This window comes from Mustela lutreola, chromosome 13, assembly GCF_030435805.1.
Source record: "Mustela lutreola isolate mMusLut2 chromosome 13, mMusLut2.pri, whole genome shotgun sequence".
Classification (NCBI taxonomy): domain Eukaryota; kingdom Metazoa; phylum Chordata; class Mammalia; order Carnivora; family Mustelidae; genus Mustela; species Mustela lutreola.
The window spans coordinates 45,063,751-45,135,839 of record NC_081302.1 but is presented as its reverse complement, the minus strand read 5'-3'; positions in this window follow the sequence as shown (position 1 = coordinate 45,135,839).

Genomic DNA, 72,089 nt, shown 5'->3' with positions numbered 1-72,089 from the left:
CATTCTTCTGAGTAAGGGACAGGCTGGGCTAGGTTGGGAGAGATAGGTAGGGGTCTAAAGGATCAGGCTCACAAAAATCACAAAAATGCAGAGGTGTAAGGAAACCAGAGATAAGGGAACAAACCAGATGCCCTGCCTAGGTGTCAGAGGTATAGTCTTATTATAACAAGTATTATTATATACTTGTGACCAACAAAGAATTATCAGACCCTAAGAAGGAAGTAAGCCATTAAAGATGTTATCACTAGTCCTTACTCAATGGTGCTATCAATAGAGATGTTAAAAGGATTTAAGTAACTTGGTTAGCCTTCAGTAAAAGACCAACCCTAAAAGCCCTCAGTGACAACCCATGTCAGGACCCCTATCCTGAGAGATTTTTATGTATCCTCACGTAATAAAACTCCATCTCAATACTCAGTCTCCTTTGTTGGTGAGATTCATTCTTGGACTCCATGAGACAAGAATCTCACTCTCCCACTTCCAATTTTTTCTTTTTTTTTTTTACTTGCTATATTTCATCTTTTCTTAATAACTACACAGAGTAACATATATTTACTTGCAAGATTGTGTCTTTCACAACACTATTCTCCCCCTCTTGATTTATGAGAATTTTTTTCCTTCATATTTGTGTCCCTGACCTTCAATATACAAGTCTTCAGTGAGTGTTTTTTGAATGCATGGAGGGAGACTGAAATATCATTAAGGAAGAAAGTACATAGTGGTCCTAGCAGAAACTAGTGTGCCCAAAGTAAAAATTTCCATGTGTAGATATTGTTTATCACTGATTAACGTATACAGTAAATATGCAAGTAAATAGGTAGATGTAGACAGATAAAGAGGTGATAGATTGATAAGACAAAAGGAACACTTGGAAAGTGTGAAAATATTCTACGTATTTTAGTGGACGCTAGAACATACAAGTTAGAAATTCATGTTTTCCACCTTTCCACTTTAGAATCCAAAAATAAGTTTTGAAAAATAAGAACTTTTCAATAATGTACACTTAGTACCATTAAGATATGGTTCTTGGATTTGATTTGCTGAGATGTGTTATACTGACCACACAAACATGTTTTCACAGATAGTCACTTTAAAAACAACAGCAAATACCAAATGACCAACCAAATCAAATCCTGAACTCAGAGACTTTAAAATAAATAATTAGATTTGGAAATAGAATATCAAGTAAGAATAAGTTTATATCGCTCTGATCTTAAAATGACATGTTTCCCTAAACTCTATACCATTGATCTTTCATTCATTTTGTTGCTTCCTTTCGGGGACAAATGTCACACAAGAATTATGCTTATTTTATTTGTTCCGACTTCCTCCAATGCAAATCCTTTTCTGAACCCAGGAGTGATAGACAAAATGTCAGAGCATCAATTTTTATTTTTCCACAGCATATTTGCATATTTTGTATACTTGATTTCAGAATTTGGATTCATCTAGGTGGAGTCCAGGGGCTAGACTGTTGGGGTAGGTAGAAATCTTCCTGGACCCAAAGACATCTCTTTAAACTGAGCTTGAAACTTTTCCATGATGCTGACACCATAAAAAGAAAGGGAAACATACTTATTGTTGTAAATGTTGGGGCAGAGTTAGGCTTTCACTTGGATTTATATACCCTTGTATGCAAGGACTACCTGGCCATGGAACTCTCAAGCTACAGAATTGGTTTAAAGACAATTATAAAAATATGCATAAACATATCTTCCTCAACTGACAATGAGGTTATGCCTCACCCCATAAATCCATCATAAGTTGAAAATATCGTTAAGTTGAATTCAATACCCCTAACCTATGAAGCATCATTACTTAGTCTAGCTTACCTTAAATGTGCTCAAAACACTCACATTAGCCTATGGTTGGGCAAGATCATCTAACACAAAGGCTATTTTATAATAAAGTATTGAGTATCTCATGTAATTTGTTAACTTGAATATTTATTAACGGTGAACACCAGAATGGTGGTGAGCGTATCAGTCATTGACCTTCATGATCACATAGCTGACTATTGAGCATTAGGAGAAAGTATCTTACCTCTGACTGCTAGCCTGAGAAAAGATCAAAATTCACACTATCAAGTACAGTTTCTACTGAATGTGTATCCCTTCCACACCATCATAAAATCAAAAAATTATAATTCAGACCTTTATAAGTTGGGGCCATCTGTATTTGGGAATAAAGAAATATAGTTCTAGGCCTTCCTAGGGAGTTATTTCCTATCATTGTGCTGTGGGATGGTGGGGTCTGGTAGGTTAGGGAAAAGGGCAGGAGGGAAACTCATTGGGGGCATAGAGCTGGGGGAGAATTCAGCTAGTGGCAGCAACTGTGAGGATGGCCTGTTAGAATTGGGCCATCCTCGTGTGCAGGCCTTCCTGATTGGATTAACAGCACTGCCATCGGGAAGCCACCTGCGACTAAGATCATGCATTGTCCAGGCAGAACCAAATGGGCCACCAGCAGCAGGAGCTGGGCATCGTAAGCCAAGATAGGTTCTGTAAGATCCTATTGTGGGGCAGAAGGCTAACAATGATGCATGTGACAGGGGCAGGAAGTGCCTTTCCAGATTCTAGGAATACAACCACAGTATTATCCTTTCAGTATTTATTACAAGGGACCCTTAAGATAAAGTTGTTACTCATATCTCAAGGGAAACCAGTATATTTTATTGAAATTCAAGTATAGGTTACTGAAATTGCATTCCTAATATTTTACCTGTTTCTTGATAATTTATGAGTTTAAAAAATCTCTATACTGAAAAAAGCCATTAAATAGATGAAAAAAAGGTTTTTTATGCTTGCTCCCAAAAGGAATGCAAGTTACATATTTTTTTTTTCTTGGAAAAATTCAGGATGTCATATAAGCTATGCTACTAGGACTGGGATGATCTAACCTAGCTTCTTCGCCTCTGAGGGCCGTGAAGGCAAAGTAAGTATATTTTGTGCCGTAATCTGACTCACACTCACATATAAAAATAAAAATTTGAGGAGAGTATTTTCCCTTATTGCATGTTATATCCTCTAATATTTTCTGCTTTATTATATTTTATAACAAAATACTAGCTGTGACCCATGAAGCTGATGTCATTACCCAGCAGTGGGTCATGTTGTCCAGTTATAAAACAGTAATCAAACAGGACCATATAGAAATCACACTTGGTCTGTGTTGTCCTGGTTAGGTTTCTTCCCACATAATGGCCATTTCAAAAAAAAACAATCCCTTGGCATTACCTTAAGCAAAACTACAATGGTAACTTGTGTTTTCCTTCTCTCTGATACAACTCACTGCAGCTATATAAAACAGGATAATATTTGATCTCCTTTGGCTGATTTCTAAAATAAAACTGTGTACAAGTTTACTTACATTTGTGACATTTTCTCAGAAAGAATCAATAAATAACCACCTAATGCTTAGAAAAAAAAAAAAAAGGAAAGAAAGAAAGAAAAATTTAATTCCAAACAATTAAATATGGTGCATTATCTAGAGAAAAAAGAAATGTAGTAGAGGACATCATTGGGATAAGTGGCAAATTTCAAGTACTGAATGTAAATTACATAGCACTATTGTATCCAAATTGGATTTCCTGATTATAATGATTGTATAGTAGTTATATAAGAGAACGTCCCTATTCTTGGAAAACACATATTGAAGTATTTCAGGATAATGTTGTGTCATGTCTGCAATTTCATTTCAAAGGGCAAATGGTTCAGAAAAAAATAAAATATATGAAGATGTAGGCATGTACAGAAAGAGAATCATGTGATGATAAACAAATAGGGAAAAGTTAACACCTGTTGAATCTGGCTAACAGATTTATACTGTCCTTCATCCCATTCACACAATTTTAATATACTTTTGAAATTATATCAAAGTAAAAATCTAAAAAAAAAAGAAATATACTTCTAAATAACTTACGGTTTATGGAAGAAATCATAATGGAAATTTTAAAATGTTTTGGTCTGAATGATAAAAATGGTGCCTTGGAATGTAGGTAAAAAAAGAACATAGAGGAAGATCCTCAGCTTCAAATGCATAGCTTATAATAGCTATCTCAAGATGCTAGCAAAAGAACATTCACCTTCCCCCAAGAGACACACAATTGAAGGAATACGATAATTAAGGATAGAAATTAATAAAATAGAACACAAATAAACAACAGAGAGGATCAACAATGTCAAAAGTTGTTTCTTTGAGAAGTCAAAGAAAATCGACAAACTTCTGGCAAGATTCATCTAGTGGAAAAGAGAAGACAATGAGAAGCAAGTCAGAAGTAATGGAGATGCTGCAGACTTAGATATACAGTTAGAGGAAATGGCTTTCATGAAGACTTCTACAAAGCATTAAAAAAGAAAGCATATCTAAGTTTACCAAACTTTACTGGAGGGACTTTGGAAAAAATAATCCTGAATTTCTTTTATGAGGCTTGCAACAACTGCATTTCAAAATCTGGCAGTGGTACCGTAATGAAAAATTACAGAACAAACACATTTATGACTGGGTGTTATATGCAACTGATAAATTATCGAACACTACAGCTGAAACTAATGATGTGCTATATGTTGGCTAATTGAATTTAAATTAAAAAAATAAACACATTTATGAACACAGATATACACATCCTAAATTAAAATACTAGAGGAATGAATGCAGCTATATATAAAAGTACTCTATATAATTAACAACTTGGGTTATCCAAGAAATCAAAGAAAACTCCTCAACCTGATGAAGGATATCTATGAATTACCTGCTGCACTGATAACTTAAAATCTTTCTTTTTGAGGTCAGGAACTAGAGAAATTGTCTGCTATCCCTACTTCTATTTAACATTATGCTGGATGAGGTCTCAGCATGGACGTGGAGGTAAGAAAAAAAAAGTTGAAGAAAAACATACTGTCATCCATATTACATGCTTATATGAAAAATCGAAGAAAATAATCGAGTTAATATGAAGGCTTAGCAAGGTTTCTGTAAGCAAAATAAGTATCAAATAATTAATTGTGCTTCTAAATACAAAAAGAGATGGATGCAGAGAGAGCACATTCTGCTGACCCTGCCTGATGGTACCCTCCCAGAGGAGTAGTTTTATTTTGCATCCCCTTCTTCCTTGCATGCAGATATATGACAGAAGCTGGAGCAGCCTCCTTAGCCCACAGGATGAAAACCAGGCGCTGAGAATGTCACAGCACCTACATGGGAAGGATACGGTCTTCTGACCACGAAGCCACTATTTATCCTCAGTCTATTATAGGAAAGAAATCTCTATTTGTATCTTTTTTAAAGCCAGAACTATTCTGTACTTTGCTACAGGAGCAAAACCAGTATTCTAATTAATATAGCTAGGAAAAGTTAAGAGAAGAGAAATTAAAAAAAAAATACATTAGTGGAGAACTTGGAATATATCCATGACAATCCGGGCTGAAGGAATGGTCAGGCGATTCCATGAGGGATTAAAGAATGAATCTCTTTAAGTATAAATGTCTTTAGTTAAGGAAAAAATGTGAACTTCGAAATGAAAAGTGTAGTCTATTGCTAGTTACTCTGGGTATATCAATGTATATAATGCGACCATGCAAACTGAAATACACTGAAGAATTCGAAATGGCTAAATCCTTAGATGATAGATATCAATTTTCAGGGAAATGGAGAGATAAGATTTAGCCTCATAGCTAAAGAAGCAGACTGTGCTTTAGTCTTCAAGGGACACAGGGACATAGGTAGTAGCTGTTGGGATGTCTAGGGGGGCTCATCAGGACTTCTGAAGCATTTGCTCTCGCCTATAACAGGTTAGTGTGGCTTGTGTATTATGTGTAGGAATTCATGCACATGTGTGTCTGTGTGTGTGGGGGGGTGGTAAGTTCATTTTCAATTTATGGGTGGTTAATTTCGTCTAAACAAGTAAGAGTGGAAAAGGCAATTCATCAAAGAAGAAGCAGCAATGAATTGTTTATGTTTTGGTTTCTTTCTGTCTTTCCAGTCTCTCTTGTTCTTCTCTCTCATCTGCTCATGATGTATTGGCCGCTGCGTCTCACAGTGGTTATGTCTGTATGTGTGTCATAGCTCATCGTTATGGTGAGCCAATAGAGAACCGTGGGAAAACCTTTGCATTGCAACTTGATTTCAAGTTTTCAAATAGCTACATTCTATTTTGATTTGGGGCCAAAATGTATTTTGCTTAGATCTCAACTCCTCATTAATAAAATGAGGATGGTATCTGCTATATCTGTTTCAAACCGAAACACATTCTTAAGTAAAAAAAAAAAGAAAAGAAAAGAAAATGGGTACAAATCTTGACTTTGCCACTATCTAGTCATATCTTCTGAGACCTATCAACAGAATTTCTGGGCCTTGTCATTACCATACTAAATATACACACATGACAGAATTTTTATTAATATTAAATGAATTAATGGAGGTGAAAGTGTATAGAACAAGGTTTCACATTAGTGACCCCTTAAAGAAAAAGTTGATTTAATTAATTTATTCTCACTTAGGATTGTGTGAATATCAAATAAGAATAATGAGAAGGCATTTTATAATTTAAAAAGCAATATACAACTAATGGCATATTCTTAAACAAGTACCTTCCTTAGAAAGATTACCTCTTGGGCGCCTGGGTGGCTCAGTGCGTTAAAGCCTCTGCCTTCAGTTCAGGTCATGATCCCAGGGTCCTGGAATCGAGCCCCACATCAGGCTCTCTGCCCGGCAGGGAGCCTGCCTCCCCTCTCTCTGTGCCTGCCTCTCTGCTTGCTTGCGATTTCTGTCGGTCAAACAAATAAATAAAGTTAAAAAAAAATGGATTACCTCTCCATATATCATTTAGAGAATGCATCTTCTTAGTTCACAGTTGTTAACAATATCAAGAATGGGTTATGCCTTGAACAAGTAGTATCTTACATAAATTATGCCCTTTCAAAAGTATGATTGGCTGTTTTAACATAACAAAGGTCAAAGTGAGTTTAACCTGAATTTTTTATTTCAGTGCAAAATTCATAAAATTCATATTTTATGAAAAATATTCATGCCATCATATAATGCTTATTAGTGCTCAAACATGAATTAGATATTGAATGAGTTTTAATATTCACGATCAGAGATTCTCAGATGGCTTAAAATCCTATTCAAGTCAAAAGAGAAAATAAGTATAGTTACAGAATCATTTCTGACATTCTCTTAGTGAGTTTATGCTATACACCTATGTAAAATATGCAATGTCATGATTTCTCAGAAAGAGATTTAAGAAGAAAACTATGAATCTCATAAAAGGCTTGTTCTTTTTTAAGTTATTTAAAAGTTTAATTATTTTAAATAAAATATATTTAAAACACATTAATTATATAAAGCATTTCTATAGTGATTGCTCCAAAAAATGAAAAAAGTTTCCTAATTAATTTATGAGTTTTCTAATTTCTGGTAAAGTATTTCAGCATTAGATATTCTTAAATAAAAGGATCCCCTAATTTCTGAATTACATAAGATGGTAACAGTCTAAGAATACATTTTTTAATGTTCACTATTTATAGTTCTTCCTTGTTATCCTTTCAACAATCAGTTAAAATTAATTTTTAAGAATTAAATTAAATACCACAGAATTAGAAGACGTGAGATCATATCTCTATGGGAAAATTTAAAACATAAACATTCTTTCTAACACTTAAAATCTGGTATAGTTACGTCAACAAGAATGAAGAAACCAATTACATTTTGTGGCACAGGAATAATAAAAGGAGTTCAGAGAAAAAGATCTGTATTTTGCAGTGGAAACTAATTTAATCTGGGCCTAGAAAAATGGATTAGATTTAGATAAGTGTTATGAGGCAAGACAATCATTTATATTGGGAAAACAATATGAAAACATGGCCATGATATGTATACTTGGTGAAAAAAGAAACAATCTGGTACAACCAAAGAATTCATACCCAAAAATAACAAAAGATAATGCTAATAGAAAAAAATATGGTCAGGTAATTCCCTGGCATTAAATAATAAGCAAGGATGAGCTAATTCTGAAAGAATAAGCAGTATATTGCCACTGAAACATTGAGATAGTACTGGATAGTACTAGGATGATAGTGTTGTTCTACCAATTAAGGGGATGCTAATTATAATATGTAGAATATGTAGACATATAATCGAAAAGTTTGAAACTCTGTTGCCTTAAAGTCAAGGTAAAAAATATATAAAATAATTGTGGTAAAGATAATAAAATAAGGGGCACCTGGGTGGCTCAGTGGGTTAAAGCCTCTGCCTTTGGCCTAGGTCATTCATTATCCCAGGGTCCTGGGATCAAGCCCCACATCGGGCTCTCTGCTCAGCGGGGAGCCTGCTTCCTCCTCTCTCTGCCTGCCTCTCTGCCTCGTTGTGATCTCTGTCAAGTAGATAAATAAAAATCTTTAAAAAAAAGATAATAAAATAATAATTGTCATCACTTATTAAGTGCGTATAGAATTGTATTAACTTGTTTATTCCTAACAAAAATCCTTTAGAAATGGGAAAATGGCTCTCTACCCCCCACTTTTGTTTTATCTTTACACTCCAGATATAAGAGATTTACAAGCAATTATCATATTTTCTAAACTAAAAAAGAAATTCAGATACCCATTTTTAATATTTTCTCTCCATAAGTTGAGATTATTTGAAAACAATTATTTTCTTAATCATTACTAGAAGGTCATCTGTATCATAGAGACTTTTAACTGTGTTTATTTACTCAAAAATACTTATTAGGTATGATACAACAGAGAACCAACCACTTGTCATTAATTAGAAATGTCAATAATTTTGAATAATGGCTTTATTTACTTTTTTTCTTTTTTTTCTTTAGTAAAAGAAAAATATGTAACTCATGCTTAAATTAAATAAAGGCTTTAAATTTTTTTTACCATAGCTAACCAGGAAATTCTGTGTGGTACAAAAGATGTCACCCATTACAATATATTTTAAGATTTTAATACATTTCAAGGTCTTCTTCACCTAGTTTTAGCTACATTAAAAATAATCTATAACAGGGCACCTGGGTGGCTCAGTGAGTTAAAGCCTCTGCCTTCGGCTCAGGTCATGATCCCACGGTCCTGGGATCGAGCCCCATGTCGGGCTCTCTGCTCAGTACGGAGCCTGTTTCCTCCTCTCTCTCTGCCTGCCTCTCTGCCTACTTGTGATCTCTGTCAAATAAGTAAATAAAATATTAAAAAAAAATAACAATCTATAACATCATGTGCTTCAACTGGCTTTAATGTTTTTGCTACAAGAACTGGCTTATGAATGATGTGTTAAATGAATGTATTTGATATCTTACCCCTGAATCTGTAAAAATATCCTAATCAAAGCAGCAACTACACCAGTGGTTAACTTTAGATGGTTACTTGAGAAAATATCTTCCATGGTATGTACATATTTCCTTCAATAATTCACAAAAGATTAATGATTATTATGTTTCATTATTGACATGTTTATACTTTCAACTATGTATTTTGTTTGCATAAATGCTTCTTCAAATATTTGGCATTTTGTTTTCCACAGATATTTCTTGAGCAATGCATGTAGTTCAATGGTAATCATATTTACCATGTAAATTAAAAAAAATTCTTTAGCCACTCAAGGAAAACCAAGTACTACTTCAATAATATGTGGATTTTTGTTTTCTACTAAGACTAAAACGATGTTTCTAAACATTTACTACTAAATGCAGTGAAACTTATTAAAGTTTTATTAAATTTGTTGCATATTTGGAAAATTGTTAGAAAAAATTTATAAATACCTTCAAATTTTGGATGCTACTGTTCAGATATCTTGCTTCTGATTATAGCATTATGCTTTTATTATCTAGTATCCCAGCTTAATCTATATCTTACAATCAAGCTCATGATTATCATATTTCTATATCCATAATTCATGGAAACTTCTTGAAATTTTTTAATTATTATGACTAAATATTTAATTTTTAAAAATTTTCAACATTTTTATTATAGTAAAATATGTATAACATACCAGCTACCACTTTGATTATTTTTAAGCATATAGTTCAGTGACATTAAGTACATTCACATTGCTGTGAATGTCTCCAGAATGTTGTCATTTTTTTATTTGATCGGGTATAATTGACATATAACACTATATTTGTTTCAGGTGTACAACATAATGGTTTGAAACTTGTATATACTCCAAAATGATGACTGTAGTAAGTCTACTATCCATCACCATACATAGTTACAAAATTTTTCTTGTGATGAAACTTTTAAAATTTACTCTCAGCAACTTTCAAATATGCACTATAGTATTATTAACTAGAGTCACCATGCTGTCTGTTACATCCCCATGATTTATTTATAACTGGAAGTCTATGCTTTTTAACTTCCTTCATTCCTTTTGCCTACCTCCCACCTTGCTTTTCCTTTGGCAATTGGTAACCTGTTCTCTGTATCTATGAGCTTTTTTTATTCATTTTATTTATTTGTTTATTTTGTTTTGTATTTTTAGATTCCACATATGAGTGAATTCATGATATTTGTCTTTCTCTGACTTCATTTAGCATAATGACCACAAGTTGCATTCATGTCACAGCAAGATTCCATTCTTTTTATGGCTGAATAATAGGTATGTGTCCTTATATATATTCCACATCTTCCTATCCATTCATCCATCAGTAGATACTTGGATTGTTTCCAAATCTTGGCTATTGTAAATAATGATTCGATGAACATAGAGGTGCATAAATCTTTTCAAATTAGTGTTTTCATTTTATTTTGGATAAGGACCCAGGTGTGGAATTGTCATATGGTAGTATTTTTAATTAAAAAAAAAAAAAAAAAACGCCATACTGTTTTCCATGGTGACTATACCAATTTACATTCCCACCAGCAGTGTACAGGGGTTCCCTTTTCTCCACATCCTCATCTACCCTGGATATTTCTTCTCTTTCTGATAACCGCTGTTGTGACAATTATGAGGTGATACCTCATTGTGGTTTTGACATGCATCTCCTTAATGATTAGTAATGTTAAATACCTTTTCATGTGCCTTGTTGGCCATTTGTATGTCTTCTTTGGAAAAATGTCTATTCAGGTCCTCTGCCCCCGTTTTGGATCATGTGTTCTATAGTGACAATAAAAGGGACAAAGGAAAAGGTCTAGACACAGGAAGGTAAGGCATATCGAGACAAGCCTCCCAGCCAGCCAAGACGTAATCTGACATAATATCAGGCTCCTATTCTTAGGCCTTGAGCTCTTTGTCCTATGCTAGATTATGAAAGAATGCACTTGGTTGACATCATGGAAATTTTTCTTAATGCTAAGCCACACACATTTTGACATTTTCACACTCTTGTTAAAATGATTTTCCAAAATCACTCTGAATAGACTGAGAAGTTACAAAGCCTAGAAAAGATGGTATAATTGATGCATGTATAGTGAAAGAGTATCAATCAGGCCTTAAATACAATTGATACAACTTCCTTAAAACTTTTAAATTCTAGCTATATACTTAATTTTAAAAAGCATGTAAGAAAGGGAAAGTATGAACTTGACCAAAAAGAAAACTATTATGAAAATACTGTACTCTTCAAAATGCTTCAAAATGGTATTATGAGTTCTAAAATTGGTAAAGAAGTCAAAATGACTAATAGTGGTTGTGAATAGCCGTATGTTCCTGGCATGATGTGCATTATTGCTAATGGCAACGCTGTTCAGGAGAATTGATTCTGAGTGTGAAGAAGCTTTGAGTCAGACTTGAGTACTGAGTATAAAAGAAAAAGTGATCTATAATTTTGTGTATAAAGCTGTGCTATTAAAATGGTAAAGAACGCTTTGTATGTGTATGCATAAACAGCATAGTGTTTGGGAAGCTGTTATTTCTCAAAAACCTGTCATACCTTTAACGGATCATAAAATTAAGTAAATATAGTATTTATATAGTATGTCTACTTTACTTTGCCTCTATTCAAAATGTGAGAAAAAGGAAACACTGGCTTAGAGAATTTTTGTTGAATTTCATATCCCTGTAATTTCAGATTGTTAATATAAATTAAGTAGTCAAGTGTTTTTCAAGTGCCACTCATTCCTTTGGTGCTATTTAAAACTCTGACCATATCCATTTTCTGTTTGTGAGCTTTGTGCATAATGAAGGCAGTCTGTAAATAATAAATGAAAAATAATTATAGAATCATAAATTTGGCAGTAAGTGACTGAGCCTTACTGGATCTTACTGAAATAGTAGTGTTTTTACATAAAAGGGGATAGATAAAAAGAAGGGAAAGAAAATTCTAGAACGTGCACAAGAGGAGAAATTTTTTCTTGTTTTAGCTCGCTCTTTCTTTCCTTCCTTCCTTCCTTCCTTCCTTCCTTCCTTATGAAAAACCCTTGGGGCATTTGGCTGGTTCAGTCAGTAGAGCATGTAACTCTTGATCTCCGGATTATAGGGTTGAGCCCCACATTGGGTGTAGAGATTACTTAAGAATAAAATCTTTTAAAAAGAAAGAAAATTCCTTTACTAGCATATTTTAAATCCTCCTTCGCAACTTTAAAATAGATGGATAATTTAGTATTGAGTGAGCAGAACATCTGCTCTGTATTAAGTGATTCTTAGTACCCACTGAGATGGTACAAAATGAGAAAGGAAAATCCATGAGATGAGAACTTAGGTTTGAAATGTGACTACAGATAAGTTTTATCTAATCATTTGTAAAAATAGCTTACTAGCATGAATGGGTGAAGAATTTTCCACACATTTCTTATATTTTGACAACAGGAATTAAGATTCTGGAGTACATACTGAGAACAGTGGTGTGGAAGCATGATCCATGAAGAAAGTTATCTAGTTGTAGGGTTGTGATGATTGCATAGCAGTGTAAATGTACTCAATGTCTCTGAAGTGTACCTTTAACAATGGTTAAAATGGTAACTGTTACTATATATGCTTTATTATAATTAAAAAGTTTTTAAGATGGGGTACATGTGCTTCTGAGGGCATGCAAAATCTTTCTAAGAGGTGCACTGTACCAAATTTATTTAAGGAAATACCATTTTCAGTTTTCAACCTCTGTATGTTCTCTTTCCTAGAACTGATCTGCCTTGGAGCACTCTTATAAACAGAGTAGTCTACTTACTATTCCCCCCACCACAACAATCACTCTGTTCCCACATTAGAGAGAAGATATCTGTCACCCACTTTGAATATTGTTATGGTACAAAACCCAAAGGGTTTTAACCAAAATAGAATTCAAAATAAGTTACAACAAGCCCTTTGTAGGGATTATTGTCTTTTCCTTCCTAAGATATTTCTTTCAAAAATGTATGTGAAGTTTCAGTTATACCAGATTAAATTGTCCTAGAGATAGACAGTATAATATAGTGCCTACTGTTAAAAATACTTTATGCATATTTAAAATTTTGCTAAGGCCTCCACCTTGGGTCATTTTCTATCCTATCTCACTTTATCTTTAAATGAGTTATCACTGACAAAAGTAATTTTTTACTCCTTCCAGCAGAATATAAACTATTTGCTCATTGCTTTATTTCTGGCACCTGTTATATAGTAGCTGCACAGAACATGTGCATTTAATGAATGAATAAGGGGGGAAATGTAAGGAAAGAAAAATAAGAAGAGAATGATATAAAAATTAAAAAGAGAAAGGAGAAAATAAGAAAATGGATTTACTTTCCCTTTACATGTAAACACTGAAAGATATGAAAACATATCTTAGAGTTTCAATTTGGTGTTGCATACTTTCTAGAAGTTCTGAGGTTCACTTTTATCCAGCTGTACAAATGTACAGTCATGTTGCGGAATTCAAAATCATGCTGCACTCTCATATCTGAAATCTCCAGCTTGCCTTTCCCTTCCTCATATTTTTCTTTTTCACTAGAAAGTCTGCCCCCACTGAAACCTTAAATCATGAAGGCCAGTGTGCATCGTTTCCCCTGGAACTATTCAAAGCCTCCAAGAATCCTACTGATTACTCTGGTTCCCCATGGCCATTCCCTCCTTGCTCCCTTGAAGCACATATACGCTGTAGCTTTTCAACTGTTACTGCATTCCATGCTGTTCTTAGTGATTTGTTTGCTAACTGTTTCATGTAAGTTGTTCTTAATTCCAGAAGTATTTTGAGAGGACAGGGCAGAGGCCAGGACTTCCATTTCTCACATGTGGGACACATAACGGAATAAATTAAAGACATGACCTGTTTAATTCTGGCATTCAAGGCAACTTAAGCCCAAAACTTCCTACCCAACTTTCAATGTTTTCAGTTGTATCTTTTCCATCAAATATTATCTTTGGTCCTCCTCCTCATATTACTCAACACTTTTCATCAATCTTTCCCTGTATCTCTTTCAGTTGGTTTTGCTATGGTTGCAGCAATATGATTTGTGTTTGATTTATCCAGGGTCTGTATCCAGTGCCTACACTGTTTCTTCTTTTTTCTACTAATACAGCTTGTATAGATATGATGAAACAATATATCTCTCAGTTCAACAACTTTATTCATGATTATTATGTTTATGTCTGTTCCTATTCTTCAATACATATGTATTGATTATTCACTATGTGCAAGACACCATATGCAGCGTCTCATTCACTGGTGTGCCTGCAGTTTGAGGATAATGGGATTATAAAATATGGAATAGCTGCCTCTCAGTAAATATCATTGCATGGAAGATAGTAGAGATCTCAGAACTGGCTACTTAAAGGAAAGAAGCTGATACCTGAAAACATTTCTGATGGAAAAGAGCTTTCTCCAAGCCTCTAAATAAAGTGGCCATGTAGTCCTGCTACCTCTTCAGTCCCAGGCCTTCCTCTCTCTTGCACTCTATACAGGCAAGTTACAATAAACCAGAGGAATTGCTGGGGTGCCTGGGTGGCTCAGTGGGTTAAAGCCTCTGTCTTTGGCTCAGGTCATGATTCCAGGGTCCTGGGATGGAGCCCCGCATCGGGCTCTCTGCTCAGCAGGGAGCCTGCCTCCCCTCACTGCCCCCCGCCTGCCTCTCTGCCTACCTGTGATTTCTGTCAAGTAAATAAAATCTTTAAAAAAATAAAAGAAAAAGAGGAATTGCTGGAGGCAGATGTCATAGAGAGGATGGAGTTTATGATAACTGGCAAATCTCTCACCCTACATGTATGTACCTAGCAGACGTACTGTGTGGGGTGCAGACAAGAAAGGGACACTGGCATCTCATTCCTCATTTGGATGTTCTCTGTCTTTTTGTGTAGTAGCCTACCTGCTCTTCATTGGTTGTCTTTTTAGTAGGTAGACAATGCAAAGGGAAAAGTCAGCAACTACATGTAATTTAAGTTCTTAATTGGATTAGATTGGTATGGTTAAGTACCCAAAAATGACCTGAAACCAGCAAGATTTTCTCATGATAGTATTAGAAGGAAAAAGAGGAAGAAGAAGAAGAAAAAGATTAGGCATAACATAGTTTAATATAGTTGGTTGGAAAGAAATTCATAAAAATGAATTTAAATTTTGTATACTACAGAGTTGAGAATGTTCAATAAATCAGCTCATTTGAATAGATGAGGAAGTATGGGAATTAAATTCTATGCAAAATACACTCCAATATGAAGCAGTAGAAAGTTCATGGACTTCACAATCAGTGACATCGAAAATTTGAAACATGACTCTTCCCGTCTTCTAGTTGTGTGAACATGAGCAAGTTGCTCATCGTTTCAGTTGTTTTTAATCCATAAAATATGTTCATATTTGTATTAGTTTAAGATTTAGTGAAGTAACAAACATGCTCAGATCTCCACACATATTAGCATCTCAAAACTTTGTAGCTCCCTTGCTTATTCTTTTTCCTCTCTCCCCAAAAATTGGCACCTGAAAGAGATTATATCTGGAACAAGGATAAGAAGTCATATGACAGGGGCACCTGGGTGGCTCAGTGAGTTAAAGCCTCTGCCTTTGGCTCAGGTCATGATCCCGGGGTCCTGGGATTGAGCCCCGCATAGGGCTCTCTGCTCAACAGGGAGCCTGCTTCCCTTCCTCTCTCTCTGCCTGCCTCTCTGCCTACTTGTGATCTCTGTCAAATACATAAATAAAATATTTTTAAAATCTTTAAAAAAAAAAAGTCATATGACAATCCCATTTGCTTACAAAAACAAGTAGTATAAGAGCTCAAAATATAAGGAGCACCTGGGTGACTTAGTTGGTTAAGTGTCCGACTCTTGATGTTGGCTCAGGTCATGATCTCAGGGAGTGAGATGGAGCCCTGCACAGCGTGGAGCCTGCATAAGATTCTCTGTGTTCCCCACCACTCCCCAGAAAAAGAACTCAAAATATAAGCATTTGACTTCTTGTTGATGACCACTGGTATTCCTCTGGAACTTGCCGAACAGGTGGGATCTTGTTAGACCCAGATTTTGGAGGGGCTGAAATGTAGATAGCAGTATTATTGGAGAGGAAAACAACTTTTATTTGAGCAAGTTGGTCATGTGGTGAGCACTGGAAGATAAATAATTAGGTCAGCTGTGAAATGGGTGGGGTCTCATGGAACTCTTGGAGTGAGATGTTGCCAATAAACGGTTTCAATATAGCAGATGCCAATGATTACTTATCATTAGCGTCAAACTTCATTTATAAGAAACATTAGCTATATAAACCATGTTCTAGCGTTTAAATTGTTTCACCTGAATGTTGTCGAATTGTTGTCAACTGAATGTTAGGAATGTTGATAGTTTGTTCCAGATGTTTTAAACTAAATCCTGAATAAACACATAAGAACAGTACTTACCTCCTGACATTGGAAAAATCTGTTTTCTAAATCTTTTGTTCTCTTTCACTTTAGTTCTATTTTATGCTCAAAACGATAAGTAATGTTTTATGTGTCTGACAACGACTCCTAAATAATTATTCAAGTCAAGAAATATGAGGATTCTGCTGCATTTCAAATGAACTAATCGGGAATTAGTAAAATAACAGGAAGAACTTGGAAAGGGAAAACTAACAAAACATTCTCACTTTCCGGTAGGTAATTTAACTTGACCTTTCTTAAATACATAGATTTGCACCTCATCCTTCATTTTAAGTTTATTTGCCATTTCCTTTAAAGAAGTGGTTCTTAACACTAGATGCATATTATAATTACTTAGATTTTTAAATTTATCAGCGCTGAGGCCCACATGCAGAGACTCTGATTTAATTGGCCTGGGCTGGAGCATGTGTAATAATTTGTTTCCAGAACTTCCCAGGCAATGCTAATGTGGAGTTACTTTTGAGAACAATCTCTATAAGGCTTCCTTCAGCTCTTCCAGAAATGGTGAGTTACTCTGTTTTTGGGGGCGTCTCATAGATCTATTCATAATTCTGATAGCATTTGTCAGGCAGTATTATAATATACCTATTTAGGCATCAGTCCTCTGGATCTGGATCTGAGAATGTCTAAGAAGTAGAAGTCTTTGTTGAGTATCCAGCATCTACCAGTGTTTGGGGTGATTGGGACAAAGGTCACTAACTTTTTGTAGGTAGTTCAACTCTGTGCAGTTATTTTAAAACATACCTCAGGAAAAGCAAAGAGGCAACTTGTAGCAAGGATCCGAAGGTGGGATCCTTTTCCAAAGGTCTAGACTCTGGGTGTGAGCAGGGTTGTCAAACTGTGAAATGCCCAAGCAGCAATTCAAAATAGATGATTTCATCATGCTCATCAATGAATGAATATCAAAAGATGTGCTGTGTATATGCTCATGTGAGGTCATCGATAAAGATTGGTGCAAATGTTAAGGGGAAAATAGTATAGACAATGGTTCTGGGAGAAGTCAGTTTTAGGTAGAAAAATACTTGATTATGATTCTTTCAATACTGCTTTTTAATTTACTCCAGTTTACAGCACAGACACAAGAACATAGTGTCACAGTTTATTTTCTTTATAAAAGTAAGGAGATTATGGGGCACTTGGGTGGTTCAGTCAGTCAGGTGTCTGACTTGATTTTCGGCTCAGGTCATGATCTCAGAGTTGTGGGATCCAGCCCCTCATTGGGCTCTATGCTAAGAGGGAGTCTGCTAGAGATTCTCCCTTTCCCTTTGCCCACTACCCACCCCCACCCCAACACACTAGTACTCTCTCTCTCTCTCATAAATAAATAAACAAATCTTTAAATTAAAAAAAAAAAGGTAATGAAATTATATCACCAAATTAAATAGTGTCCTTCTTTTAGGAAGTACTAACATATAGTCAGACACCCGATTAGTTTTCTCTTCTCAATTAAATGCTGTTATTGGAAAGTTAATCTCATTTTAAGTATCAATTGATCGGCTTTAAACTCTTACCTATGCTAAGGATAAAGGCAAGCTAATTGCAGATTAACAGCATTTTAAAACAAATATAGAAGTAGTAAGTGGCTTGTGCATATTTTAGAAAATCCAGAAAATACATGTACCACTCACTCTCAATGAGAGAACAGTTTTCTCCTTGCCTCTCATGGAAGAGGGAACAAAACTTAGTGGTTCAAGTACTAACTAAAAATAAGGGTCAGTTCTTCCCGTGAGACTGAAGAAGAGGCATGTTGGTATCCAAATTGTACCATTTTATCATCTGAGAAATGTTTTGCCATGCCTCTGGGTGCCTGCTTGGCAGTCTTACTGTTTAATCAGACCCTCTTTAATCTCAAGACATTAGGCCTCACTGTATCTTACCACACTATGAGCTAGAAAAGGAATGTCAAGAGAAATCAGTATTGCTATAAACATTTCTCTCATATCATTTCATATTTTATAAACATGTGTTGCAAAAATGGAAGAATGAACATGTAATCATTCCAATATACTATGCCTTCCTTAAAGGTCCTAGGTGTGCCAGTTTCTGTTTCCTGAGAGATAGAAGAAAATTGAAACACAATTCTCAAGAACTAATATCATCAGGAAATCTCAGAACAAGGGGATGATCTGCCGGACTCCGCAGGAAACTCCAAAATAACCCCAGAAAAATATAAGTTTTAGAAAAGCAGAGACACCTGAATGGCCCCTAAACATGTATTTTTGCAATGGTGGCACACATTTGTTAAGCCATCACAAACATTTGTGATGATAAGACAGGAGCCAAATGACACAGATGCTCAGCTTCTCTCTGTCCTTGAGATTAGTGGGCAAGACCCCCGCTAAAACAGAGCTGTGCTTTTAAATTCTAGGACAGAACAATTTGCATTTCAGTCACCTGAGGTGCTTGTTAACATGAAGATTCATGGCCCTTGCACACTAAATTAGAGTCTCCAGCAGCAGAGCTCTGGAATCTGCATTTTAACAGCTCCCTGGGAAATTCTTCTGTGTGTTAAACTTGAGAACTTTTCTCCTAGTGTGGAGTGGCAGATAAGACTTTGGAACAGAACCTAGGAGTTCTGGATTGTAATACCAGTTCATCTAGCCACTACAAGGTCAGTTCTGTGTTGTATTTGTTTTTGTATTCCTGTTATTGCTTGCAAAAAAAGGATTCAGTAATGTTTGTTGAGTTTAAGTTAATCAAACACTCGTTAAATCATTTAATGTTCAGATTTCAGTTTCTTCATCTATAATTAGGCTATTCTCGACTAGATGATTTTAACACATCTTCGAGCTATAACAGTCTGTGATTCTAGGTCTTTCTGTAGTGAAAGGCCAGTAGATTCAGCCTAAAATCGAAGAGTTACCTTTTGTTTCTGACACCATTTCTTAATCTGTTTGGGCTGCTTTACAAAATATCAGAGCCCACATGGCTTATAAAAAACAGACATTTCTTTCTAGAGACTGAACATCCAAGATCAGGGTGCCATCTTGGTCAGGCTCTGGTGAAGGCCTTTTCCTATTACGGTTTGCCCTCTTCCTGCTGTGTCTTCACTTGGTGGGAGGGGCAAAGGAGCTCTCTGGTCTCTCTGAGCCCTAAGCTCATTCATGAAGGCTGTCATTTATTGGGCCTCATGACCTAATCGCCTCCTAATGGCTCCACCTCCTAATACCAACATCTTAAGGATTAGGTTTCAACGTACAACTTCAGAGGGACACAAGCATTTACACCATAGCATGCAACTTTGAGAATCCTGAACATTTCCTTCCCCTGATATGTATTCTATGAAGTACAGGGTCCTTAGGGGTTTTGTACTGGACTCATAGCTGAGAAATCTAAAGAGTAAGAGAGTATGACCAGTTGGCTGGTTTAAAGAGCAGCACATAGACGTTCATTGCATTGGCTCTCACCTGCGCGTATACTTATAGTGAGGAAAAGAATGCCTAAGGGCTTCTAGGGGGATTGGGTCAGCTCCTATCTGAGCAGTTCAGTAGTGCATAGAAAAAAAAGTTGGAGATAAATCAGGGATTCTCTACAAGAAAAAGTAAATCAGTTTTAAACCCCTGCCAAGCAAGCCAAAAATGACGAAGTTACCAGGACAGTACATTGTAAGTAAGACTTACCTGGCCCTTCCCACCACTTCCAGCTAGGGAGGCCCCAGTCATAGGTTAGCGATGGGAGACAGAAGAACACCTATACCTCCCTTCCCATTCCAGGCACCCGCCTAAAGCAGTCTCTAGCCAGAAGAGGGGAGCAGGTTTACCTCTGCACAGAGTTTGGAAATTTTAACTATTACATCAAAATAGATGTTTTAGTTACTTAAGTTAGATTGTTTTAGGGATTAAAGAGACTAGAGGATTTACCCTAGATTTCAAGTAAGTTGAGAGGAGGGAAAAAAGGAGCCTTACAGAGAGGGTTTGAATAAATAATGAAAGAAAACCATGAAACTGGGTGTTTTTTAAACATTATACTATAGTTTTAAGTTCTTGTGTTTTGTACTAACAATGAACCTACAAATCTATGTTGAATATTAGTATATGAAGAGAATTCTTCCTGGTCTCTGGGTGATAAAAGGTTTGTATGACATTGCCCCCAAACTTGGTGAGATTCTACTTTATATCTAGAGGATAGTGTGTCAGTAATTATATTTTAAGATATAGTAACATGGATATAATTCATATAAAGCTATGTTATGAATCTTAACTGGAAAGGTTTGACAAACTTTCATACAGCAAAGGCATTATCAAGGTTTCTTGGAGAATGGTAGTTTTCTTCTCTGAGAAGCAAAAAATAACAGCCGATGGAAATGGCAGACTAGTAAAAATATAGGGTATTTAGAAAGAGAGAATTGAATAGTATGGAATTAGAGTGTGGTTGATAGGAGATTGTAAAAAATGGAATCTTGGGATGGTATTTGTATGAACATAGAGGTTTTTAAATAAAAAAGGCTTGCTGAACTTGCTGGTAAAATGCTATTTTTGAGGTCAAACTGAGGGAAGACATGATTTTATGAGGTTATAAACATTTGCATTTCACAAAAATGCAAAATATGCCTTTTTAAGCAAAATATGTACTGTATTTATAGAGTCTAAACTATTAACTGAATTCTAGAAAATATTAGAATTCAAGTGTCCCCATGTTTACATTAAATGAATACCAATGAAATCCTGGTCCCTTTTGGAAAGAGTGTTATGAATGAAAGGGAAATATTAATTATCTTTGGAACCAAATTGCTGGCCATCTGTGTAAGGAAAATTGTGTGTCTGAGAGCTGCATTTCAAGAAAAACTTTATGAACCTGGAGATTTAGAGAGCCAAAAAAATAGCATACTTGGGGTGATGGTAGTGTATCCTATCAGGAGAGACTAATGTTGACCTTAAAAAACAAAAGAGCAAGCTATTCTAACAGGGAACTTAGTTCATTCAGGCAGAGTGGAGGAATTGCAATTTGGGGCCAGCAAACTATGCTGAACCATAGGCAAGTCTGGAGAAGAGGAGAGATGATTGCTTTTATAGGGGAAAGGAAGAAGCTTGAGAGGCTTTTTCACTGAGTTCTCATTGGCTGGGCTGTTGCTGGGTAAGGAGGAATTCTTTCTTCCTCCTGCTGGAATATGTAAAGTAAGCTTCTTCCTGTTGGGGAACATGAGGTATGCTTCTCATCAAGAGCAGTACTTGGGCAAGTGCCCTCCCTTCAGTTTCTCAGCACCATTTTAAATGAGGTTTCCTTGATTTATTTTAACACTAAATAAGTTAGAAATCTTTAGTCTGGGTGGCGCCTGGGTGGCTCAGTGGGTTGAGCCGCTGCCTTCGGCTCAGATCATGATCTCAGGGTCCTGGGATCGAGCCCCGCATCAGGCTCTCTGCTCAGCAGGGAGCCTGCTTCCCACTCTCTCTGCCTGCCTCTCCATCTACTTGTGATTTCTTTCTGTCAAATAAATAAATAAAATCTTAAAAAAAAAAAAAGAAATTTTTAGCCTGGAAATTTAAAAAGTAAAAAAAATTATTTTTTTTTAATTTAAAAAAGTAAATGATAGCAAAACCCATTAAGGGTGAACCCCTGTGTGGCATTTCTCACATGTATGAACACTAGTTAAAATGAACACTGAAATGGATGAAGGGGTTGAAATATGGCGAAATATTGTCATGCAAATGGTTATGAGCTCATATGTTTAATACCATATGATATAAATGTAAAATGTATTTTGGGGTGTTTTTTTTTTGGTTTTTTGTTTGTTTGTTTGTTTGTTTGTTTGTGGGAGTTTTTTAAATTTGGGGGGGAAATAATTTCCTAGCAGAGTAGTAAGTAGCAAAGCACACCCAGTTTTCTGAGCTTTTCATACAGCATTACCATACAGGGCAAAGGTGGGCTGCATGCAGGGTGACTACAGTCCCAGTAGAGGGCGCACTGGCCTATAAGGAGCTGTACATTCATAGGTAAGCAGAGAGAATGAAGTGGCGTTTTGGAAAGGAAGAGCTCCAGAGCCCACAGAGATGGTGTAGTTAAACAGTCGAAGTAGAGTATTCTTTATCACTGGACAACTTTGGGTTTTATCTTCGTTTGCCATCAAGGACAAATTGCTTCACCTTCTTCAAGTTTATTTTTCTCATCTGTACAGTAGGTTTGTATAACATCTGACTTACGTGCTGCTAAAGGTTTTATTAATTTGACACCTTGAAATATATTTTCCTAGTTTATAAAGACTAAATATAAATATAAGTATATTTATATTTATAAATATACACGTTTAAAAACAAAAATAATGATATTAAACATACTAGGGATGTAGTTCCTTAACACCGAACAGGTTTACAAAAAAAAGGTTCATGGTGGACTCATAGTAAAATACAAAAAAAAAAAAAAAAAAATTCCAAATATGTCTCTGTGCTTAAATATTGTTCAAAATCTTTTGGTCTGAGACGCCTGGGTGGCTCAGTTGGTTGGACGACTGCCTTCGGCTCAGGTCATGATCCCGGAGTTCTGGGATCGGTCCCGCATCAGGCTCCCAGCTCCATGCGGAGTCTGCTTCTCCCTCTGACCTTCTTGCTCATGCTCTCTCTCACTGTCTCTCTCTCAAATAAATAAATAAAATCTTAGAAAAATATATTTTGGTCTTCTTGAGCACATCCTTTTATAGCATCATGTAACAGAGAAAATACCCAACTGGTTGTCCTTTTGTATTCTTACAAATATATTAAAATATAAGATTATCCAACAGTTCATACCACTTCAATGAAAAAGTGAGTCATTGCTCTTCTGGCTCCTTCCCCCACCTCCATTCTCAATAATCACTCTCGATAGATTTCGACAAACATTTATCTTAATTAAGTTTTAAAATGTAGCTCTAAAGACCCTATAGTGAATTATTCTTTGAATATAAAAGCTTTCGTCTCATGAGGCAGATGCTAAATGTGTAGTGTTGAGGTTTCAGATATGGTATTGAAATTTGTTAAGATTTAAATAAATGTTTTCATTTCTGTAGCAGTAATGGCTTCCCATTGAAGGTATGAATGCACTTGGGGATTCCTGCTGCAGTTCATAAACTACTCAAGTGCTGTGGCCATCTTCTGAATTATGGTATTACAGTCATTTGATGATCATCTATTATCCTGTATATCATAATCTTCCATTTCTAGGCTTTGAGTGCATAATTGAAATAATATGTTGGTGTTATATTATTAGAAATATGAATCTATAAGTTATCTTCTCTTGCCGAGTTTAGAGAAAATTTATTAGTATATGTCTCACTAAACTGATGGAATTCATAAATACAGCTTACATAAATATCGGTTTTAAAGCTATGAATTTTTTTAGTACAGCATCCCCAACTCATTTTTATCATCCAATTTTGAGGAAATGTCTTTTTTTCAAGGATTAAATAACTGAGCTGTGAAATTAGTTGTTGTTGACTATATATATCAGATGAGAGCAGAATGGGAGGGGGCACGTGAAAGTAACTCTTCCTTAAGACTTCAGTGAGTCAGGTTCCTGGGAAATGCTTACTGAGAAACAATAAATTAAAATGAGTTGAAGGAAGTGCCTTTTATGCAACTCATAATTAACCCTTGGAACCCTGCCATAATATATTATGAAGGCAAATAACTTAGCAAGATTCAACAAGAAATTAGATACTATATATGAATCAGAATGTCACTTGCAGTTAATCTGCCTCTAGTAAAAATTATAGAGGTTATTAATTGTTAACTTTAAACAGAGCAAAGAGCAATTTTATTTAAGTAAAAAAAAAAAAATGAGTTCATTCAGGAATAGCAGAGGAATTGCAGTTCTGGACAAGGAAGCTATGGTGTACCATAGACAAATGTGAAGAGACAAAGGGAAGGTCAACTTTAATTAGATTTTAGGAGGAAAATGGAGAGGGTTGTCTTGAACAAAAGTTTATTGAAGAGCAAGAGTTCTGGGTTATGGCTAATAATTTGTTGGTAGTTGGTGTGCAGTTCCTGGGGCAGGAAGGGTTCTTCCTTTTCTGAAAAACGGGAGATAAAATTCCTGTGTACAAAATGTCCTCCCTTGTCAGAATACTTTTCCTTCTTCCTGCTGGTTATGCAATTTCCAGAGTGGGGGGACCTGCATCAGAGCGCACCCTTCAGGGCTTCCTGACTTTTTTTTTTTTTTTAAAGATTTTTTAATTTACTTATTTGACAGACAGAGATCACAAGTAGGCAGAGAGGCAGACAGAGAGAGAGGAGGAAGCAAGGTTCCCTTCTGATCATGACCTGAGCTGAAGGCAGCGGCTTTAACCCACTGAGCCACCTAGCTGCCCCCTGACTTTTTTTTAAATGAACTCCTCTACTTTCACATGATGATTACTATGCTTATGTTTTAAATTATCACAAACTAGGGTCAGAAGAATAGCATTGTTTTTGGTATAGCACCAGAAGCAGAGCTAAGTGTTTCAGAGGTTGGATAGATCAAGCTACCACCAAGTTTTTAGTTCTTACAAATTGTATTCTTATAAAGTATATGGTAGTGTTGTAAAATCCAAAACAAAACAAAACAAGAAAACAAACAAACAACAAATCCCCCCAACACACACACACACACAAAAACATAAAAAAAAATCAAAAACTCGGATTAAGTATTACATATTTTTTTCTTCCTGGATCAAAATCTCAGATTATTCCCAGCCTTACTCCTATTTTTAATTACAATGGCCATATTTTCATTGTGCACCCAATGCTGGATAGTGAAGACAATGAACAGCAGGGATTGAAAAATGCTTTGAATTGTTGTCAGTGTTGAATTGGATGTTCATCCTATTATCATCTCAGACATTGAATTAGGCAGCGGACAGGAATCTTCTTAATTTAGCCAAGTAGATCTGTTAGGGTATACATTCACATGCCTTCACTTCTGAGGAGAATAAACTGCTGTTCTATTACAGAACCTCCGTAAAATAAAGTAGATCATGGTTTGTTAAGGATTAAATCAGAATTTACAAAAATTTAAAATTAGACATTCCTTTGGGATGAAGGTCTGAAGAAAATCTGAGCATTTTCTATTATCCAAAGTCAAAAAAGAAAGTTTGGACTCACTGCTATCTTGAGTCTGTCCTAGTGATATTGGCTCTTATTTTCAGTATTTTTATATTCATTTCAGAATGTGACTTGCCATGTGATTTTACTTATGACAAGAAAGAGAAGGCAGTGGAGTAGGAAAAATCAAAACATAGCACAGAAGTGCCAAAGTGAGAAATTGTCAGTCTGTGTCATTTGAATACCATGTCTCCAGTTTGGAATCTGTTCCACCTGTATCAGCTTGGCCATTTTGTTCCTGTTAGTCAGAAAAAATGTCATTTTTAGAGTTATTATTAGGCTCCTCCTTACTTATCCTCCTGAAAGGAATGAACTATGAAGAAGCAAGATTTTTTTGTCAGCATAAGTTGGATATCAAGATACGAACAAATACCAACAGCATTTTTAAAAAATTAGTATTTGGAAGAGCAGTTTTTGTTGAAATTAAACTGTTGTTTCTGTTATGTGTGTCCGAAGACTTCAGCTCAAAAAATGTAATATAAAAGATGGTGGGCGCCTGGGTGGCTCAGTCAGCTAAGCCTCTGCCTTCAGCTCTGGTCACGATCTCAGGGTCCTGGGATGGAGCCCTACATGGGGCTTCTTGCTCAGCGGGGAGCCTGCTTCTCCCTCTCCCACTACCCCCTCCTTGTGTTCCCTCTCTCATTGTCTATCACTCTCTGTCAGATAAATAAAACCAAAATCTTTAAAAGACTGGTGTGGGTAAACGAAGGCCAAGTAAAGCTTCCTTTCATCAAACCGTAAATTTAATGATGACAGTAATAACTTTAAGCATTTTACAGTATAATCTTCCAAGTGTTTTTACTTTGCTTGGAATAATGCAAATCATTTCAACTGTTAATCTTCAGAAAGACAGTACAGTTGCAATATTCTGTTTTATAATGTCCTAAATATGTACTGCTCAGTCTGGTCCCACGTTTAATTTGCAGAGTTATTAATATAAGTAGTTTGTGTATATAATTTATTTAAAGTCTAGTTTCTCTTCTTTTCCAGTAATCACAGTTGTGAAATCTTTCTGCCTATATAACTCATTATTAAACTATAACTTTTAGTTATCTTATTTTCATGAAAAATTGCAACTGTATTGATATATTATATTAGTGCATATATAATGTAAAGGTATTGATGCCGAAACTATGGACAGCCACATTTTTCTTCATTATTAATTTTCAATTTAGGAAAAACCTGCCGGTTTTTTCCCTAGGTAGGAGAGCAATTATTGGCAATTTGGGGTATACAAATGCTTCATTTTAGTATTACAGAAAAGCAATACTTACTAAAACTGGAGGGGGGATGGTCTCAGAATTTTCATGTATACTTAGCAAATTTATTATTAACCACATTTTATTTCTTTATCCCTATTAGGAAATTATGATGTAAGCAGTTTTGTTTGTTTGTTTTAATTAGAGAAAGAAAGGACAGGACAGCTGTAGTGTAAGTGCCTGACAGTTTTGGTGTTTTTTTGTTTTGTTTTGTTTTGTTTTAATTGTACTGCAAGTGCCTGAATTAGGTTTTTGATTGCCGAGGCAGAAACCTCAAAGTCTGGTATCTTCTTTTTTTAATTTAAATAATTTTTTTTTCAGTGTTCCAGAATTCATTGTTTATGCACCACACTCAGTGCTCCATGTAATACGTGCCCTCCATAGTACCCACCACCAGGATCACCCATCCCCCCACACCTCTCCCCTCCAACCCTCAATTTGTTTCAAAGAGTCCACAGTTTCTCATGGTTTTTCTCCCCCTCCGATTTCTCCCAACTCACTTCTCTCCATCTTCCAATGTCTGCTGTATTATTCCTTATGCTCCACAAGTAAGTGAAACCTTATGATAATTGACTGTCCTTGGCTTATTTCACTCAGCATAATCTCTTCTCGTCTCATCCATGTTGACACAAAAGTTGGGTATTCATCCTTTCTGATGGAGACATAATACTCATTGTATATATGGACCATATCTTTATCCATTTGTCTGTTGAAGGACATCTTGGCCCTTTCCACAGTTTGATGACTGTGGCCATTGCTGCTATGAACTTTGGGGTACAGATGGCCCTTCTTTTCACTACATCTGTATTTTTGGGGTAAATACCCAGTAGTGCAGTTGCAGGGTCATAGGGAAGCTCTGTTTTTAATTTCTTAAGGAATCCCCACACTGTTTTCCAAAGAAGCTGCACCAACTTGCATTCTCACCAATAGTGTAAGAGGGTTCCCCTTTCTCCACATCCTCTCTAAAACTTAATTTTTACCATCTTGTTAATTTTGGCCATTCTAACTGGTGTAAGGTAGTATCTCAATGGGGGTTTGATTTGAATCTCCCTGATGGCTAATGATGATAAACATTTTTTTTATAATTTTTTAAATTTTTTTATAAACATATAATATATTATTAGCCCCAGGGGTACAGGTCTGTGAATTGCCAGGTTTACACACTTCAGAGCACTCATCATAGCACATACCCTCCCCAATGTCCATAACCCAACCACACCCCCTCCCCCCAGCAACCCTCAGTTTGTTTTGCGAGATTAAGAGTCTCTTATGGTTTGTCTCCCTCCCGATCCCATCTTGTTTCATTTATTCTTTTCCTACCCCCAAAGCCCCCATTTGCATCTCCACTTCCTCATATCAGGGAGATCATATGATAGTTGTCTTTCTCCAATTGACTTATTTTGCTAAGCATAATACCCTCTAGTTCCATCCACATCATCGCAAATGGCAAGATTTCATTTCTTTTGATGGCTGAATAGTATTCCAGTGTGTGTGTGTGTGTGTGTGTGTGTGTGTGTATACCACCTCTTCTTTATCCATTCATCTGTTGGTGGACATCTAGGTTCTTTCCATAGTTTGGCTATTGTGGACATTATGCTATAAACATTCAGGTGCACGTGCCTCTTTGGATCACTATGTTTGTATCTTTAGGGTAAATACCCAGTAGTGCAATTGCTGGGTCATAGGGTAGTTCTATTTTCAACTTTTTGAGGAACCTCCATGCTGTTTTCCAGAGTGGTTGCACCAGCTTGCATTCCCACCAACAGTGTAGGAGTGTTCCCCTTTCTCCGCAATGATGAACATTTTTTTCATGTGTCTGTTAACATTTGTATGTCTTCTTTGGAGAAGTGTCTGTTCATTTCTTCTGCCCATTCTTGACATGATTATCTGTTTTGTGTGTGTTGAGTTTGAGGAATTCTTTATAGATCTTGGATATCAGCCCTTTGTCTGTAGTGTTGTTTGCAAATATCTTCTCCCATTGCGTGTGTTGCCTCATTGTTTTGTTGACTATTTCCTTTACTGTGCAGAAGCTTTGATCTTGATGAAGTCCCCAAAGTTCATTTTCACTTTTGTTTCCTTTGCCTTTGGAGATGTGTCTTAAAAGACATTGCTGTGGCTGGTGTCAGAGGTTACTGCCTATATTCTCTTCTAGGATTTTAATAGATTCCTGCCTCACGTTGAGGTCTTTTAACCATTTCTCATTTCCAAAAATAGAAACATAAGGAAAACTCTTACTATGAAACTCTTTTTATGAAGCCAGCATTACCCTGATCCCCAAACCAAGCAAAGACCCTACCAAAAAGGAGAATTTCAGACCAATATCTCTGATGAATATGGATGCCAAGATTCTCAACAAGATCCTAGCTAATAGGATCCAACAGTACATTAAAACTATTATCCATCATGACCAGGTGGGATTTATCCATGGGATGCAAGGGTGGCTCAACATTCGCAAATCAATAAGAGAAGAGAGAAGAACCACATGGTCCTCTCAATTGATGCAGTAAAAGCATTTGACAGGATACAGCATCCATTCCTGATTAAAACGACTCAAAGTATAGGGATAGAGGGGACATTCCTCAACTTCATAAACTCTATCTATGAAAAGCCCTCAGTGAATATCATCCTCAATGGGGAAAAGCTGACAGCCTTCCCTTTGAGATCAGGAACATGACAAGGATGGCCATTCTCGCCACTGTTACTCAGCATAGTAATAGAAGTCCTAGCAACAGCAATCAGACAACAAAAAGAAATAAAAGCTATTCAAATTAGCAAAGAAGAAGTCAAACTCTCTCTCTTTGCAGATGACATGATACTTTAAATGGAAAACCCAAAAGACTCCACCCCCAAACAACTAGAACTCATACAGCAATTCAGTAATGTGGCAGGATACAAAATCAATGTATAGAAATCATACAAACAAGACCCTTGCTTTCTTATACACTAACAATGAAAATATAGAAAGGGAAATTAGAGAATTGATTCCATTTACTATAGCACCAAAGAGGTAAAAGATCTTGACTTGAGGAACTACAGAAAACTCATGAAAGAAAATGAAAAAGATACAAAAAGGTGGACAAGCATTCCATGCTTATGGATCAGAAGAATAAACATTATTAAAATGTCTATATGGCCTAGAGCTATCTATACTTTCAATGCCATCCTGATAAAAATTTCACCAGTATTTTCAAAGAGCAGAAACAAACAATCCTAAAATTTGTATGGAACCAGAAGAGACTCCAAATTGCTAAGGAAATGTTGAAAAAGAAAAACAAAACTGGGGGCATCACGTTGCCTGATTTCAAGCTTTACTACAAAGCTGTGATTACCAAGACAGCATGGTACTGGCACAAAAACAGACACATAGACCAGTGGGACAGAGTAGAGAGCCCAGATATGGACCCTCAACTCTATGGTCAAATAATCTTTAACAAAGCAAGAAAAAAAAAAAAACAGTGGAAAAAAGGCAGTCCCTTCAATAAATGGTGCTGGGAAAACTGGACAGCTATGTGTAGAAGAATGAAACTCGACCATTCTCTTACACCATACACAAAGACTGGTGTCTTGAATCAACAACACATTGCCAGCCAAAGACTAGGGAAAAGCCAGGTAGGTCCACCCCAGACGTCTCCTTTATTTTAGAGATAACTGGTTGACTTAATAACTGACTTTTTGACCTGGGTTAGTTTTGTTTTCTTTTGTTTTTTTTCTGTCATTGCTTTAATTCCCACTCTTATGTTTTAAGTTCACCAGTAAAAATTGAACCTGAGAAACTCTATCTATCCTCCAGCCCACCCCAATCAAAGCCAGCACTCTCTTTACCTGTGACCTCACTGGCCCCAGGCAGGCTGTGTTCGCTCCAGAACTTAACAAGTGATAATAAACCCTGTCTTTCAAAGTTTCCTGATATAATGAATGTTACTTCTTAGGGCATCTTACAATCATACTAAGCCATAAGGGCTGGTCTAGTCAAAACATTGGTTTTGAAAGAGGAGAAGTATGCAAGGAGCTTGCCTGAGTGCCCCCAAGCATTTCTAGCTGATAACATCTCTATCATTGAGCTGATACCAGCACAAAACAGCAGCACACCTCTTTATATCAACTGGGTTCAACTCTAAGAGTCTTGCTTATAGGACATGCCAGGTAGAGAAACAGAGCAGAAGAACCGGGAGTAAAGAAAAAGCCTATTATGGGTGAGAAATTTTGCCAGATACTTTATACTCACATGTATTTGTACAATTAAGATTCTTGCAAACTTTACTGGAAGTTTGCCTCATTAAATTACCTGGAAAATTGAGATACTGAAATGCATCATAAGTTACAGGGAAGGGTTTTGAACTATACACAGAGACATTATCTTCTTACTTTGAGGTGCCCAAAGGTTCACATAGTGATTCAGACCACATTGTCCTGTCGTTCACATTCATTGGGGTTACTGAATCCTAGTTTTGCCCTTCACCAATGTATATGATCTTAGGCAAAATGCTCAACTTTCTTAGGGTATTTTTTGATTTTCTAGTTATAAAGAAGATAGTAATAATAGAACCTGATTCATTCCACATGGTGGTTGTTATGTGGTTAAATGAAGCAATACATGTAAAGCACTCAGCCCAGTTCCTGGCACATCAGTCCTAGATTCTTTTTTTTTTTTTTTTTGAGAATTTTTAAATTAACATATAATGTATTATTTTCCCCAGGTGTACAGGTTTATGTATAAACATTTCAGAGCATTCACCGTAGCACATACCCACCCCAATGTCCATAACCCAGCCACTGTATCTCTCCCCTCTACCCCTCGGAAACCCTCAGTTTGTTTTGTGAGATTAAAAGTCTCTTTGGTTTGTCTCCCTCCCGATCCCATCTTGTTTCATTTTTTCCTTCCCTATCCCGCATGACCAACGCCCTGCCTCTCAAATTCCTCATATCAGAGGTATTATATGATAATTGTCTTTCTCTGATTGACTTATTTTGCTTGGCATAATACCGTCTAGTTCTATCCATATCTACCCTCTAGTTCATCTATTGTTGAAAATGGCAAGATTTTATGTCTTTTGATGGCTTCTTAGTATTCCATTGTATATAAATATCACATCTTTATCTATCCATCTGTTGATGGACATCTAGGTTCTATCCATACTTTGGCTTTTGTGGACATTGCTGCTATAAATATTCGGGTTCAGGTACCCCTTCAGATCAGTACTTCTGTATCTTTAGGGTAAAGACCCAGTAGTGTGATTGCTGGATCATAGGGTAGCTCTATTTTAAACTTTTTGAGGAACCTCCATCTGGTTTTCCAGAGTGCTGCACCAGCTTGCATTCCCACCAACACTGTAGAAGATGTCACTTTCTCCAAATCCTTGCCAATATCTGTCATTTCCTGACTTGTTCATTTTAGCCATTTTGACTGGTATGAGGTGGTATCTCATTGTGGTTTTGATTTGTATTTCCCTGATACCAAGTGATGTGGAACACTTTTTCGTGTGTCTATTGGCCATCTGAATGTCTTCTTTACAGAAATGTCTGTTCATGTCTTCTGCCCATTTCTGGATTGGATTATTTGTTCTTTGGGTGTTGAGGTTGAGAAGTTCTTTATACATTTTGGATACTAGCCCCTTAACTGATATATCATTTGCAAATATCTTCTCCCATTCTGTCAGTTGTCTTTTGGGTTCCCTGGCTGTTTCCTTTGCTGTTCAGAAGCTTTTGATCTTGATGAAGTCCCAATAGTTTATTTGTGCCCTTGCTTCCCTTACCTTTGGCAATGTTCCTAGGAAGAAGTTGCTTTAGCTGAGGTCGAAGAGGTTGCTGCCTGTGTTCTTCTCAAGGATTTTGATGGATTCTTGTCTCACATTGAGATCTTTGATCCATTTGGAGACTATTTTTGTGTGTAGTGTAAGGAAATGGTCCAGTTTCATTCATCTGCATGTGGCTGTCCAAATTTCCCAACACCATTTGTTGAAGAGACTGTCTTTTTTCCATTGGACATTCTCTCCTGCTTTGTCAAAGATTAGTTGACCATAGAGTTGAGGGTCTATTTCTGGCCTCTCTATTCTGTTCCATTGATCTATGTGTCTATTTTTGTGTCAGTACCATACTCTCTTGATTATTACAGTGCTTTAATAGGGCTTGACACCTGGAATTGTGATGCCACCAACTTTGGCTTTCTTTTTCAACATTCCTCTGGCTATTTGAGGTCCTTTAAGGTTCCATATAAATTTGGGGATTATTTGTTCTATTTCTTTGAACAAAATTGATGACATTTTAATAGCGATTGCATTGAACATGTAGATTGCTTTAGGTAGCATAGACATTTTCACAATATTTGTTCTCCCAATCCATGAGTATGGAGTGTTTTTCCACTACTTTGTGTCTTCCTCCATTTCTTTCATGAGTACTTTCTAGTTTTCTGAGTATAGATTCTTTGCTTCTTTAGTTAGTTTTATTCCTTGGTATCTTACGTTTTTGAGAGCAATTGTAAATGAGATTGACTCTTTAAATTCTCTTTCTTCTGTCTTGCTGTGGATGTATAGAAATGCAACTAATTTCTTTGCTTTGATTTTATATCCTGACACTTTACTGAATTACTGTATGAGTTCTAGCAGTTTTGGAGTGGAGTCCTTTGGGCTTTCCACATAAAGTATCCTATCATCTGCAGAGAGTGAGAGCTTGATTTCTTTACTGATTCAGATGTCTTTTATTTCTTTTTGTTGTCTGATTGCTGAAGCTAGGACTTCTAGTACTATGTTGAATAGCAGTTGTGATAGTGGACATCTCTGCCATGTTCCTGACCTTAGGGTGAAAGCTCTCAGTTTTTCTCCATTGAGAATGATATTTGCCATGGGTTTTTCATAGATGGATTTGATGATATTGAGGTATGTACCCTTTATCCCTGCACTTTGAAGAGTTTTGATCAAGAAAGGATGCTGTCTTTTGTCAAATGCTTTTACAGCATCTACTGAGAGTATCATAGGGTTCTTGTTCTTTTATTATTATTATTAATGTATTGTATTGCATTGATTGATTTGCGGATGTTGTACCAACCTTGCAGCCCAGGGATAAATCCCATTTGGTCTTGGTGAATAATCCTTTTGATGTACTGTTAGATCCTATTGACTAGTATTTTGCTAAGAATTTTTTCATCCATGTTCATCAAGGATGTTGGTCTATAATTCTCCTTTTTGATTGGGTCTTTGTCTGCTTTGGGGATCGAGGTAATTCTGGCCTCATAAAATGAGTTTAGAAGTTTTCCTTCCATTTCGATTTTTTGGAGCAGTTTTAGGAGAATAGATATTAATTCTTCTTTAAATGTTTGGTAGAATTCCCCTGGAAAGCCATCTGGCCCTGGACTCTTCTTACTGTTTCAATTTCCTTCCTGGTTATGGGTCTGTTCAAGTTTCCTATTTCTTCCTGGTTCTGTTTTGATAGTTGTATGTCTAGGAATGCATTCATTTCTTCCAGATTGTCAAATTTGCTGGCATATAGTTGCTCATATGTTCTTATAATCGTTTGTATTTCTTTGGTGTTATTCATGATCTCTGCTCTTTCATTCGTGATTTTATTAATTTGGGTCCTTTCTCTCTTCATTTTGATAAGCCAGGCCAAGGGTTTATGAATCTTACTAATTTTTCAAAGAAACACTCCTAGTTTCATTGATTTGTTCTAATATTCTTTTGATTTCTATTTCATTGATTTCTGCTCTGATCTTTATTTCTCTTCTTCTGCTGGGTTTAGGCTTTCTTTGCTGTTCTTTCTCCAGCTCCTTTAGATTTAAGTTTAGGTTGTATACTTGAGAACTTTCTTGTTTCTTGGAAAAGCTTATATCGCTATATACTTTCCACTCAGGGCTGCCTTTTCTGTGTCCCACAGATTTTGAGCAGTTGTGTTTTCATTTTCATTTGTTTCCATGAATTTTTTGAGTCCTGCTTTAATTTCCTGCTTGACCCATTCATTCTTTAGTAGGATGCTCTTTAACCTCCATGTATTTGACATTTTTCCAACTTTCCTCTTGTGATTGAGTTCTAGTTTCAAAGCATTATGGTCTGAAAATATGCAGAGAATGATCCCAGTCTTTCGGTATCAGTTGAGACTTGATTTGAGACCCAGGATGAGATCTATTCTGGAGAATGTTCCATGTGCTCTAAAGAATGTGTATCCTGTTGCTTTGGAATGGAATGTTCTAAATGTATCTGTGATGTCCATATGGTCTACTGTGTCATTTAAAGCCTTTATTTTCTTATTGACCTTTTACTTAGATGATTTGTCCATTTCAGTGAGGGGAGTGTTAAAGTCCCCTACTATTATTGTATTATTGTCAATGTGTTTCTTTGATTTTGTTAATAATTGGTTTATATAGTTAGCTGCTCCCATGTTAGGGGCATAGATATTTAAAATTGTTAGATCTTGTTGGACAGACCCTTTGAGTATGATATAGTATCCTTCCTCATCTCTTATTATAGTCTTTGCTTAAAATCTAATTGATCTGATATAAGGATTGCCACCCCAGCTTTCTTTTGATGTCCATTAGCATGGTAAATTGTTTTCCACCCCCTCACTTTAAATATGGAGGTGTCTTTGGATCTAAAATGAGTTTCTTGTAGACAGCAAATTGATGGGTATTGTTTGTTTTTTGTTGTTGTTGTTTTTTTGTTTGTTTGTTTGTTTTTAATCCATTCTGATACCCTGTGTCTTTGATTGGGGCATTTAGCCCATTACATTCAAGGTTACTATTGAGAGATATGAATTTAGTGCCATTGTATTGCCTGTAAGGTGACTGTTAATGTATATTGTCTCTGTTCCTTTCTGGTCTGTTATTTTTAGCTCTCTCTTTCTCAGAGGGTCCCTTTCAATATTTCCTATATGGCCAGTTTCGTGTTTGCATATTCTTTTAATTTTTGTTTGTCCTGAAATCTTTTTCTCTCTCCTATATCTGGTCTAACTGGATATAGTATTCTTGGCTGCATAATTTTTTTTGTTTGTTTAATGCTCTGAATATATTTTTCTGGCCTGCCAGTTATGTGGATAAGTCTGCTGCCAATCTAATATTTCTACCATTGTATGTTACGGACCTGTTGTCCTGAGCTGCTTTCAGGCTTTTCTCTTTGTCATAAGACTCATAAATTTTACTATTAGATGATAAGGTGAGGACCTATTTTTATTGATTTGGAGGGTGGTTTTCCTGTGCCTCCTTATTTTGATGCATGTTGCCTGTACCAAATTATAGAAATTCTCTATTATAATTTGCTCTAATATACCTTCTGCCCTGTCTCTCTTTTTTCTTTTTCTGGGATCCCTATTATTCTAATATTGTTACATCTTATGGTATTACTTATCTCTTGAATTCTCCCCTTGTGGTCCATTAGTTGTTTGTCTCTCTTTTTCTCAGCTTCTTTAGTCTCCATCATTTGGTCTTCTATATCACGAATTCTCTCTTCTGCCTCCTTTGTCCTAGTAGTAAGAGCCTCCATTTTGATTGGACCTAATAGCTTTTTTTATTTTAACTTGGTTAGATTTTAGTTCTTTTATTTCTCCAGAAATTGATTTTATTTCTCCAGAAAAGGACTCTCTAATATCTTGTATGCTTTTTTCTAGCCGAGCTAGCACCTTGATAACCATCATTCTGAACTGTAGTTCTGACATATTGTTAATGTCCATATTGATTAGGTCACTAATCAATTGGTACTGCCTCTTGTTTTTTTTTTTTTGTTGTTGTTGTTGTGAGTTTTTCCATCTTGTCATTTTATCCAGATAAGAATAGGTGAATGAGGGAACAAAATACTAAATGGGTAGCAATGGCCCCAGAACAATATACATAACCAAATCAGAAGAGACCCAAAACCAAGGGTAGACGATATAGGGAAAGGAAAAATACACACACACATACGTGTGTGTGTGTGTGTATGCATGAGCATATATACATACATATATTTGACTGGTGAATAGAATAGAGCCACGCACTTGATTTTTGGTGTATTTTGGTTTGCTAAAAGAAATCATCTTCCAAAATTGTAAAGAAAGAAAATCTTATATATACACAAAAACCAGGGCATACACAATGAAGGGATGGGATATAACTGTAAAAATGAAAATTTAATAAGATTCTAAAAAAGAAATTGTTAAGATAAGAAGTTGGTTGAAAAAAGATAAGAAAAAGGAAAAAAGAGGAAAGAATGTGATCATGTTGGATACTAGAACAATACCATGTGCTAGATTTAGGGTATATTTTGATCTATTAGAAGAAATTGTGTCCCAAAAATGTAAAGAAAAATAACCTACATGTTTACAAAAAATAAGGTTAAATACAATGAAGGGATAAAATAGGACTATAACAATGAAGGTTTAAAAACATTTTTTTAAGAAAGGTATTGTTAAGATAAACTAGTTAAAAAAATGTTAAAAGAGGTAAAGTTAAAAAATAGAATAAGAAAAAAATAAAATAAATTAACTTTGCAAGACTAAAGGATCATGGGGAAAAAGCTATGAATTCTATGTGTTTCTTTCCTCTAGCTCTGGATTTCTGCAGTTCTAGTTGATGAGTGAACTTGGTATTGGCTGGATGTTCTTGCTGATCTTCTGGAGGAGGGTCCTGTTGCAGTGACTCTCAAATGTCTTTGCCTAAGGCAGAATTGCGCCACCCTTGTCAGGGACTAGGCTAAGTAATCTGCTTGGTTTTGGTCTCAGGAGCTTTTTTTCCCTGAATGCTTTCCATAGAGCTTTGGAGGACGGGAATGAAGATGGCAGCCTCCCAATCTCCAGCCCAGAATTGCAGAGAGCTCAGGGCCCCACTTCTCACTGCACCATCATGAAAAGCAATCAATCCCTCCCATCGCCCTGGTCTCCAGCTGCACACTGTGCTCATCTGGCCTGTGACCAAGTGTTGTCTGTCTCTGGTCCACAGCCCTGTTTGGAGTCTCCAAACCCAGCAAATTCCTCCAGTGTTCTCCCGTGCCACTCCTCCTAGAGGAGGAAGGTGAGTCTCTCTGGATCTGCTGCTCGTTGGGTTCCTGCACAAACAGCAGAGGCCCGACTGTGCCTCATATCACAGTTCAAGGTAACACTGAACTGAGAGCACACTTCTTGGCTCTGTCTCTGGAGCTGGCTTCCCCACTCTGATACCTGGGATTTCTGTCACACTCAAACATCCCTGGTCTTTGTGTGACTCCACGGGCCCTAAGACCACACTGTCCCCACAAGGACTCCACCCCTGCTTAGCCTCTGGAGTGATGTCCCTCAGTGGAACTGACTTCTGAAAGTTCCGATTTTGGGCTCCACTGCTCTCTCACTTGCCGGGAACTGGCCCTTCCCCCCACAGATTATCTTCCCATCACTTTGAATTCACTTCTCTACATGTCCTACCTTCTAGAAAGTGATTGATCTTCTGTTTCTAGAATTGCTGCTCTTCTTCTCTTCTCTCTCCTGTTGAGTTTGTAGCTGTTCAGAATGCTTTGATAACTATCTAGCTGAACTCCTGGGACCTGACATTACCTACAGCTCCTACTCCTCCCAGTCCTAGATTCTTATCAAAATTAGTTACTATTCTTTACATTTGTAAGCACTCATATATATCATTGCATAATCTGAATGATTTCAAAATGGACCCAGCAAGTAAACCTAAAGCATTCTCTTTTTAAAATAGGGTTTTTGAGACCATATAGGAGGAGGAATTTATGGACATTCTCACAGGAGCAAGGAAGCTTGAACTTTTTAAAAAAAACCTTTCAGTCAGCTGCAAGCCCCCAGCCTGGACTTAATCATCCCCATTCTTGGCAGCCAGTTTGATTTCACAAGTTTCAGTACCTCATTTACATATCAACTCAACCAATCCCAGTTAGCCTAGTTTCAATTCCTGTTTTGCATGGGGAACATGAGTGGGAACTACAATCATAGCCTTTTGCCTATGTAATTCTGCTCTCCTCTTTGTCTTTCTGGGGACACAGTTCAGGTTTATGCTTGAATCTGTGTCTCCCAAATTGCAATTCTAATTGTCTGATTAAATGCCTGTTTTCTTAAATCTTCATTGAATTCATGGTCAACATCAAATATATCATTTCTTTAATCCCGTTCCTAAAATCATAGTAATTATCAGAGCTATAATTCAATTCAGAGCTTCCATTTATTTCCCTTTGCTCTCTTTATTTTGAAATATGTATACCATAAAAAAAACCTAAAATCTGAAATAAAAAATTAATATATAACAACTGAAATTAAAAAAAAAAAAGTAAAACCCAGTACAACTACTGTCAGTATTAAGTGAATGTTTTTAAAAACCAAAATTCAGCCAATAAATTTGAAGATCTAATTGGCTTTAGTCAATGATTTCTGAATTGGGCAGCATCCCATCTAGCAGGTAGAGTTGTGCTCCAAGGCACTGAACAGTATGGAAGGTTTTCAAAGGCAGAGAAGTAGTGGAGAAAGGAATTTATTAGCAAGGAATGTACTGCTTCAGGCCAACTCCTAACTCTCCTGAAGGGAACTAAAGGAACAATCAGGGTTTATCTTCTAGTGTTAACTAGGAATTTCCAGATTGGCTGTTTAACAGTTACATTCCTGGGGAGGCTGAGACTATAGTTAGATTAGCAATTAAATCTTGCTTTACTGCCATGGGGCCTTGATGTGAGTGACTCCATTTTGGGCCCATAATTTTCTTTTTAAGTGTTCACATGTTGTTTCATTTGTTTTGAATATTTTATTGGCATTTTATAATTCTTTGGACACAATTGCTTAAGCCTTCTTTATATAACATCTCTCTCTGCAGACACTCCATTCCATTACCTCTTTTGCATCTTAGAATAAATCACCACCCTGCAACTTGTGAGTATCTCTCTTAGCCAAGTTTTTAAAAATTCACCATGTGTATGTATTCAAAAATAATGTAATGATATTGTTTTGTGTGTTTTTATATTTTATATAAATGGTATTATGCCATGTGTATTTTTCTGCAAATTGCTTTTACCTTCAATGTTTTTGAAATTTATTTATGTTGAATTGTAAAGATACAGTTGGTTTATTTTAACCATTATAGAACATAACCTGTGTGACTATATCCATTCCCATATTGATAACACTTAGGTTGTTTCCAGTTTTCTCTATTAAAAAAAAAATATATATATATATATATAGCAATGAACAGCTGTATTCCTATCTGATTGTACAAAAGTACAAGAGTTTCCCAAGAGCTTATATTTAGAAGTAGAATTGCTGGCTAATATGGTACATACCTCTCCTACTCTATTTGTTTTTATGAATGCTGTAACAAATTATCATAGACTGTGTGGCTTAAAGCAACATATATTTATTATCTTGTAGTTCTATAGACTCTAGGTCTGACAGTCTCACTGAGCTTAAATCAGTGTTTCATCAAGGCTGCATTTCTTGCTGGAGCTATGGGAGACTCTTTTTATTTCTTTCTTTCTTTTTTTTTTTTCCTTGGATTTAGAGGCTATCCCTATTCTTTGGCTCGTGACTTCATTCTTCCATCTTCAAAGCCAGAGATGAAGAGTTGAAGCCCTCTCATTTTATCTCGCATTTATTTATGTGACTACTTCCATAGTCACATTTCCCTCTAACCAGAGCTGGGAAAGGTCCATATTTAAGGACTTACACTATTACATTGGGTCCAGTTAGGTAATCAGGATAATCTCCCTGTTTTAAGGTCAGGTGATCAGTAACCTTAATTTGATCTGCCACCTTAATCCCCTTTTGCATGTAACCTGATATATTTACAGGTTACTAGGTTTAGGACACTGACATTTTTGAGGTCATTATTCTGCCTACCACATCAACATTATGCAATATTGTCTAATAGCTCTCTAAGATATTTGTACTTCCTATGTTCTCACAGGGAATGGCTAAGTGTTCCCTTTTCTCTATTTCTGGTCAGTGTTGAATGTTATTGGAAATTTGCATTTTTGCTGATCTGAAGTCTCTCATTGTTGGTTTAATTTTTATTTTATCAATTAATAGTGAAATTAAACTTTTTATGATATGTTCATTTATTACTTTGGCCTCCCCTTTTGAGAACTACTCTGCTATCTATTATTCCTTTTGCTAGCTGCAATGCCTTTTGTTTTCATATTAATTTGAGGGGTTACTTATGTAATCTATTAACTCTAAGTAGGTTGGTTGGCTTCCCCCAGACTGTCTGTCACTTTATTAAAAAATGCATTTACCTGATTTTTGAGTAACAATTAAAATTTGAATTGGGGAGGGTATGAGAAATCGTGAGTGCTATGAAGTATGTAATCCTGACGATTCAGAAACCTGTATCCCTGGGGCAAATATTACATTATATGTTAATAAAAATAATTAATAAATTTTAAAAGAATTAAAATTTCAATGCAACAAAATTTATTGACCTTTTACTGTTCATATATTTTACTTTTTATTTGAGAAATCATTCTTAACTGGAGATTAAAGATATTGTCTTATATTTCTTTTATATTTAAAAAATATTTTTCCTTAGGACATTTAAGTCTTTAATCCACCGGGAATTTTCTGGGCTGTAAGGCAAAGATCCAATTTTATTTTATTTTCCATATGGATAACAATTGTTTCAATCCCATATACTGAATTTTCAATCATTTCCCCATGACCTTCCTCCATCTGAAAGCCTACCTTACTGATTTCTACTTAAGATATAATCCTTTGTCTTTAAGCCCTTATCTGTAGCTTCTACTGCAAACCCTACTCTTACCAAACTGTAAAAAAATGCTGATCTGCTGTGTCTTAACCTGGGTTTTGAGGATATGACTGTATAAGATATAAGTTTTCTTGGTGTCTGCTTCTTGGGTGCGGATCGAGGGTCTTTCATTTGGAGGTCCCACTGAGATCTCTTGGAATCCCACCCAAGACCCCGGCCAATCCCCACCGGGAGGTAAGCTGGCCGGCATCTGTGTCTCTGTCTCTCTGTTTGTCTGTTTTTATGTTCTTCCATATCTAGGTATCTAGGGGCAGCATGAGAAGGAGTTGACGAACTCAGACTTCTCCCCTGCCATCCCGGGGGACGCCTCGGGGGTCTAGGAAGGTCCATAATCTTGGGCCATTAAGTCTAGGAAGGTCCAAAATCTTGGGCCATCAAGTCTAGGGCTGCGCAGCGATATCTGTTTGTGTCTCCTATGTCTAAATTGTTCTATTAATGTCTACATGTTATGTCTTTAAATATAGTTATATGTTCCTTATACTGGTTATAAAGGTTACATTTTGTTTAAGGGAGGGTGTCTAACCTGTTTGAATCTGAGGAATGCCTGACTGTATGAATGTTTGTGTGGCTCCACTGCCTTCGGCTACGGAGTCTGAGTGGGCTGCACCCTGAGTCTCGCGGAGCATCATACGGCATAACGGTCATCTACTCCATGGAGGAGCCTGGTCTGGGGTTTATATGGATAGACCTTAGCTAAGACGCTCCTAAGTTCCCGCGAGGGACGCGAGCAGGAAAGCACCTGAAAGATCCCCCTCCCCTTGTCTGCAACATCGTACATATCAGGAGGGAATATAAGAGATAGGTATTAGGTACTAAAACCAGATTCAATGAGTCAGCTAGTAAATTTCCTCCTGACATATTGGATGATAATTACATAAATAAACCTTCTTCTAGTAATCCCAGGTTGCTGGGCCATCCCTAGCAAAGGGGACTCTGGCTTTATTTCTCTCTGTTTCTCCTAATAGATGTGGGGGCTTCTCCCTCACTCACTTCCTGTGTTAATGGCTATAACTGGAGCCAACTGGGGTTGGTCTGACTCGGGACAGAGACTATGGGGAATATTCCCAAGCAGCTGCCGAAACTCTTTGTTTCAGGGAGGTTTCCCTGTGTTCTCTGGCCAGACTTAGACTGCCTAATCCCTCCCCCCTGGCTAATGGGAAAGCATGATGTCTGCTCCTCTGTTGGGCCTTATGAGCTCTAAAACCGGGAATCTTTTCTCTGCCTCCTGGCGGCGCTTTGTTTCTTCTGTTTCCCCCTTACGTGTTTCTGTACCAATGTGTGTGCATCCTGCATGACTGGCCTCTAGATCATGCACCACAGCTCCTTCTCTCTTCACTGTCAAGGAACAAGAAGAGCACCCCCTGGACCTAACAGCCCCCCACACTCCAGATCTTCCCAACCATGTCTCAGGTAAACATTCAAAGTGGAGTGGGTCCAGATGGAACGTAAATCAGTGTTGGAACTAAGTTAAGTTTGTTAGTTTAATTAAGATAAGACCTGTCTTTTAAGTTATCAGCAGTAAATATAAAACTTCGAAGTTTACTGAAGGTCAAATAAACTCATGTTATTTATTAAAATTTGTTAGCAAAGAAATAACTAAACTGATGGTTAATTGTCTGTCTCAAAGTTCTAATGGGTAATTGCTGAAGTAGCTTTCAAAGTCTTTGATAATCTAAAAGCTTTAAAGTTTTGCTTGGATGACAAATGGAATTGAATTATGAACATCTAGGTCTTAACCAAGCAGGATAAAATGCTAAGTCGTTAATTACTGGTTGTAGGTTTGTGCTTTTGATTTCTTACTGCAAAGAAACTAAGAGTATTTAAATTTGTTGGTAAACTTGTTTGCCACTTAACTGATTCATAAATTTGCCACCTGAAGAATTCTGTTGTAACAGTTCACAATTAGTTAATAACTAAAGGTGTTTCTAAGAATACAAAGTTCTGCTTAGTATAACTGAGACTAATGGAAATAAGGGAAACTCTGTATGTAGGGAAATAGGAAATATGTAAAAAAATTTTTTTAAAAAATGGGAATACATTTTGTTGAAGGTAATTTTATCCTAAATGAGATGATTGTTCAAAAGGAAATGGCTTGGGACAAAACCTGAATGCAAAGGAAAGTTATAGATGGTCAGGACGAACTAAGATAGACTAAATAAATGGGTTTTAAAGGTACAAGACTGAAATTCTCTGTTCAAAGGACAAAGTTTTCTTAGATTAATTGATCTCCTGCTATGAAAATGTAAGTGATTTTCTCTTTGCCTGCCCAGAAAAACCAGTTTCTATGTTTTGTTTTATCAGGTGTTTAACATCCCTAATGATATTTAGGCATGTGCTTCAAAACTTTCTAAGATCTTAGCAAATGTTGACAAGATTTAAATTGTAAAATCTCTTTAACTCAGGGTTTTCCTTGATATATGAAGTTGCTCATGAAATACTACTGAACCAATAATAAACCTTGGATTACATTTGGGAAAATACTATAACTATTCTAGAGATTCTACGCACTTCCTAAAGTTTTAATGTTTTGAGAGATCATTGCTTGACACTGTAATTATGGAAATGTTATGTATCACAAAAATAACCTGATTTCCTTGCAGCTAAATTATAAACTCCTGTGTCTCTTTAGCTTTAACCATATCCATACTGAGTTTTTGTCATTTATAATTGTTTTAATTCTCTTGAAAAATGAGTTTTATCTTCAAGGAGATTCCTATAAAGGACTTTCAGGACAAATACAGATTTTTGATCTACTTAAAAATCCTAAAACTGAAATGGGTAAGGATTTCCAAAACTGACTAAAGCCTCATTCACCAGATTTGGTAACACGGGACTAAATAAACTAAAAAATTATAATGTTATATATCTTAATGTTTTGTCTTTAAACATTGCTGGTTCTCTCTAATGTTTGCTCTTCCAGACTAGGGATACTTCCTCCTAGTTATCTGTAACTTATAGAGATGTAAAAGTGCTCATTTATAAAAGAGCTCAAAGCATTCAAGCTTTTCTCTCTATCTGAACCCTCTAAAACCAAAAGGTCTCAGTAAATAAGCATTCTTCCATAGCAATCAGTCATTTGCATAAGTCCAATAAGAATCTGTTATCCTTGTAACAGGAAAGAATTGAAAACACGGGTTTTTGGAATGTCATATTTGAAAAGACTTGGATATGATCAGACAGTTTAAAGGAACTAAGGTTGACTTTATAAAACCTGGAGCCATAAAGCCCCTTGGGACTGTTGGCCTGATACCTTGCTTACAGAGTTCCCAGCAGCCTCACTAGGTGAGTAAAGAATGTCACTCCTTGGTAGGTGCAGTCTCAGAAGAGGAATTCGCCCAAATCAACAGGTATTGCAGGCATGCCTGATGGCCAGTACAGGGCTTGGCTTCTGGCCCAGAGAGGCTACTAAAAGTTCAACCTAGAGATTCCTTATTAAAAGTTCCATCAAAGCAGATGCTAAAAGATCTATTGATCACACTCATTGTTCTTGCTGAGCTTATGTAAATAATAGGCCAAGTTTGTTAAAACTGAACTTGTTTCACAAGTGAATTAGTCCTGATTTGGCTATCTCTGTAAATGAGGGTTATTTTAGAGAGAAAAATTATGTTTTAATAACACACCTTTATGGATATTAAATTCTAGATTTGATTGTCTTTAGATGTTTGTTTACCTAAGCTAAACAATTTGAGGCAAACTTCAGAGAAGTTGTACAATAGCTTCTTTAGTCAATCTTATTATTTTGTGGGGATATTAGCAGACCCCACGGCACATGATTAAACAACTGGAATAATGAAATTGCCTAAAAGCCAGCATACCGCACTCTTCTCCCACTTGACAATGATCCTCTATAATCAGGATATTGTTAAGGCTGGACCACTCAAAGGTCTTCTTATTGGTTTCATCCCTTAGTCATATTTATCTAGAGGCCACCTCCGTTGAGGTGCAATTGCAAACAGATGCTTTAGCAAAACCTAAAACAGCCCTCATAAAAGAGCCTCAAAGCTCACTATGGGACAGTCCCTAACTGTAATAATATCACATCAGGTCCAGATTTATCTTAGTAGCCAAAGGCCACCAATGGATGATGGAGGCCGACTTATTAAATACTGGGCTACACTAACAGAGATGCCAGAAATAAAACTTAAAATTTGTCATCTTTAAACCTAGTTGCCTGTATGCCTAAACTTGACCACCGTACTTCTTTCTCTATAGAGCAAAAATGTTCAGAGGTTATTAATCTAGCTTATTCTATATGGCCAGGTTTAAGATGCCCCTGTTAAAATTATGAATGACAGTTGGTTTTCTGATGAAAATAGTTTTCATAGAAAGAAGAAGAAAAGTTAGGTGTGCCATAATGCTCACTAGCACTTTGCAATTGCCAAAGCCTAAGAATTAACATTTATACTGACTCCAAATATGCCTTCCTGGTACCACATGCCCATGGAGCTATTTGGAAGGAAAGGGGATTTTCCTGGATTCATGGGCACATTACTAAAACCATTACAACTCCAGCTAATCTCCCCAACTTGAAACAAAGATGGACACGATCTGTTTTTAAATGATATGATCACTTAGCATCCATTTTTGTTCCATCTGCGGGACGAGGGGATGTCATGTGGCATATAGAAGTCATAAATATACTACAAAGGCACTCAATGATTCACTAAATAGCATCTCCCAGCTTAATACCGAAGTGTCACAGATACACAAGGCAGTCCTACAAAATAGGATGGCCTTAGATGTCCTGACAGCAGCCCAGGGTAGCACATGTGCAATTATCAAGACAATGTTGTGTGTACATCCCAGACTATCACAAAAATGTCACAGGACTAATAAAAGATATGAATACCCAAATTAAGGCCTACAAGATCCTTCTCTCTCCCTCAGTAAATGGTTAAATTCCTGGTTTGAAGGAGGACTATGGCCGAATCTCCTTTTCGGGCTTCTCATTCTTATTGCCTTATTAACCTTAATATGTTGCTTTGTTCCGTGTTTCTCTACTTGGTGCCGAGACTCCATTGCTACAATGACTACACCACGACAGACGATCCTTGTCGTGCGCAAGGACACCTCTTCACTGTCAGCGCTGGATTCAACTACCTCCACCTTTCGAAACTCCCTTATACATTCCTACCCTGATCAATATTGACCCCAGTAGGTAGGGACAGCTCTACGCCCCTATTCAGCATGAAGAAGTTATAGAAGGTGAGACCTTCCACCTTCAACCACCTTTAAAATTTAAGGGTCAAGATTGTTGGGGGGGGACGCCTGGGGGGCTCAGTGGGTTAAGCCACTGCCTTCTGCTCAGGTCATGATCTCAGGGTCCTGGGATCGAGTCCCACATCGGGCTCTCTGCTCAGCAGGGAGCCTGCTTCCCTCTTTCTCTCTCTCTCTCTCTCTGCCAGCCTCTCTACCTACCTGTTATCTCTCTCTGTCAAATAAATAAATAAAATCTTAAAAAAAAAAAAAGATTGTTCAGGGGGGAATGAAGGAGCAGGAGGCTGGCTGAGGACAAAGCAAAAGCTGGCACCTTACATCCCCCCTTCACCCGCTCCCCTCCATATGTGTAGCATTCCTCAGGCACCCCTGACTACCATAAAATGATAAATAGTTGACTTGCTGAGATCACAATCCTGCAAGACAGGAGCCTCCCTTGGTTTGCAAATGTCCTTGAGATTACAACAAAGAAGTTACCTTATCAATAACCCAATTTTCAATCAGCCCTTGTATTTTAAATAAACTTGTACAGTTTGTAAAAGATCGCTTGTCAGTAATCCAGACAATGGTACTGACACAGCAATATCAACTAATTAAACAGACCAGATCTCAAACTGACTGACTTCATGAACAAAGCGAATGGATATAGGATTCTATCCATGATTAACAAAAAGGGGGGAATGAAAGACCCCTCTCCCTTTGCTAAAGGCTTATTTAAGAAACCTATTATTCCCATAGCCATGGCAACACATATTCTGCACAAACAGGATATCTGTGATCACCCGGTCTGTCAATAGAAAAGACAAATGAAAAGTAAAATGTAACTGGGACTTTCCAGAGTGCTGACCCAAGGAACCACCAGAACGCCCTGACCCCAACGCCAATCATGCTTGATTCAAATTAATCAATCAGACTCCTCTAACCATGCATACCTGCTTCTGTAAGACCGCTTCCCGCCACCCCAACCCTTACCCTATATAATCTCCCCAACCTAGCCCGGCGCGCTCAGTCCACAAAGGCTGATGCGTCTGCAGGCGCCTGTGTAACCAATAAACCGCTTGCAACTTGCATCCAGTGGAGGCTTGGTGTCTGCTTCTTGGGTGCGGATCGAGGGTCTTTCACTAAACAGCCATGCTCTTGCATTCCTGCTTCAGCTGTTCTCACTGCCTGGACTTTCCTTTTTTTTTTTTTTTTTTCCCTATGCTAACAGCTAATTACTCCATGTTAATTTAGTGCATATAAAGGTTGATTGACCTTTATATGTACTTTTGTTATAGTACTTACCACTCAAGGCGTGCTATGCCTCTCTATTTTCATTTACCCACTTACAAAGGAGCAGCTTACAAAGTATATGATTAGTGGGGGAATTGGGTCCCTTACTTTTTTTTTACTACTTTCCTCCAACTTTTTTGCTGAGATTTAACACATCATTCAGTACAGTAGTTTTTAATGGTGGTCACACCATTCAGGTATTATTCACAGAGAGAAATAGAAATAATATTGGGACAGTGCCATTTCAAGAAACTTTTGACCTGAAATCAGAAATTCTTTTTTTTTTTTTTTTAAGATTTTATGCATTTGTCAGAGAGAGAGAGCACAAGCAGCAGGAGAGCAGGCAGAGGGAGAAGCAGGCTTCCAGCTGAGCAAGGAGCCCAATGCAGGACTCAATCCCAGGACCCTGGGATCATGACTTGAGCTGAAAGCAGCTAGCTGCCCAACCAACTTAGCCACCCAGGTGTCCCAGAAATTCTGTCTTAAATGTTGGTGGTCTGTGTAGTTATTATAGTCTAAATCTTCTCTTTCAGGAAAGCAATCAAAACCTTAATTAACTTAAAGGTACAAGAAGGAAAAGTAAGAGATACCCATTTATTTTAATCATTGTTCTGACAATAATTTATCATAATTACTTAAGCATAAGCAATATAACTTATCACCTGATTAATTGTAAAGACTTTACAAATGGTGGTGAAACCTATATTCTTTAATTATAAGGTAAACATTTAATTAATATTTGCTTGTGGTTTTCCTGATGTTTGAACTTAGACCTTATTTTTACTATGATAAAAGATGAGTTACAGAGTGTTTTCATGACCTACAAGTGAGTCATATATTGTGTTACATATATTAGAGAGGTACACGATGATAACTGATAAGGAAGGGATTTATAAATCCCAGTAGACCAAAGTGTTACACCAAGTAACATTTAGTGCAGTTTAAGATTATAAAATACCAGGTCCTGTGGGTGGCTCAGTGGGTTAAGCCTCTGCCTTTGGCTCAAGTCATGATCTCAGGGTCCTGGGCTTGAGCTCCACATCAGGCTCAATGCTCAGCAGGAAGCCTGCTTCCCACCCCCTCTCTCTGCCTGCCTCTCTGTCTACTTGTGATTTCTCTCTCTGGCAAAATAAATAGAATAAATTATTTATTTATTTTAAAAGGTTACAAAATATCAATCAGGTTATAGGATAAAGCAAGGTAAAGGCAGCAAAATTACAGATTTTTTTTTTCTGGAAAAATTTTTCCTAATTACCTAGATAATTTATTTTAGTCATCTTCTTTAGAGTGTTCAGTATAATATAATTTGATTGAATTTGATTTTAAAGGCTGCTTTCATACATTAGATAGCTGGATGAATATCTGATTTGGGGGTTGGATAGCTAGACTGCTATATATTCAGATATTTATATGTTTATTTTTGAGGAATTTAGGAAACATTAAGTATATTTATTCTTACAGTAATGAGTACTTGAAAATGAAATGCAACTAATTAAGCCCAAGGAGGAGAAACAAAGCAGACATAGTAAAAAGACTGAAAACATAAAGAAGTATCACAATGTACAAATATATTGGATATACAAATATATTGGCTCCTGGGTGACTCAGTCAGTTAAGTGACTGCCTGCAACACATGTCATGATCTCAGGTTCTTGGGATCAAGCCCTGCTATGGGCTTCCTGTTCAGTGAGGTGTCTGTTTCTCTCTCTCCTACTCTCCCTTCCCCCTGCTTGTGTACTCTCTCTCTCTCTGTCAAATAAATAAATAAAATCTTTTAAAAAATCAAATAAGTTGGATGCATTATATCATGTAAACTTATAAGGAGTAGTAAAACTTTCATCTTACATAAATTGGTCATAAAGTACTAGAATTCATAGACCTATTTGGTGGACTATTTTTTTTTTTAACTGTAGTTTACTCCCCCCCCCCCATTTTCTTATATTGTACCCATCAATTTCTTTTTGTCTGCACAATATCCAAACCCATTCCAATTTAGGTGAAATCTTGTAGGAATCCTTTGGCAAGGTGGAGCCCATGTTTCCCATGATAGCTGAATAGAGTCAGGCATTCTATTTCTTCAAAAGATCCATACCTTGAAGATGAAAATAATTGTTTGTGAAGGTTAACTTAATTTTGTGCTATAAATTTCTATGACTTAAAAAAAAGAATTATTAGATGGATCAGATTGCCACAATACTTAAGAGAATCAATTACTAATCAATTCAGCATCCCTTTCTGCAAAGATCTGTGAATGGCATGAGATTCTGCCTACTTTCAAGTTAACAAGTTAACTTGCTACAGTTTCATGGATGCTGGTAAAATATATAAGACTTGTGCCTCAGAGAAAAAGGGTAGTTTTTCACTCATAGGAACAAAGCAGTTTGTTGCTCACAGCTATAGCAGTAGCCAAATTACTAGTACTTTTGCATGTTTCCTGAGTCCCATTTTCGCAGGGCTATGTGAAGGGTGTTAGATGACACTTGTATACTCAGTGAGATGAATGAGGGGAAATGAGTACTGGGACTCAGAATCTTTCATACCTGCCCTTTGTTCCAGAGGAAAGCACTCTCCAACTCTGTCTTCTAAGCTGATTCACTATACAAACATCCTTGAATGCAGGGTAGTCAGAGCCTTGCTCATAAGACCTACAGTAATCTGATAGACTGGTAGAAAGTTTTTTGTTACCCAACGCTCATAGAGCATGAGTTATTGTATATTGTAAGATCTAATCCTCAGAATATTATGATCTGAAGATAGAACAAGAAAGGAAACTTTAATCTGGAATGCTTTTCAGAATTTTGTATTAGCACTACTATTCTTTTAAGATTTTTATTTATTTGGCAGAGAGAGACATAAACAGAGGGAACACAAGCAGAGGGAGTGGGAGTGGGAGAAGGAGAAGTAGGCTTCCCTCCCAGCAGGGAGCCCAATGTGGGCTCAATACCAGGACTCTGGGATCATGACCTGAGCTGAAGGCAGATGCTTAATGACTGAGCCACCTGGGTGCCCCTGTATTAGTGCTACAATTAAGTAGAAAACTCTTATCTTGCATAAAGATTATCAAATTTACTTATTCATTCATTCATTTATTTTAAGATTTTATCTATTTGTCAGAAAGAGCATGAGTTGGGGAGAGAGAGAGAGAGAGAGCAGGAGCAGAGGGAGCAGCAGGCAGAGGGAGAAGCAGGCTCCCTCCTGAGCAGGGAGCCCAATGCGGGACTTGATCTCAGGGTTCTGGGATCTTGACCTGAGCTGAAGGCAGATATTTAATTGACAAAGCCACCCAGGCATCCCCAAAATATAAAATTTAAATCCTTTGTACAGCTCTCTTATGAGGATGAAAAGTGGTAATTCTCTGAGTATAGTTTTATAACTCTCAACAAAGATGATTGTATATATATATATATATATATATATATATATATATATATATATATCATAATTGTTTTATGGCTATTAAAGCTAATGACAATGACAGGGCAAATCTAACTTCTGTTCCAAAGACTAATCATTGACTGACATGCCTTGTGATTTAGTAAGAGTTTTGTTTTATTTTTTGCAATCTGAAAACATGGATTCATGTTTAATGCTAGGTTTATAACAAGCCAACATACTTGTTGAAAATGAATTTTTAAGATCCCCCCCATGTTTATTAGACATGATTTATGGTATGTTCATTGTTTTATTTTTTTAAGATTTCTTTTTTATTTATTTTAGAGAGAGAAAGAGGGAGAGCAGAGGTGGGGCTGGAGAGAGAGTAAGAGTACCAAACAGCCTGATGCAGGGCTTTGATCCCACAACCCCAAGATCAGGTCCTGAGCCAAAACCAAGAGTTGAACATTCAATTGCCTGCACCAGACAGATGCCCCACTATATTCATTGTTTTAAATGCACACACAGAATTATTCCTTCAATTTTTTTTCCCTTGATAATGCCATTTCTGTGGCATTTGCAACTGAATGCTATTTTTTTTTTCCATTTTCATGAATGATAGTGACAATGGCATTAGTACCAGATACACAAGTGGCTCTGATAATACATAGTCTGACCTTTATCTCTAATGTGATCAGCATGGGCTGCCACCCTTTCGACTCTGACATAACAGCTGTTTTGATAGCTGACTGCAATCAATCATTGCAATTGACTGATTCAGCAATGCTGAATTGCTTTGAGCTTTTCTCTCAGAGAAACTACTTCACTCTGGGAATTGATGGCTAATGTTTTTCTTACTTTATATGGCTTTTGAGGGAATCTGATAGAATTATGACCAAAACAGAATGACAATGTACAAGCCTAAATTAAATAAACATATGTTTAAAACTATGCTGTGAACTGAAATTAAATTTAGAGACCTGGTTTTAGACATTTAGAATGGGTGTCTTAAATACAAAGATAAAAAGAAAGTAGAGGGACTCCTGGATGGCTTCATCATTGGGTGTCTGCCTTCAGCTCAGGTCATGATCTCAGGGTCCTGGGATGGAGTCCCATATTGGACTCCTTGCTCAGTGATGAGCGTGCTTCTCCCTCTCCTACTCTCCCTACTTGTGATCCCTCTCTCACTGTCTCTCTTTCTGTCAAATAAATAAATAAAATCTTTATTTAAAAAATCTGATGTCATTTTACATGCTTGTTAGGCTCTAATATTAGTCTTATTACACTAACAATAAAACTGAGTATCAGTAGAAAACTGTTTTCTAAGATGTAAAATTAAAACAAAGGTCGAGATACTGAATTAAAAATATCATTGTATTTATCTTTACTTTTAATCCTTGGGGAAGATGAGAAGTCTGAGAATCTGAGAGATCATTATGTCTGTGCCCATTGTTTTGTGGACTCAAAATTAAAGTATCAAGGTGGTGAGTACAAGCAGGTGGGCAGTAAAGGTCAGATTTTGGGGTCTAACTGCTGATAATACTTTCATAACCATTTATTTTGCCTTGATTTTTTGCTATAATATTTTAAGCTATCATCTTGTAACTGTCTAGGCTTTTAAAGAGCTGAATAGGAAATTCTTTTTAAAATGTTAAATAGGGAAATTTTAGCTGATTTTTTTCTTCCCTTCAGCTATTTTCCTTATAGCAAGTAGATGCATTTATAATTATTTCTTTGACCGAATGCTACTCAAAACATGGTGGAAACTGATCAGTATTTTTATGTCATTGATGATGTGATGTTAGCATTTCTTCAGCTGAAAAGCCAATTATTTAGCCTCTCTTGATCACAAGGCATTGTCTCCTTCCAGCTCAGCTGAAATAGTTTATTAATTATATTTCTTTATCTACCTAGACTCTTGACATCTTGTTTGATATTACTTTCACCTGCAAAGCCCCCTGTATATATAAATGTTCATGAAAAAAGTACAAACAAATGGATTCACATACATATTCCATGCATTGATAGGAATGGAAGCTATTACTCCTGGTTGTCTAGATTAATTAATGGGGTAATGGGAGAAAGATGATTTGCTATGATGTTATATATGTACACATTACACACACACAATTAAATTTGATAGTGTTTTAGGTTTATACTTATTTATAAAAGGATTTATAAATATATAAATATATTTATAAATATATTTATAAAGTATTTATACTTATTTATGAGGGAGGGAGAGAATTCATACTAGTGGGTGGGGGCAGGGGCAGAGGGCGAAAGAATCCCAAGCAGGCTCTACACCCAGTGTGGAGCCTGAGGCAGGGCTCAGTCTCATGACCTTGAGATCATTACCTGAGCCAAAATCAAGAATTGGCCACTCAGCTGACTGAGCCACATAGACTATGAACAATTTCTGAATTATGTTGACTTTTATTACAAAATAGAAAACTGTACCTATTTCTCTCAAAATGTTCTTGTACTAATGAAAGCTATACTTTGGAAAACTATTGAGCAGAAATTTTACTTAATGTTTTTTGATTTTGATAGTTAACAAGCACATAGTTTAGAAGACATTTGAAACTGTTTTCTTCCGTCTCTTGTATCTCACTCTACTTTAAAAAAAAAAAATTAAGACTATTTATTTATTTATTTGAGGGAGAGAGAGAGAGCGAGTGAGAGGGGATGGGGTGGAAAGACAAAGGGAGAGGGAGAAGCAGACTCCCTGCTGAGCAGGGAGCCTGACCTGGGACTCCATCCCAGGATCCTGGGATCATGAACTGAGCCCAAAGCAGATGCTTAACCACCTGAGCCACCCTGGTGCCCCATCTCACTCTACTTAAAGAAATGACTAATTTTGACATCTTATTTCATGATGAAGAAAAATGTGCTTAGAGTTATGCAGATTTTAGAATTAGCAGGAATGCCTCATCACAACCAAGCATTCTGATACTTCTGTTGACTTTATTTTTGGTATTAAGTATTTATTTCATTGCTTTTTTTGATTTTCAAGGGTTTTTTTTTTTAGTATTTTGTTTATTTATTTGACAGCAGAGATCACAAGTAAGCAGAGAAGCAGGCAGAGAGAGAGAGAGAGAGAGAGAGAGAGAAGGGGAAACATGCTCCCTGCCAAGCAGAGAGCCTGAGGCAGGGCTTGATCCCAGGACCCTGGGATCATGACCTGAGCCAAAGGTCGAGGCTTAACCCACTGAGCCACTCAGGCACCCCTGACTTTCAAGTTTTATTGAGATTACTAACATATAACAATGTGTATGTTTAATGTTTACAATGTGATGATTTGACTTATGCTTATATTGAGAAATTATTAACAAAATAAGATAGGTTAACATATCCAACACCTCACATAGTTATTTTGCTTGTGGGTGTCCTAGTAACTCTTCAGATTTACTCTCTTAGCAGCTTTCAAGTTAATACAATATTGTTAATTATAGCCACCATGGGGTACTAACAATATTCCCAGAACGTATTTATATTATAACTACACATTATAACCATTGGGCTACATGCAATTTTCACCCACTTTCTCAACCGCCAGTCTACTCTATAGAATTCACCAGTGAAATCTTCTCGTCCTGGGCTTTCTTTGTTGGCTTGTTGATTACTAATTCGATTATGTTATCATTAATGGTCTGTTCAGGTTTTCTATTTCTTTATGATTCAGTCTTGGTCAGTTGTATGTTTCTAAAACTTCATCATTTTTGCTAAGTTGTCCAATTTGTTGGTGTACAATGTTCATCATAGTCTCTTATTGTCCTTTGTAGTTCTGGGAAATCTCTTTTAATGGCTCTTCTTTAACTTATAAATCTATTGATTTGAGTCCTCTATCAAAATTTCTTGTAAGTCTACCTGAAGTTTATCATTTATCATTTAAAGAGCCAACACTTAGTTTTTAAAATATTTTCTACTGTTTTCCTATTCTCAATTTTATTTATTTCTACTCTAATCTTTATTGTTTCCTTTCTTCTGCTAACATTGGGCTTAGCTTGTTCTTCTTTTTCTAGTTACTTGAGGTATAAAGTTTGGTTGTTTATTTGAGATTGTTCTTTATTCTTGATGAATACATTTAGCTGTAAGTTTTCCTCTTAGAATTGCTTTTGCTACATTCCATAACTTTTGGTATGTTGTGTTACTATTTTTATTTGACTCTATATAATATATATATATATATAAACTTTTTTTAGTTTAAAAATTTAATTCCAGTATAATTGACATACAGTGTTATATTAGTTTCTGGAGTACAATATAGTGATTCAACAATTTGATACATCATTACACAATGCTCATCAAGATAATTTTTCTCTTAATCCCTTTTAAATATTTTGCCCACCCTTCTGGTTACCATCAGTCCCTATAGTTAAGGGTGAGTTTTTCTTGATTGTCTCTTTTTTCTTTGTTTGTTTTGTTTCTTAAATTCCACATATGAATGAAATCATATGGTATTTGTCTTTCTCTGACTGACTAATTTCACTCAGTATTATACCCTCTAGATCTATCCATGTTGTTGCAAATGGCAATATTTCATTCATTCTTATGTATGGTGAGTAATATTCCACTGTAGATATACAATATATAGTGTGTGTGTGTGTGTGTATACACACATATACCACTTTTGCTTTATCCATTTGTATATCAATGACCCCTTGGGCTGCTTCCATAATTTGGTTTTTATAAATAATGGTACAATAAACAGGGGTGCACATATCTTTTTGAATTAATGTTTTCATCATCTTTGGGTAAATACTCCATAATGTAATTACAGGATCATATGATAGTTCTATTTTTAATTTTTTTCAGGAATGTCCATATTGTTTTTCACAGTGGCTATTTGCATTCCTACCAACAGTACCTGAGCATCCCTTTTTCTCCATATCCTCACCAACACTTATTTTTTATGTTTTTCATTTTAGCTATTCTTACATTGTAAACTAATATTTCATTGTAGTTTTAATTCACATTTCCCTTGTGATGAGTGATGTTGAGCATCTTTGCAGGTGTCTATTGGCCATCTATATGTCTTTGAAGAAGTATCTGTTCATGTCTTCTGCTTATTTTTTAATCGGATTACTTGTTTTTCTGGTGTTGAGTTCTCTAAGTTCTTTATATATTTCATATTTTAACCCTTTACTACATATGTCATTTGGAAATAGCTTCTCTCATTCAGTAATTTGTCTTTTAATTTTGTTGACTGTTTCCATTTCCATTTGCTGTCCAAAACTTTTTCATTTTGATATACTCCCAATAGTTTGTTTTTGCTTTTGTTTTCCTTGCCTCAGGAGATGTATCTAGAAAAATGTTGCTATGGCCAGTGTGAGAGAAATTACTGCCTGTGCTCTGTCCTAGGATTTTTATGGCTTCAGGTCTGATATTTAAGCCCTTAATACCTAATGTGAGTATCATCTAGGCATATTGATGGAGTCAGGTGCTATTCCACTGTCTTCCTCAGAAGTCTTGTCCCAATATATTTTTGATAACCCACTTGATTTCTTCTTTGAACCATTATTATTCAGAAGTGTGTTAAGGCATGTGTTGTTTAATTTCCACAGATTTGTGAATTTTCTAATGTTCCTTCTATTACTGATTTCCAGTTTTATACCGTTGTGTTTGGAAAAAATACTTGCCATAGCTTCTATCTTCTTGAACTTGTTGAAATTTGGTTTGTGGCCAAATATATGATCAGTGTTGGAAAATGTGTGTTATTTGGAAGAATGTCTATTTCTTCTGTCGTTGGATGCAATGTTAAGTCTATTATATAGTTTATATGTCTATTAGGTCAATTTGGTATATATTATAAAATGTTGCTTTTGCTGTATTGATTTTCTGTCTGGATGATCTATCCATTGTTGATAATGGAATATTAAAGCTCCATTTATTATTACACTGCTGTGTATTTATCCTTTTGGTTCTGTTAGATCTGCTTTATATATTTAGCGGCTTTATGTTAGGTGAATAAATATTTACAGTTGTTTTAGCTTCCTGATAATTATATGTTGACATCTCGTGTCTCCTGTAAACATTTTTATTTTAGTTTAGTTTAGTTTAATTTAGTTTAGTTTTGCAGATTTTATTTACTTATTTGAGAAAGTGTGTGTGTGGGGGTGTGTCTAAAAGAGAGAGCAACATTAATTAGCATTCTCTCATTTCAACTTGAAGTTTGCTCTTTAGCATTTCTTGTGAGATATTTCTCTAGTTCTGAAGAACTCCCTTTATTTTTTGTTTGCCTGGGAAAGCCTTTGTGTCTCTTCATTTCTTAAGAACCATTTTGAAAGCATAGCATTCTTAAATGATGGCTTTTTTCTTTCAGTATATTGAATATATCATTCCAATATTTCCTGTCCTGTAACACTTCTGCTGAGAAATCCACTTATAGTCTTATGGGGATTCTCTTGTATGTGATAAGTTGTTTTTCTCTTGCTGGTTTCAAAATTCTGTCTTTGTCCTTAACTTTTGACAATAATTAATTATGATGTGTCTCATTGTAACCCTTTTCTGATTCAACCTACTTGGATTCTATTGAACCTCAAGAATACGGATGTTTATTTCTCTTCCCCAGTTTTTGGCGATGTCTAGTCATTACTGCTTTAAATAGACTTTCTGTCCTTGCTCCTCCTCTTTTTCTTTCAGGATTCTTATAACGAGTATATTGTTACTTTCAGTTCTGTCCATACATCCCATAGTCTTTCTTCATTCTATTTCATTCTTTTTTCTTGTAGCCATTCTTTTTTCTTCACTGAATAATTTCAAATGATTTGTCTTCTAGTTCATTGATTCTTTCTTCTGTTTGGTTGTGTTGATGTAGAAGCTCATTACTGATTTCTTCAGATTATCTTATCTTGAGGGTATAGCTCAGTGGTAGAGCATTTGACTGCAGATTAGTCTTATCTTTAGTTCTAGGATTTCTGGTTTTTGTTTTTGTTGTTTTTTTTTTTCCTTTTGGTTTCTATATCTTTTTTGAACTTCTTATTTTCATCAAGCATTTTTCCTCACTTCATTTAGTTGTCTGTGTTCTAGTTTGCTGACATTATTTAAAAGGATTATTTGTATTTGTCAGACAGTTCATAGATCCCCATTTCTTCACAGTCAGTTATTGAAGTTTAATAGTGTCTGTTGCTGGTGTAAAGTTTATCCCATCCTTTGTAATCTTTGAATTCCTGTAGTTGGTATCTGTGCATTTGAGTAAGTTGTTCAGACTTTACAGGTTTTCTTTGTCAGGGGAAGACCTTCACCAGTCAGTTTAGCTTGGAGTACTGAATGGGTCAACTGGTAGTGTCCATGGGTAGGCAGGGCAGCCACTGTATTGTCCCTCTGATAGGCCAGGCCTGCAAGGTATGTTCCATAGTCAGGTGAGGTCACTAGCTATATCTACAGTCATTTCTGGTCAGGTGTGGCCATAGGCTGTGTTCCCTGGCAAGGAAATACTATTGGTGGAATCTGCAATTGAACAAGCTATGGGCTGTGCTCCTTCATTGTTTCTGGTCACAGGGGCCTCAGGTTTTGTTCACCAAATGGATAGTGCTGCTGGCTGAACTCTGTGTTTGGGAAGGGCATGGGCTGTGCTTTGGGGTCAGACACTTCCTTTGACTCTGCTCTGCAGTCAGGCAGGGCTGCAGGCTCTGCTCTGAAGTTGAGTGGGGCTGCAGGCTAAGCTTCACAGAGGACATTGGCTGTGTTTCAGTATTGGGCATTGGACCTTTTGTGGCCAGTCATGGTCGGGCTCTCTCATCAAGTGGAGCTTTCAGCTGTATCCCACAGTTGGGTATAACTAGAAACTGCTCTGTGTTTAGGGTGGGTGAGTGTCCAGACTTTACTTTTGGAGAAAGCTTCAGAATATGCTCCATATTTGGGTAGGATCTTGGCTTGGCTCCCTGCCTGGGTGAGGCTATAAGCTGTGTTCAGAAATCTGGCAGCAATTAGGGTGGGCAATTCTGCTAGATGAAGTTTTAGACTGGGCTCTGTGGCAAAACAGTACTATACACTGGGCTCTAAGACTCAGGGTCCATATTCAGGCTCCTTGGTATGCACAGATAATAGGCATTTGTGGCCAGACATCCCAGTGGGGTGGGACTGGAAGCTATGCTTAGAAATTGAGTGAGGATGCTAATTTTGCTCTCCTGTCTTGGTGAGGACATAGAATAGTCTCCATGGCCAGTGTGACCCTTTACTTGGAAATCCAAATCAGGTGGAACTATCAACCAAACTCCATAGCCAGACATGGCCACTGGCTCAGTTCTGCAGATGGGTAGAGCCACTGGCTGAGATTTCTGCTTGGGTGCTGCTGCAAGCAAGAATTTAGGTAGCAAAGATCTGAGCAGTGTTTGTAAGCTCTACCCTTTTCTGTTTCTAGCAGATACCCAGTGTTTGAGCTCCATAGTTCCACCTGTGGTCCCTATGAGGTAAGACCTGTGTGGACCTCTTTAAAAATATGCAATACTGCAATGCACATATCCACCATCAGTGCTCTTTTTCCCATTGGAGAAAGAGTAGGCTTAAGAGTAGGCCCTCTCTTGGGGGCACCTGGGTGGCTCAGCTGGTTATGGGGCTGCCTTCAGCTCAGGTCATGATGGCAGAATCCTGGGATAGAGCCCCAGCTCCACGGGGAGTCTGCTTCTCCTTCTGACCTTCTCCCCTCTCATGTCTCTCTCACTGTCTCTCTCTCAAATAAATAAATAAAATCTTAAAAAAAAAAAAAAGGCCCTCTTGGTGTAGCCCTATGCCATCCCGAGATGACATGATGCAGTCAAAACAAAGCTGCTCCTCTTACTCCTTAAATATGCTCCTTCTCAGTCTTTGTGTTTTGGGGGAATGCTTCATCCTCATACCCAGGTTCTGGGATTTTCACAATGGTGTTTTGTCTGTGGAAAGTTGTTTGTTGGTTTTCTTGTAAGGGGGACTGAAGTCAGGGACAATCTCTTGCCATTACTCCTCTGCTGCCTCTTTTTAAGTTTGAGGCTATAGAACAACTTGAGGAGCATAGTCAAACTATAGATCCTGATTTTAGGCCAATGGAGGAGCTTTTTCAAGATGCTACGCTGATATTTAAAAATTCTTGAATTTTACTGAGCAGGAATCATATCCCATGAACCTGCTTACCAAATTTTCTTCAAAGGCCACTTTCAGTGATTTCTTTTTTTGAACTTCAAATTCTGGCTAATATCTATTATTTGTCAAGATCACAGTGATCCTGTGCATTTTACAACTTTTGCTGTAATGTAACCTTGGGGGCTGTCAGTGAAGATACAAATTGGAATTCTCCTGCTTATCAAACCCCCAGGGTAAAATGAATTGCTTCAGTGCATTCTGTGGAAAGAGAAGGCAAAGGGACAATTTATTTGTATCTGTTTAACCCCTGTGGGCTGTTGACATTGGAACTGCCTAATGGCAAAGTGATAAGAACTATTAAGTTCTCATTAGTGATGCCCCTGGATTACAGCCATGTGGTATAGGACGTCATTTAATGGTAAATATTAAAACATATTTATGAAAAGAAGAGAAAGGCACATCTGCATTATTTAAAGGAAAATAGAAAAGTAGAACTTAATTGGTATCAAAACCAGGTCAGAGACTAATTATGATTTCAGTTCCATGTAACTTTACCTTCTCATTTCTTGACTTAGTAATTGTTTCTGGCAATGCCATGGCTAGAAGAATAAAGTGCTTTCAGAAATGTGAGCAGCTCAGAATCATTATGAACCTTGGGCTGTCTACACAATTAATAATGCAATGTAATTTTATCTATACTAGTTTTCAGAATGCTTTGTTATGAGATAAGGTAATATTAATCCATCTGCCAGAGAGCAATCTCTAAAAAAGAATATAACTCATGTATCAATTAATTTATTCTTGGTTTGGAAGTCTGTATGTGGACTGCTGTGTGGCATGACAATTATTAATGATTTAAATTTGAATGAATTCTTATATATCATTGACATAATAAGGTACAATAAAGCAAACATAAGAACATGTATTGTCATGCTGATGGCACTGAAAATACCTACAAAACACGTATGCAAAAGCAGCACTTATTTCAAGGCATCAGAAGAAAAACTTATAGTCACATCTTATAAAAATCATCATATTCATTTGTGAGCTTTATGTATATATGTATTTTAAATTTCTTATAATAAATGCATAATTCTGTAGTCAAGACAGTATATATATGAAGACATTAAGTGACCATTTTATTTAAATTCAAGTTACTTAAAATTTTTTTAATTAATTTTTTATTTTTTATAAACATATATTTTTATCCCCAGGGGTACAGGTGTGTGAATTTGCTCTTTCAAGTATTTACCTAGAGACCACTTAGTAGACTGTTTTAAGCAAATGAGAGTTATTATTTTTGTAACTTGAGTGTTTGTTTTTTTTTTTGTTGAAGATTGTTCATTATTTGTTTAAAATAGTCTATCTAATCTATGAAGAAAAATAACTAACATATAACTTTGAAGAACAAAAAAATCTTAGCAAGGCAAAATTTAAAACTAGGGACAATGTAAACATCCAGAATTAAAATTTATACAGTATTTCATTGAAAGAAATTGTTAACCTAATATATTTATATTCTGCTTTTGTCTTATGTGTGACTGTAGGCATATTAGTGTACGTGTCTATTTTGACTTCCCCATCTGTAATGTACAGTTACAATAGTCTACTTACTTAGTTTATTGTTTTGTAGTGAGAGTATAAAACTAAAGTATAGTGTTATATTGTAAAGCCCCCCAGTTTGGGTGTTATTGGTGGATTAAAACCTCATTAATGTTGTGAGAGCCAATTAATCTCTCTGGTTCTCTTTTTCATTTGCAAAATGTTGTGAACATTACAAATAAACTGCGTTAAGCACCAGGCACACAATAGGTATTTAGCCAGTGGATCTATTTTCTAATCCTATTATACAAGATTGTGGGAAGACTGGTAACCAGTACAGAAGTGTCTGTTCATGTCTTCTAGTAACTGTTCTAAATTGCTCAAAGTGCAGTTTTCCACTAACACTGAGACAAGGACAAGGTTGTGCAAATAACAATGGTATATATTTATAGGAAATAATCATTTTGATATGTACATTTAATCAAACTATTATGACTAATTATATTTCATGATGATAGATGATTTTGTCAAATATTTAGCTCTTCATGAGAGTCTACATTTTAGTATATGTGCTGCCAAAGTGAGGACCAGAGTCTACATTTTAATTATGAATTTTATCCTACATGTATCTGTTAGGTACTAAAAATTCACAGTACCTTTTTTTCCACCCACAGAGGGTTCTAGGATTCCCAAGTAAAAGCCTATTTCCTGCCATATTTAACAGAAATATAAGTAACAGTTTTGGATCTCTATTACGTGTAAGATACAGTTTGATGGCAAGAATTCCATATTGATCCTTTGAATGTCTTTGAATCTTGAGTATTAAACTCCCCAACCCAGCCTGGTTTTGGAGCTGAGTCAGGGAGTGAATGGAGCTTAAAGGAATTGAGAGTAATGGTGACTTCAGCAGCATGGAAATTAAAAGGGTGAATCAAGGGAACCTTCTCTAGCAACCAGGGGTAATAAGCTAAAGCTTATGCATATAGTTCATTGAAAGTTGAAGATTGCAAATGTCTCCCCTTGTGGTTTACTACCATATACACATGCTAGTTGCAGTGGGGATAAAATGGATTACATTCTTCATATGTGTATCTATGTTATAAGTCATAGAATCTTATATTTGGAAGAGACATTAGTGGTTATTTACTATAAACCATGCGCAATTTCAAATCTCATAAGCTCAATTTATAAGTTTTCCTTAGGTGAAATGAGAATTTCAGCATCGTATTTATTTTGACTTACCTGTTTTATATCCTATCTTTTCCACTTTAATAAGAATGTATGTGATTTAGACTACGCATCATTTCGTTCAATTTAAATTGGCAGCTTAAAAGACCAGGAGCCTTCTTGTTGACTACTTGAATAGCAAAATGAATGATCGGCAACATTGACTCTGCTTATAACTTAAAAAAAAAGGAAAATTGATAATAATAATAAAGTAAATGTTCCATAGCAACATATTTCTGGTTATAATCAATATCCACTTAATATTTAACTGCTTTTGGTAAAAAAAAAAAAAATCTAGTATATACAAGGATATGGTGACCAAATCTAGAAAAACAGTATTTTTCTCAGAGGATCATTGGGGATTTTTATCAAAAGCTGTAAGTGACAGCTGAGAGATTTTATTCCATTATTTGCTGCTATGAGAAAGGGATGAATTTTTTTTGAATGTGTGGCATATACTTTGCTGAAGGAAACAGTAGTACTTTCCAAATGGACTTAAAAAAATATATATATATATATAATAATTCTCCTTATCATAAAAATCTGCTTTTTGTCTATTCAAAGATTATAAAAAGTAATACTTAATAATTTAAAATTATACATTTTTAAATTGTGATTGGACATAAGGACAAGAAAGTAATGGTTTCTGTACCTTTCATTTTTCATACATTAGAAACCAACAGCAACCATCACAATAAAGATTTGGTTTAGGTTTTATTTGTTTATTTTCTCTTGTGGTTTTGATCTATAAATTTTAGGTACTTTTAAAGACATGAATTAATGGAGATGGGAAATTCTTAGCCAAAAATATAGTACAATAAAACAAATTCCTTTAGATGAACTTAACTGCCATAAAAAGATAAAGGTATTTTATGTTTTGGCTTGAGGCATTATATAGACTTGTGAATATCCACATTCTATGAAATTTTTATAGCTTGGGAAATGATAAAATAAAAACAGCTAGTGGTGTAAAGCCTGTATAAAGTATATGTTGGAGAATAGAAGGAGAGAAAAACAGGACAGTTTGGAGGCACCAAAATGTTAATTTATATTTGATTCAGTTGTAAGCAGTTCCAAACTGCGATACTAGAATCATAAGATTTTAACTTTATAAGCATAGACATATCTTGATTATCACTATAGTATTATTCATGCCCCAGAGTAGTCTGCAGCTTCCACATTCTTTTTTTTTTTTAAGATTTTATTTATTTACTTGACACAGAGAGAGAGATCACAAGTAGGCAGAGAGTTAGGCAAAGAGAGAAGGGGAAGCAGGCTGAGACCATGATCTGAGCCGAAGGCAGAGGCTTAACCCACTGAGCCACCCAGGCACCCCTGCAGTTTCCTCATTCTTTAACTTCTGTGCACCTCTCCATAATCTGGAAATATACTTTGGTTAGCTAATCAAAAACTGAATATTCATTCTTCTCTATTAGTTTCCACTGTGGTGAGGAAGTAAGGTTTTACAACTCAGCCATGATCTCTCTAGGTTTAGTTAGGCTTTTCTGAGCTCTCTAAAAATAAGGGGGAAATGGTCTTTTTTATACCAGTTATTCCCCAGCCACCTTCAGTGGTATAAATCTGTTACTTTGAGAAAATTTGCCAATAGGTTATAGCATACAAGGCATTCCTACTCAGGTTTGCAGGAGTGATTGTTAGTATGTGTTAGCAAGGAAATGACAATAAATTCTCTAAGAGTTAAGAGAAGTTGCGTGTGCATTTAATAGTTAGAGTTATGAAACTTTTTTAAAGATTTTATTTATTTATTTGACAGACAGAGATCACAAGTAGGCAGAGAGGCAGGCAGAGAGAGAGGGGGAAGCAGGCTCCCTGCTGAGCAGAGAGCCTGATGTGGGGCTCCATCCCAGGATCCTGGGATCATGACCTGAGCCAAAGGCAGAAGCTTTAACACACTGAGCCACCCAGGTGCCCCTAGTTATGAAATTTTAAAGATAGACATTTCACAACCAAGTTGACTTACATTTAAAGCAAAAGAAAAAATATATTAGATGTGTTTCTTAGGGCAACTGACCATGATTGTGATAAGGCATAATTACATTTAATTAATTTCACATGGTTATGTTGTTTCTTTTAATCTTGGGTGTACCAGAAAGTACAGATAACATTGACAGATAATAGTAAGGACTTTTCATGTATGTCAGGCTGTAATGTTTATTACAAATGGGCCTATTGACAAATAACTTGAAATTTTCAGATTGAATTAGATAGGATATATTTTCCAATAAAGGAACATGAACAACACCAGGATAAAAAAAAAATGTAGCTGTTGATTTTAAATGAAGTAATAAATTCTTTATCAGTTGCTAAAGTAGAAAATTTAATTCATGGCCCAAGAGAGAAGTCTATTAAATATATGAGTTACATTTTTGCTTTTATTTGATTGCTTTCCATGTGACCAGTCAGCTTCTAAAATTTTCTCTCCAATAAGGTGTTAGTCCATATTTTCCAAAGATTGTACTACTTAATAAATGTGTGTTTATATGTGTGGGTATGTGGAAGTATGGGAATATACAGGGAGAAATGGACAGATAGGTAGATAAATAGATAGACAATAGATAATGAAACCACAAGGGAAATAACTTGATCATCTTTAGTAGTCTTGGGCTATTGATTTCAACATTGTTTGTGGTCTAGAAAGAAGTTTTAATTTTATTTTAGTTTTATTCATTCTAGCCACAATTTGATCACATAAATTCCATAACTACCAAGTCTTCAGACTAGTTTGGAACATCAAGATTCACTGTGAAATCTTTCCTTCTGGGATAACTTGATACTAAAATACCCCATCTATCTGATGGAGCATATATTCTCAATCAAATAAGAACTGGAAAATTTTCAAAATAAGAAGAAAGATTCATCTGTGGCAATCATTGTTTTTTCTTCCTTTTTTTCTTTCCTTTTTTTGTATTAATTATATTTATTAAAATATATTATATGCCCCAGGGGTACAGGTCTGTGAATCATCAGGGTTATACACTTCACAGCACTTAACCATATGACATACCCTCCCGAATGTCCATAACCCAACCACCCTCTCCACCCCCTCAACCCCCAGGAACCCTCAGGTTTTGTTTTGTTTTGTTTTAAAGATTTCATTTATTTATTTGACAGAAAGAGATCACAAGTAGGCAGAGAGGCAGGCAGAGAGAGAGAGAGGAAGAAGCAGACTCCCTGCTGAGCAGAGAGCCCGATGCGGAACTCGATCCCAGGACCCTGAGATCATGACCTGAGCCGAAGGCAGCGGCTTAACCCACTGAGCCATCCAGGCGCCCCTCAGTTTGTTTTCTAAGATTAAGAGTCTCTTATGATTTGTCTCCCTCCCCATCCCATCTTGTTCATTTTTCCCTTCCCTACCTCCGCAAACCCCCACTCTGCCTCTCAAATTCCTCATATCAGGGAGATCAAATGATAACTGTCTTTCTCTGATTGACTTATTTTGCTCAGCATAGTACCCTCTAGTTCCATCCACATCATTGTAAATGGCAAGATTTCATTTCTGTGGATGACTGCATAGTATTCCATTATACATATAAATACCACTTCTTTATCCATTCATCCGTTCATGGACATCTAGGTTCTTACCATAGTTTGGCTATTGTGGAAATTGCTGCTATAAACATTAAGGTGCATGTGCCCCTTTGGACCACTACATTTGTATCTTTAGAGTCAATACCCAGTAGTGTGATTACTGGGTCATAGGGTAGCTCTATTTTCAACTTTTTGAGGAACCTCCATGCTGTTTTCCAGAGTGGCTGCACCAGCTTGCATTCCCATCAACAGTGGACATCTGTCATTTCCTGACTTGTTAATTTTAGCCATTGTGACTGGTGTGAGGTGGTATCTCATTGTGGTTTTGATTTGTATTTCCATGATGCTGAGTGACATGGAGTACTTTTTCATGTGTCTGTTGGCCATCTGGATGTCTTCTTTGCAAAAATATCTGTTCATGTCTTCTACCCATTTCTTGATTGGATTATTTGTTCTTTGGGTGTTGAGTTTGAGAAGTTCTTTATAGATTTTGGATACTGGCTCTTTATCTGATCTGTCATTTGTGAATACCTTCTCCCATCCTGTCAGTTGTCTTTGGGTTTGGTTGACTGTTTCCTTTGCTGTGCAAAAGCTTTTGATCTTGATGAAGTCCCAATAGCTCATTTTTGCTTTTGCTTCCCTTGCCTTTGGTGATGTTTCTAGGAGAAGATTGCTACCTATGTTCTCCTCAAGGATTTTGATGGATTCCTATTTCACATTGAGGTCTTTCATCCATTTGGAGTCTATTTTTGTGTGTAGGGTAAATAAATGGTGCAGTTTCATTCTTCTGCATGTAGCTATATAATTTTTCCCAAGACCATTTATTGAAGAGGCTGTCTTTTTTCCATTGGACATTCTTTCCTGCTTTGTCAAAGATCAGTTGTTTATAGAGTTGAGGGTCTATTTCTGGGCTCTCTTCTGTTCTCTTGATCTATGTGTCTGTTTTTGTGCCAGTACCATACTGTCTTGATGATGACAGCTTTGTAATAAAGCTTGAAGTCTGGAATTGTGATGCCACCAGACTTGGATTTCTTTTCCAACATTCCTCTGGCTATTTGAGGGTCTTTTCTGGTTCCATATAAATTTTGGGATTATTTGTTCCATTCCTGTGAAAAAACCTTATGGTATTTTGATAGGGGTTGTATTAAATGTGTAGATTGCTTTAGGTAGCATAGACATTTTCACAATATTTGTTCTTCCAATCCATGAGCATGGAACATTTTTCCATTTCTTTGTGTCTTCCTCAATTCCTTTATGAGTACTTTATAGATTTCTGAGTACAGATTCTTTGCCTCTTTGGTTAGGTTTATTCCTAGGTATCTTACGGTTTTGGGAATGATTGTAAATGGGATTAACTCCTTAATTTCTCTTTCTTCTGTCTTGCTGTTGGTGTATAGCAATGCAACTGATTTCTGTGCATTAATTTTATATCCTTACACTTTACTGAATTCCTGTATGAGTTTTCTAGCACTTTAGGGGTGGAGTCCTTTGGGTTTTCCACATAAAGTTTCCTATCATCTGCAAAGAGTGATAGCTTGACTTCTTCTTTACTGATTTAGGTGTCTTTTATTTCGTTTTGTTGTCTGATTGCTGAGGCTAAGACTTCTAGTACTATGTTGAATAGCAGTGGTAATAGTGAACATCTCAGCCATGTTCCTGACCTTAGAGGGAAAGGCTCTCAGTTTTTCCCCATTGAGAATGATATTTGCTGTGGGTTTTTTATAGATGGCTTTGATGATATTGAGGTAAGTACCCTCTATCCCTATACTTTGAAGAGTTTTGATCAAGAAAGGATGCTATCTTTTGTCAAATGCTTTTTTAGCATCTATTGAGAGTATCATATGGTTCTTGTTTTTTCTTTTATTAATGTAGTGTATCACATTGATTAATTTGCGGATGTTGAACCAACCTTGCAGCCCTGCAATAAATCCCACTTGGTCGTGGTGAATAATCCTTTTGATGTACTCTTGGATCCTATTGGTTTGAATTTCAGTAAGAATTTTCATATCCATGTTCATCAAGGATATTGGTCTGTAATTCTCCTTTTTGGTGGGGTCTTTGTCAGGTTTGGGGATCAAGGTAATTCTGGCCTCATAAAATGAGTTTGGAAGTTTTCCTTCCATTTCTATTTTTTGGACAATTTCAGGAGAATAGGAATTCTTCTTTAAATATTTGGTAGAATTTCTCTGGGAAGCCGTCTGGCCCTAGGCTCTTGTTTGCTGGGAGATTTTTGAAGACTGCTTCAATCTCCTTATTGGTTATGGGTCTTTTCAGGTTTTCTATTTCTTCCTGGTTCAGTTGTGGTAGTTTATATGTCTCTAGGAATGCATCCATTTCTTCCAGATTGTCAAATTTGCTGGCATATAGTTGCTCATAATATGTTCTTATAATTTTTTGTATTTCTTTGTGTTGTTCGTGATCTTTCCTCTTTCATTCATGATTTTATTAATTTGAGTCCTTTCTCTTTTATTTTTGATAAGTCTGTTCAGGGGTTTATCAACCTTATTAATCCTTTCAAAGTACCAGCTCCTAGTTTCATTGATTTGTTCTACTATTCTTTTGGTTTCTATTTCATTGATTTCTGCTCTGGTCTTTATGATTTCCCTTCTCTTGCTGGGTTTAGGCTTTCTTTGTTGTTCTTTCTCCAGCTCCTTTAGGTGTAAGGTCAGGTTGTATACTTGAGACCTTGTTTCTTGAGAAAGACTTGTATCGCTATATACTTTTCTCTCAGGACCGCCTTTGATGTGTCCCACAGATTTTAAGCTGTTGTGTTTTCATTTTCATTTGTTTCCATGAATTTTTCAATTCTTCTTTAATTTCCTGCTCGACCCATTCATTCTTTAGTAGGATGCTCTTTAGCCTCCCTGTATTTGAGTTTTTTCCAACTTTCCTCTTGTGATTAAATTCTAGCTTCAGAACATTGTGGTCTGAAATATGTAGGGAATGATCCGAATCTTTTGGTACCAGTTGAGACCTGGTTTGAGACCCAGGATGTGATCTAATCTGGAGAATATTCCATGTGCACTGGAGAAAAATGTGTATTCTATTGGTTTGGGATGGAGTGTTCTGAATATATCTGTGATGTCCATCTGGTTCAGTGTGTCATTTAAGGTCTTTATTTCTTTGTTGATCTTTTGCTTAGATAATCTGTCCATTTCAGTGAGGAGGGTGTTGAAGTCCCCTAGTATTACAGTATCATTTTCAGTGTGTTTCTTTGATTTTGTTATTGCTTTATTTTATTTTATTTTTAAAATTTCTTTTCAGTGTTCCAGAATTCATTGTTTATGCACCACACCCAGTGCTCCATGCTATCTGTGCCCTCCATAATAACCACCACCAAGCTCACCCAACCTCCTACCCTTCTCCCCTCCAAAATCCTCAGTTTATTTCTCAGAATCCACAGTCTATCATGGTTCATCTCCCCTCCAATTTCCCCCAACACCCTTCTTTTCTCCATCTCCCCATGTCCTCAATGTTATTCCTTATGCTCCACAAATATGTGAAACCATATGATAATTGACTCTCTCTACCTGACTTATTTCACTCAGCATAATCTCTTCCAGTCCTGTCCAGAATTATACAAAAGTTGGGTATTCATCCTTTCTGATGGAGACATAATACTCCATTGTATATATGGACCATATCTTCCTTATCAATTTGTCCATTGAAGAACATTTTGTTTTTTTCCACAGTTTGGTGACTATGGCCATTGCATTAGAGTACAGTTGGCCTTTCTTCTCACTCCATCTGTATCCCTGGGGTAAATACCCAGTAATGCAATTGCAGGGTCATAGGGAAGCTCTTTTTTTAATTTATTAAGGAATCCCCACACTGTTTTCCAATGTGGCTCTATGAACTTGCATTCCCATCAAAAGTGTAAGAGAGCTTCCCTTTCTACACATCCTCTCCAATACATGTTATTTACTATCTTGTTAATTTTGGCCATTCTAACTGATGTAAGGTGGTATCTCAATGGGGGTTTGATTTGAATCTCCCTGATGGCTAATGATGATGAACATTTTTTTCTTTTTTTTTTTTCTTTATATTCTTATATTTTTATTTTTATTTTATTTTTATTTTATTTTTTTTATTTTTTTTTTAATTTTTTATTTTTTATAAACATATATTTTTATCCCCAGGGGTACAGGTCTGTGAATCACCAGGTTTACACACTTCACAGCACTCACCAAATCACATACCCTCCCCAATGTCCATAATCCCACCCCCTTCTCCCAAACCCCCTCCCCCCGGCAACCCTCAGTTTGTTTTGTGAGATTAAGAGTCACTTATGGTTTGTCTCCCTCCCAATCCCATCTTGTTTCATTTATTCTTCTTCTACCCACTTAAGCCTCCATGTTGTATCACCACTTCCTCATATCAGGGAGATCATATGATAGTTGTCTTTCTCTGCTTGACTTATTTCGCTAAGCATGATACGCTCTAGTTCCATCCATGTTGTTGCAAATGGCAAGATTTCATTTCTTTTGATGGCTGCATAGTATTCCATTGTGTATATATACCACATCTTCTTGATCCATTCATCTGTTGATGGGCATCTAGGTTCTTTCCATAGTTTGGCTATTGTGGACATTGCTGCTATAAACATTCGGGTGCATGTGCCCCTTTGGATCACTACATTTGTATCTTTAGGGTAAATACCCAATAGTGCAATTGCTGGGTCATAGGGCAGTTCTATTTTCAACATTTTGAGGAACCTCCATGCTGTTTTCCAGAGTGGCTGCACCAGCTTGCATTCCCACCAACAGTGGAGGAGGGTTCCCCTTTCTCCGCATCCTCGCCAGCATCTGTCATTTCCTGACTTGTTGATTTTAGCCATTCTGACTGGTGTGAGGTGATATCGCATCGTGGTTTTGATTTGTATTTCCCTGATGCCGAGTGATATGGAGCACTTTTTCATGTGTCTGTTCGCCATCTGGATGTCTTCTTTGCAGAAATGTCTGTTCATGTCCTCTGCCCATTTCTTGATTGGATTATTTGTTCTTTGGGTGTTGAGTTTGCTAAGTTCTTTATAGATTCTGGACACTAGTCCTTTATCTGATATGTCGTTTGCAAATATCTTCTCCCATTCTGTCAGTTG